This window comes from Haliotis cracherodii, unplaced genomic scaffold, assembly GCF_022045235.1.
Source record: "Haliotis cracherodii isolate W230 unplaced genomic scaffold, xgHalCrac1.p SCAF_5, whole genome shotgun sequence".
NCBI classification, from domain to species: domain Eukaryota; kingdom Metazoa; phylum Mollusca; class Gastropoda; order Lepetellida; family Haliotidae; genus Haliotis; species Haliotis cracherodii.
In genome coordinates, this window is record NW_027266308.1 from 701,987 (window position 1) to 774,075 (window position 72,089).

The 72,089-nt window shown below is 39.5% G+C and overlaps 3 protein-coding genes and 1 pseudogene across 3 annotated transcripts; all 4 read right to left on the bottom strand.

The window, feature by feature from the left end:
- Positions 1 to 1,940: 1,940 nt before the first annotated feature.
- On the bottom strand, positions 1,941 to 7,737 carry LOC139442017 (interferon-induced protein 44-like; annotated as a pseudogene).
- Positions 7,738 to 24,080: 16,343 nt separating this feature from the next.
- LOC139442862 (interferon-induced protein 44-like) lies at positions 24,081 to 30,400 on the bottom strand. Its single transcript, XM_071223765.1, has 6 exons — positions 29,779 to 30,400; positions 28,970 to 29,043; positions 27,803 to 27,991; positions 27,535 to 27,681; positions 24,893 to 25,064; positions 24,081 to 24,355 (listed from the first exon to the last, which is right to left on the bottom strand). The coding sequence occupies exons 1-6, from the start codon at positions 30,398 to 30,400 to the stop codon at positions 24,081 to 24,083; spliced, it is 1,479 nt and encodes a 492-aa protein (XP_071079866.1).
- A 2,252-nt stretch (positions 30,401 to 32,652) lies between these two features.
- Positions 32,653 to 41,905, bottom strand: LOC139442863 (uncharacterized). The gene is made up of 7 exons (XM_071223766.1): positions 41,297 to 41,905; positions 41,146 to 41,161; positions 39,058 to 39,119; positions 38,270 to 38,458; positions 37,937 to 38,083; positions 35,158 to 35,329; positions 32,653 to 34,670 (listed from the first exon to the last, which is right to left on the bottom strand). Exons 1-7 carry the CDS (start codon positions 41,903 to 41,905, stop codon positions 34,396 to 34,398), a joined length of 1,470 nt encoding a protein of 489 aa, XP_071079867.1. The 3' UTR covers positions 32,653 to 34,395.
- Positions 41,906 to 56,462: 14,557 nt separating this feature from the next.
- LOC139444154 (interferon-induced protein 44-like) lies at positions 56,463 to 62,701 on the bottom strand. The gene is made up of 6 exons (XM_071225051.1): positions 62,065 to 62,701; positions 61,383 to 61,444; positions 60,562 to 60,750; positions 60,204 to 60,350; positions 57,561 to 57,732; positions 56,463 to 56,737 (listed from the first exon to the last, which is right to left on the bottom strand). The coding sequence occupies exons 1-6, from the start codon at positions 62,699 to 62,701 to the stop codon at positions 56,463 to 56,465; spliced, it is 1,482 nt and encodes a 493-aa protein (XP_071081152.1).
- Positions 62,702 to 72,089: the final 9,388 nt, after the last annotated feature.

Here is a 72,089-nt window from a genome sequence, read left to right on the forward strand (position 1 = left end):
AGCAGCTAAATTATCTCTCAAAATTCCAGAAATAAGCCTAAACCTACCCATCTCAAAATCAGAAATTAAAAGTGTAAACAAACAAAAAATAACCAAAAAATGGCATAATCAATATCAAAACTCAAATAGCCAAATCAAAAAAGTGCTCAGAAAACCACTAGCCAAACCTAAAATCCTACATCCCTCAAAAATAATTGACAGATTAATTACAAAACTTCAAACAGGACACACTAACCCAAATAACCACATAAAAAACTTAAAAGGCACACCACAGGCAACTGCCCCCACTGCAAACAACCCGAAACCACAGAACACGCACTCATCCACTGCACCCACTACCAAACACACAGAACCACACTACAAACCACCCTCAATCTAAATAAGGTTCCTACTCTAGATGAATTACTAAACACTCAAAATAAACTAGAAAACGTCAAGGCCCTAGACGTATTCCTAATCAAAACAGACCTAATTAAGCGCATCTAAAAACTAATTAATCTACCAATCCAAAATCCAATAAACATACAAACACCCACCTCAACCGGCTCCCTTAGTTCCCTCCTCCACCCACCTCGGATTTTATTCCAAATTTAAACATTCCAAAAATTCAATATAAGCAACCCCTAAAAACCCCCTCTTGGGTTGCACACACAACTTTCACCCTTTTCGGAATACAGCAAATGGTCTGGCCAGGCTCGTGTGCGAAAATACGCTACAGTCGGAAAGCGCACGTTACATCTTCTATATCAATCAATCAATCAATCTACCTAACCATAGGAGTCACAAGGTCGCTGCGTGTTACGTGCTACTGACAACTGAACAACGAATGCTATATGGCTATTAAAAAGTAAACTATTTTACTAACTGTTCCCGAGTGACAAAAATAGACAGACTGTATTAAAAACATTCATGGAGTAAACCTTCTCTACATCAAAAGACATATAAACCGCACTGAACTAACTTTCAAGCAAGTCCTTAGAATCAAAGACCCTGGGAACACGTAGCTTTCCATGTTATTTCAGAACAGCACACATATTTGTCACCTCTCATTTTGTTGATGCAGTATTACCCTGTTTGATGAGGGAGGGATTGTGTGTTGATTGTGTGAAACTGTCAGTTATTAACATTATATCATCTGTGATGTATGTTTCGGAAACTAGCGTCAGCTTAATATCAGTAGTCATGAAGAGGTATATACTTTTAGACAGTATACTTAAAAGTACCATCTTTAAATCAGGAACTAAGCCCAGGAGACCTCACAGTTCAGATTGGGATACACATGCAAAGTACTTTTAGTGGAGGACTACGAAAAGGGTGAACATATACAAAATGCTGACGATTGAAACGTAACACATCATAGTGGTTATAAAGAACCATCTTTCAAGCAGGCACACAGCCAAGGAGACCTCACAGTGCACAAGTGTACAGACAGCAGCATGTACACAATTTCCAGTTTTGCAGCGAGTGCCAAGCCTGGATCATATTCGGTACCAACCAGTCGTCATGAAAACAAAAACGAAATAGAATGAAAAATCTCAAATCATCAAAAGGCACCATTTCACTACTAGACTGATCTGTATAGCAAGTTTCAACAAGCGATATTCAATAGGTCAGGAGTTATTGGTCAAAAGGCGGCGGGGTGGACAAAAACGACTATCTGTTCGTGTGGATGAAAGTTACCTTTCCGTTAGTATTATTGTACATATTTTTAACGAATGATAGGCAAAACTAATGCAAATCACTTTTACAGGATGACTAAAAAAGAGTGCTGAATACAAAATTCTGATTTTAGAAGATTAAAACATCACAGCTGTGAAAGCTATCTTTAAAACATGCCCACAACCCAGGCAAGCTCACAATTCACATGACGTGTACATACAGCAGTGTATGCACCATATCTAATTTCTCACATTCCCACTGGGTAAACCGAGAATGCTGTCCTAGTCAGAGGACATAGAGTCTTGAAGGTAGTCATCAGCAAATCTAAGGACCTGCTTGAGACACAGCAACAGAGGCATATGAACAAGCTTGTCTACCTCGACCTCGTCTTCGTAGTTCTTCACTGGGAAGACACACGATCGAGGAAGGCCGAAGAGTTGCCCCGCTTGTTCCACAAGATCACCGATGATGTCGCTGTTGAACATGTCGCCGACATTTTCCTGTACCTCCATGCAGACTTTGTCAGCCTTGGTCAAGATGATCACTTGGGGTATACCTTTGGAATTAAATAACAAAGGTAAGAATTTCAGAAATGGAATGACATACATTCCCTTCAAAACGTAATCTAGTGACTTAGGAAAGAAAACGATATATTCAAGCAAGAGAGACATTGGAGCTATGAGTTGACATTGGTCGATATTGGGATTATCAGAGGCTTCACGTGAAGAAGACATCGGTGGTCCAGTCGCCTCAGGCTCCGCAAAGATGCTGTGCAGAGTAACAGCGTGACACAAACCTATGATCGGGGGTTCGAATCCCAGATGTGCAGTCATTATACTTCTTGATTTGTCAGATGTATAGTCTGGAGGCTTTCAGACACCTGCATCACTTCGAGCTTCCCTCTCACCTCAAGAGTGAGTGAGTGAGTGAGTTGGTTTTAACGCAGCTTTTAACAGTATTCCAGTTATATTGTGGCGTGTCAGCTTAATGTGGGAGGAAAGCCCGTCTCAGACGTTTACCACTTTGGTGAAGCCCACGTGCACGGTTGTTGTCCTGCAATACTAGAAACATAATCTTGGCGAATCAGGAATCGAACCCATTATCAAGGTTTCTGGCGTGCCCAAGGGACGCAACTCTGCACAGCCAATCGCGGCGCCTTAGACGACTGGGCCACCCAGTGGATCAAGAGGACATGCTCTGATATAATAGATGTTTCCAAGCAGCGCGAAACGAAACTAACGAATTTTATCCACACGGATGCTTAATTCCCATTTATTATAGTTTTACTCGTAAACGATCAATACTTATGTTTTTGTCTGCTTTTCGACTTCATGTAGACATGGCAGTGAATAATTCTTGTTGGAATTTACAATTTTCCTGAAGTTACCTTTTGTGTTTATTCTTTGGTGTAGTGACTTGATGATGTGAAGAATTTTCTCAGGGAAAACGTCGACAGTTGTACCGTCAATGACAAAGGCGATGCAGTGAATCTTGTCATCTGGGGAGGGGCTACTGTTGTACCCCGTACAGTCAGAGTTGATAGGCGCCGTTGGGTTAAACTAAAACAAATATTAATTCAAATCAATAAGACATCACTGACATCAAACAGGGGAAACATATATCTCAATTGTATTATGTCTCCATTGTATTGTGTTAACTTTGTATAGTGTCTCCATTGCAATTTTCTCCAAGCGACCAGGGGTGATCGGGTAGCCTAGTGGTCAAAGCGTTCGTCCGTCATGCCGAAGACACGTTCGATTCCCGACATGGGTACACTGTGTGAAGCCCATTTCTGGTGTGATATTGCTGAAATATTGCAAACAAAGCGGTGTAACACTATACTCATTCACTCGCGACCAATCAAATTACGGTAATGAGAGATGAAAGCTGTGAAAAGCTGAAAAGACAGACGGTGATGGTGAACATCACTTCCTCAACTTTGATGTGGATGAGAATGGTCCAGAGTGTTTATCATCATAGAAAGAAGATGTAATACACAAGATTATCCATGTCGATCTATGTGTTACTTCCCAGAGTTCTGGAGCAAGGTTGGCTTCCTCCTTACTTAATAACGATATTAGCATTATAATCGTTTACAAAAGCAGATATGTTTCACCCATACCGTGAGTTTAGAATTTTGGCTGGTTGAAATGTTCATCTGACGCGATAGGGGGTCCTGATGATTTTAAATATATTGTCCTCTATTATGCAGTTGCCAAATTTGTATAATTTTATTATTTGTAATGTTATTATGAGAATATCGAAAAAAGGTGGAATGAAATATTCATAACTATTTACAATATCATTCCTTACTTTTTTTTCAAAAAAGCCAATTTAGGCAGTTTGTTTCTGTGAAACGTGTGCATCAACCACTGTCATAGCAATTAAAATAATAAGAGTTCCTGTAACGCACTGACTTCCACGCAACAACACATGCCCCCAGGGCGAACAACACTTATACATATGTAGAAAAGAGTTTCCAACGAATCATAACGGTATATGTAAGATGGTTTTAACATCTACAGACAATAATTTACTGACCAACAATGACGGAATTTCTGTCCCGAGTGAAATTAATGTTGTATGTCCCAAGCCTTTCATGAAATGGCATCCAAATCCAAACACGTGAAGTCAAACTGTTCGCAAGTTGCACTCGGTCGACGTTCCGTCAATTTAATTTAGATATTTTTTACAGACTCTTTCCTAGCTTACTTTTAGATTTGTTTGTTTTGTTTCTTGTTGTTTAACGCCGCACTCAGCAATATTCCAGCTATATGACGGCGGTCTGTAAATAATCGAGCCTGGACCACACAATCCAGTGATTGACAACATGAGCATCGATCCCCGCAATTGGGATCGATGGCATGCATCAACCAAGTCAGCGAGGCTGTAAGTCTCCTCATACGACAAGAATAGCCGCCTTTTACGGCAAACATGGGTTGCTGAAGTCCTACTGGAACCCGGATCTTCACGGTCTGCTTACTTTTAGAACCAACAGTCGATTCGCGGTCGTTCCCTCACCCTCTGTCGTGGCATTAGTTTTACACCGTGACTACGCTATTGTTTCATTATAAGGTATCCCGATGGGTTTTTCGATTTTCTTTTTGGTATTTCTTACATTTAGTCTTGTCGTTCACCCATGTCAGTTTTGACCACAAAGACGTTAAGTCTGTTCAATGCCTATATATATTATCTTCACTATTCGTCAGGCCAAATTTCCGACAATCTTCACAAGATCGTTCACTTTGATCACTTGTGTGAACGGTATCTTATTTAAATTTGTGAAAACTAAATTTCCAAACGCTTCGTGATGTTAATGACAAGTCTCGTATGTGAGGGTTTGGCGGACAATGATGAATAAGTTGATATATGGGAAAAAAAAGAAGTTCTGGTCTCTCACCAATAAAACAGCCAATCGGAACGTTTCAGGAAAAAACTACCCCACATCTCACTTCCCATATGGGTAATAAATGATTTACACGACACGCCTACATGATATAATGCTACGACATGTGTGTAGGTGAGTTCTACTGTGGAACGAGATACTTATCACTTAATTACAATCAGGAAAGCAGTCCGTCATTATTTGACCTTAGGTCATCATCTTGGACAGCCAATCACGGACCTAAAATTCGATCTGAAACTGGTTTCTCACCTACAGTTTTGTAAATAATGTTTTTCCCGCATACTCATGTACGATATAAGGTTACGCCTTTCACGGGTGGCCTAGTCTCCCAAGGTGATGCAACAGGATGTACATGATTGTGTCCCTAAGGTACACCAGAAAATTATGATCGTTGGTTCCAATCTCCGAATACCATGCTTTCATATTTTCGAGATTTGTCAGCAATCGTGGGTTTCAATAAATTGGTAACGTCAGAGACTTACATGACTTTGGGCTTTCTTCCCACATTAAGCTGACACGCCATGATATAAGTGGTATACTGTTATAATTTAGCGGCATAAAAACAACTTCACTCATACTCACTCCATTAGGACAAAATTATTGTTCGATGAGGCTGAAATATTGCCGATGTGAACTTTCAAGTGAAGATTATTCAACATTATTCACACGATATGATTCTGGTAGTATATACTATGTTCATACCCGCTGTATTGTGGTGTCACACACTACATTGTATTATGTCCTCTCATAAACATTTAACCCACTGACCTGGAACCTGTCTGGGATGTGACCTTCGATGACGGCAATGAGGTCAACAAGGTCAAGGCCACCGTCACACTCTAGTCCCCTGGTGTCACTAAAACGCATCTTCGGGGTATCTCCGGTCACGTGTGACCTCACTCTGTAGCGTCGGTACTTTAGTTAACAGAATGACAAAACAAATTATACAAAGTTAACCAATTTTAGGTATTGTCAGCACTTCCGCTTCTAGCTAGACCAGTTATCTCCCTTTGGAACACTGAGTTGATGGAGTTAAAGAAGCTAGATTTCCCTGCTCCAACAGCACCTAACAGTAGCATGTTGACAGCCTTGACCTTGCTGCCTTCTGGCGGGGTGAATCGTTCAATGTAGGACTGCAACATCTGTAAACAAACAATTTCCCTGGCTCAAGGGCACACAGCAAATCCACGTTCATCACGACAGACACATATCAGACAGATATGGGGTTAGGGGGATGGGGTATGCGCGCACAAACATATATACCCGGTTCAAGAGATCAGCTTAAATCTTAAAGTGTTTACAATGACTTATTTTAGTTAAAAGTTGCATCCGACAAGCTCAAATTTATAGCATATACAATCACCCTACAGTCTGCACACACACTATCTGAAAGAAAAGCTTGTGTACCTCGTAATTTTCTTGACCAGTAAGGGGCTTGCTTTCGGACTCTACAGAAAGACATGAAAATGCTTATTAACTAAAGAGAGTCTTTGTGTGTGTGTGTGTGTGTGTGTGTGTGTGTGTGTGTGTGTGTGTGTGTGTGTGTGTGTGTGTGTGTGTGTGTGTCTTTGTATGTGAATGCGGGAGGGGAGGTATGTATACAAATAAAACATAACATACACACACAAAATGGTTTCCACAAAACAATCTTTATCATGTTTACGACTGGTTAATGAAACTGTAGTGAACAATTGCCATTATGTAAGGGAGAGCTGTGTTTGAATGAAATATCACTGATATGCTAATAGTAAGCTGATACAGTTAACCTTCTTTTCATGTCATGTGACGCGGTAGACCTCAATATTACCTGTGACGTGGTAGACCTCAATATTACCTGTGACGTGGTAGACCTCAATATTACCTGTGACGTGATAGACCTCAGAATTTCCTGTGACGTGGTAGACCTTGATATTACCTGTGACGCGGCAGACCTCAATATTACCTATGACGCGGTAGACCTCAATATTACCTGTGACGCAGTAGACATCGATATTATCTGAGACGAGGTAGACCTCAATATTACCTGTGACGTGGTAGACCTCAATATTACCTGTGACGTGGCAGACCTCAATATCTGTGTACTGAACGTTGTTTCCACAGAACACAGTGCTGTCATCTCCCGCCATGTTGTAGTGGGTTCCGACATTTATTGACCCATTTCCCTGGAAGAAGTTGTGAGTCTTGGTGACAGTGTTGGTGAAGGGCTGCAGGTCGGACCCGAAGCAGGGGCCGTTAAAGCTGTTCTGTATAACTGCATTTCCAGCTTGTTTGACACGGTAACATTTTGGCTTGAAGGACTTCTTGTCTGTGAGTCTGAAGATGAAGGCAGCGGGGTCATTGCTATACTGGCTTGTTGTAGACAAGTGGGATTCGTTACGTTTTGCGCCGCAATAAGGGCAGTTCCATGTGGTAGTGGCTGGTGGATAACTGGCAGCGAAACCACACAGACAAGTGACGGTCGTAGCTGTCCACGGGATGGAGGTGTAACCGCCGAACACATAGCCTGCTGTGTTGTACAAGAGAGTGACCGTAGGGCCTTTGTCATTGCACTTCTGATGAAACACAGGTGCACTGCATCCATCTCTTGTAGCCTAGTACAACAGAGTAAACTCCTTCCTCCCTCCCAACCACTTACTCAGGACAGACTTGTAGCGACGCTCTATTTCGGCCATCGTCGTTTACCATGGAATATCTACAAATCAACAACATCGACCTAGATATGGCGTACATGGCATGTGTACACTGCATTAGTCAGACAACTATTGACATTATGGACTATCAGTTTTTCATGTCCCAAATTTTGACCTCGAAAAGGGTGTCTGTCACAAAACTACTTCACGACCACAGGTGAGTTACGTCAGTGTGAATTCAAGTGGTGTGCTGGGTAGGGTTGGGGTTGGGGGAGGTTCGAGGATGGGGAACGAACTCGACACCTGCATTTAACCTGCGACAATTCAAACAATTTTGACACAATATATAAGATTAGTGTTCATCAGTTTTATTCATTCAAATTAAATCGTGAAGTCTTTGTTCAAAAAGGTTTACATTAAACACTAGCATCTACTCGCCGACTCTGATTTGCAGATGCAACTAAACTTATTGTGAAAATATAATATGCTTTGATTTCTTTGAAGTAAAATAAATGCAATTAAACTTGCAAACACAAATAGTTGTTAGATGTTGATCACCTAAAAATAGTTTACATTAGAAATTAGCCTCTGCTCAAATTTACTCATGATTCTGATTGGGAGGTGCAACTAAACTTATCATTGAAAGATCACATGCTTTGAAGTCTTAAGTAGCTTTACTTAGATTAGCTCAATGTCAAGCTGAAACTGAGTCTGGCGAAAATTACAAGAAACTGGACAACAGGTATACTATATATGTCATATTTATTTTAGTAAGTAGGAAATAAATAGTAATTTTATAGAAATTTCATTTATATATCTTTTGGCCAGGAATCAACATGTCTCTCCAGATAACAGACAACAATTAGTAGCCCTTTTTGCCAAAACAAGGTGCTGTTTTCGTCCGAGAAATCAGTGACATTTTGCTGAGGTGCCGTTTTAGCCTCACCCATAAGAGATAACCTAATAGATCAGGTGATCAGGCTCGGTGACCTGGTTCATGGCATCTGACAGTGACCATCTAACAGTGTGGATTGATGTTCACAATATCAATCACTGGATTGTCTAGAATTTTGGGCCTACCTTTAGAATACAGTACCTAACTTTTCAAACAGGTCACAGTACCCTATGGTGTAATTCGTAGTATTCTGTTGCCTGACACACTGGCAAAACAATGCCTTGTGATGTCAGGGGTCATTGGATGTGCATATATATGCTCTTTTCAGTGGTCTATCGTCTCCACACGCTATGTTGTTGCATAAGTTTTAATTATTTGTTTACTAAATATTGTTTTAAACATATTTATTTCACAACTTGTGAACTGGATGGGTAAACAAGCAAAAACTTATTTGAATACCGCTCCAGAATTAGAATACAAAATGATATGACAAAAGTACAGTCAATGAATACAATTATATACATGTTCTTATTATAGAACTACGTTGTCGGCGCTGTCAGGTCGCATTTTTAGTAGTAATAGTGTACTGCAATATACGGCAAGGAATAGTATTATAAATTTAAGATGCTATGTAAAATCACAAAACCTATTGGATAGCTGAATGTAGTCTTGTACTGATTTAAGAATTTCTAAGTTTATTTTTGACGTCCTTTCAGGATTACCTAATAGAATTGAATTTAGATCATATCCCTTAACATAATAGTACATATTCTGTCTTAAATCATTGTAATTTGGGCATATGAGAAAGAAGTGAAGTGCATCTTCAGTGTGATGGCCACAGCTACATGCAGGATTATCTTATAAATATTGCCTGCGGATGCACATTTTATAACAAGTGCTTGTTTATTTTCTATATGCTTTTATTTCATTTTTTACTTATTACAGTGGTTAAAATGATTATAAATATAAATTGAAACTTATAATGTGCAATAAGCGGGTTATAGCTGAAACGACACCTTAGCAAAACGGCACTGACTGGCGAAATATTATTACTTGACGAAAATGATACCTTATTTTTTTTTTACCTTGGTAAAATAAATGAAATTAAACTTGGATTGATAAATTCCAAAGACCAATAATTGTGAAATGTTAAAACAAGTTTACATTAGAAATTAGCCTCTACTCCAACTTATCCTATACCCGACTCAATTTATTGTGATAACATGCTTTGAAGTAAAATATATGGAATTAAACACACACCGTCTCATACAAACACAAATACATGTAGTTGTTAAACGTTGAAACAAGTTTACCTTCGAAATTAGTCCCCTACTCCAATTTACTCACCGACTCTGATTGGCAGACACAGCTCACTTGTTGTGAATGTATTTTTCACTTTAAAGTTTAAAGTACTCAATGTCAAGCTGAAACTGTATTTAAGAATCCTAACATGGTGCTGTCAGATTACAATTTTTCACAATGGCCTTTCGATGTGTCATTTGAACATGTTGAAAGGTTTTACAAGGGATATTTGTCAGTAATAACTGATGCTATTTCTGCCCTTACATTACAACAAATAAATCAGCCAATATGGAACTATTTTATTGATATGTGGCAACAAACATACTTCATGCTGTACAGTTTACAAATGGGTTAATATCTATGTCATCTTGTTCCTCCTTATGTCTGGGCAGTTGCTCGCTAAAATTTCGGAACTTCTTTACAGTTACAGACAGAAAATACCAGAACCGTTAACTACTACAAATCAAATACTGTATGGGTTTCACTGAAAGTGTCGCCACAACTGAAAATCTTCAAATACCTGTATTTGGCTATAACTTTGACTATTTTTTTTCTGTTCCTGCCTATTATCTATTCCTGCCTCAGGTAAGGATGCAGTGATTTATTTAAGTGCACACATATATCAGAGATAAACTCCTGAAGTCTATGAAAGTTATTTACAAGTTATATGCATAAGGACTTAAAGGTGGAGAATGTATTAATGTCAACTTCTTTATTATGATGATCACAACATTTCGGAGTATGTACTTATGCCTTCATTAGGTGAATATTCACAATTCTGCTCCAAATGCTTAGATCAATGCTCATATTGTCAACCATATTTGCCATTTTTATATCATATTCATGTGTTTAATACATTTTATTTCTAATAATGGCGTAATTGGGACACACAAATATAAAGTAACCCAATACTTTCCGTAACGGGCGACAATGCTTGTCTAAAGAGTTGACTAACACCATCAGGTGGCGATCAGGCTCGGCGACTTGGTTGATGCATGTCATTGATCCCAATTGTGTCTCTGCCTGTTGTGTGTCTTTTAAGTTGTTTTAGGTGGTTATTTGGGTTAGTGTGTCCTGTTTGGAGTTTTGTAATTAATCTGTCAATTTTTTTTGAGGGGTGTAGGATTTTAGGTTTGGCTAGTGGTTTTCTGAGCACTTTTTTGATTTGGCTATTTGAGTTTTGATATTGATTATGCCATTTTTTGGTTATTTTTTGTTTGTTTACACTTTTAATTTCTGATTTTGAGATGGGTAGGTTTAGGCTTATTTCTGGAATTTTGAGAGATAATTTAGCTGCTTTATCGGCACTTTCGTTGCCGTTCCTACGTGGGCGGGGATCCACAAGAAGGTTATTTGTTTGCCTGTTTTTGTTAGGTCGTTGGAGCTTTTAAGTATTTGGTTTATTAATTTAGGTCGTTTTTTTGTATTTTTGTTTTGGAGGGCTTGTAGTCCACTAAGGGAGTCAGTGAGATTTAGGATTTTTTTGTTGTTTTTAGATTGTTGGTTATGCAGGGCTGAGGCCATGCCCATAAGTTCGGCCGTGAATATAGATTGGTTGTTAGGGAGTCGGTAAGATTGTGTGGATATAACTGGTTGTGTGGTATGGACTCCGAAGCCTGTGTGGTTGGAGATCGGGTCTGAAGATCCGTCAGTGTATATGTGACACCAATTTGGCCAATTTTCGTGTATGTATGCAAGTGTGGTGGTTTTAGCTATGTTTGGGTCGGTTTGTTTATTTATTTGGTTAGCTAGCGTTGTGTCTATTTGGGGTATTTTGAGTTTGGGGGTGAAGATATTTGATTTTTTGCAGTTTTGTTTAAGATTTTGAGTTTGGTGTTCATTGAGGTAGTTAGTTATTCTTTGGGATATTGGGGTGAGTAAGGGGTGTTTGCGAGCTAGGGCTTGGTTTCTTGGGCTAATGTTTTGGTTAATTAGGTTTTGGATGAGAGGGTTTGTTTGGGACGCGGCCCAGAAATTGAGGCTTAGATGTTCCCTGCGTAGATTTAGTGGCATTTCTCCTGTACGGGCCTGAACTGTGGTGTAGGAGGTGCCATGTTGGGTGCGTGTAATTAGTTTGAGAGCCTGATATTGTATTGAGTCAAGTTTTTTAGAAAGAGAGTTGTTTAGGGTATTGTATATGGCACAGCCGTAGTCTAGTTTTGATCTAATTAGTGTTGTATATAGTGAGAGGAGGGTATCTTTGGAGGCTCCCCAGTTAGAGCCGGTGAGACATCTAAATGTGTTAAGGTATTTGCTGCATCTAGTTTTTAGGTTTTGGACGTGAGCCTCCCAGGTGAGGTGTTGATCGAAAATAAGTCCTAAGAATTTGGTTTGTTTTTGGAATTTGATTGTTTGGTTGTTTAGCTGGAGGATTGGGTAGGCAGGTTTCATGTTTTTATGTTTGAATACTACTCCTGTTGTATTATCTGAGTTAAGGGAGAAGACCCATTTGTCTGCCCATTGTTGTATTTTATTTAGAGATTTTTGGATTAAGTTTTCTGCCATTTTAATGCCTTTAGTGCGGATCCATAGGGCTCCGTCATCCGCGAATTTTGAAGTGTTTAGTTTAGGGGATTAGCCCTCGAATAGATCATTTATCATTATATTGAAGAGGGTTGGGCTGATGATGCTGCCCTGGAGAGTGCCATTTTCTAGGGGACACTGGTCCGATAGTGTATGGTCTATACCCACGGCAATTTTGCGATTGTTTAGGAAATCTTGGATGAAGTTTATTATTTGACCTTTTAGTCCTATTTTTTTTAATTTTTGTATTAGCCCGTGGTGCCATACCATATCGAAAGCTTTAGAGAAGTCGAGGAATATGCCTATGGTGTATTGCTTGTTTAGCTGTCCTGTTTTTATATCCTGTTCTAGTCGGGCAAGGTTATCGAGAGTTGATCGGCCAGGAGTGAAGCCGCTTTGGTCGGGATTTATGATGTTGTTTTGGTCTAGGTAGCGCTGTAGCCTATTTTTAGTCATAAGTTCCATTATTTTGCAGAGATTTGAGGTTAGGGAGATGGGCCTATAGGAGTTTGCCTGATCTGCTGGTTTATTTGGTTTAGGTATTGGGATTACTAGAGCTTCCTTCCATGAGGATGGGACCTGTCCGTTTAGGTAGACTAGGTTGTATAGTTTAAGTAACGTTTGGAGTAGTTTGGTAGGTAAGTGTTTGATTATTTGGTAAGAGGTGAGGTCTAGGCCAGGGGCTGTTCCTTTTTTCTATTGTTTAGTACGTGATTTAGTTCTTCTATAGCGTAAGGTTGATTTATTTCTAGGTTGTCTTGTCTGTTTTCTTTGGAGAATTTGGTTTCTTTATTTAGTTTATCTTGGAATTTCTTACTGAAGTTACTGTTGCTGCTAACTTTAGAGAAGTGTTTGGCTAGGTTGTTGGCCTTTTGGGTGGGGTTAGTTGAGTTGTTTATATTGGGGCTTTTTTTGTGCCGTTTGATGCCTCGGATGGCGTGAATTTTGTGCCACACCTTCCTAGCGTCGGTGTGGTGGTTTAGCTCCTCATAGAATTTTTTCCAGTTTTTGGTTTTAGCAGTTTTAACTAGGTTTTGGACTTGGTGGTTAAGTTCATGAGCTGTTTTGAGATGAGAGGGGTCTCGTTTAGCTCTGTTGAAAGCTGATTTGCGTTTTAGTCTAGTTAGCTCTATTTCCTCATTCCACCAAGGGACAGTGGGTTTTCCTGGGTTGGATGATTTGAAGGGGATTGCAGATTTGGCTGCGTTGATTATGAAGTTAGTTAGGTTTTGACAGAATGTTTCGGGGTCTGTTGTTTCTAAATCGTTTAGATTAGCTTCGTTGCATAATTCTTGGAATTGGTCCCAGTTGGCGTTTTTGTACTGAAATTTAGGTTCCTGTTTAGGGGTTTGATTTGGTATTTTTATATTTCCTAGGGTTATATTTATGGGAAAGTGGTCGCTGCCTAGAGGTACTGGGTGGACGTCCCACATCAGACTTTGTGCTAAGTCTGGCGTACATATTGTTAAGTCGATAGCCGACATGGTGTGGTGGGTTTTGTCGTATCTAGTTGGTTGGTTATTGTTTAATAGTATTAGGTCATTTTTTTCGATCCACTCGGATATTAGTTGTCCATGGTTGTCTAGTTTATCTGCAATGCCCCAGGTAGGATGATGGGCATTGAAGTCTCCTAGGAAGATGGTTGATTTATTTCCTAATTGGTAAAGGATATCTAGGTCTGTATCTTTAATTGGTTTTAGTGTTGAGTGATAGATGTTAATGATTTTTATTTTTTGGTTATTGATGGTGACTTGAATTCCATTAGCTTCTAGATTAGGAGTGTTTACTTTAACTTCCTCGTTGTTAATATCCTCTCTAACGTAGATGATTAGACCTCCTCCTGTTCTGCCTGGCATGGTTTTGGACCTGTCGGTTCTCACTGTGTTATAATTTGGTAGGTTGAATTTAGTTTTATGTGAGAATTTGGTTTCTTGAATACAAGCTACATGGGGACCTTTATCTATTTTGAATTTAGCTTTAAGTTCAGAACCATGGCCGGCGAGGCCATTGGCATTCCATTGAAAAATGTTTAGGCCTTCCATTGGGAAACTGGGTGGATTTATGTTTGGTTTAGGCTTGGTTTAGGTATTTACTTTAGTAGGTTATTAAGGTTGCTGCTGAAACGGTCGAAAGAGGTGGTGACGAGTTTTAGTTTATGTGCTACACCAAAGAAGGCTTTGGAGTTGGCTTCTGGATTAGACTGCTTTAACATGTAAGCTAGTAGGAGGACTAAGTTGTTTAGTTTTTTGCTTGCTCCGTTTTGGGTGAGTTTTTTTCTATAGCTTTTGGTTTTTGGGGCTGACAAGGTAAGATCGTTTATTTCCTCTGAGGATGTGTACTCATCCTCTTCGGTTAAGTTGTCTTTAGTTTGGTCACTCTGTTCGGTGGTGGGTTGCATGCTGGGTTTGGGTGCGAGAGTCTGAGTGGTTTCTGTAGTTTCCCTGTTGACTGGGTGTTCGGGGGTTGCCTGTAGGTTTGGGAGTTGTGTATGGTTGGGGGCTTGTGTTGGTGCTGGTTGTGTGGTTGTCGTTGTGCGTTGGGTTTTGCTTGCGGGTGTAGATGTGGTAATTGTAGGGTGAGAGGCGGGGAGGGTGAGGGTGTGAGTTTGTGGGATGTTTGGGGTGTTTGTTTCATTTGCGATGTATGCGTCTCGCTGATTTTGGTCCCATACGGAGACTGGGTATACTGTTTTGCGTGCGTGAGTGTTGTTGTTTGGGGGTGGTGTTGGTAGTAGTGGTTTGTATGCTTGCGGTGTGGGTTTTTTGGTTTGGATTTTGGCCGTGTTTATGTCTATATGTCTGTTGGCCTGTTGGGTGAGTGATAGCCTGTGGGGGCATTGGTTCGAGAGTGATGAGTGTTTTATGGATTTGCAGTGGATGCACCAGGGTGTGCATATGCCTGGGCAGTCCGTTTGAGCACAGTTTTGGCATTTAGTTTTTTTGAAAGTACATTGGTTAGCGGTGTGATTATATTGTAGGCAATTAGAACATTGCTTTACTTGCTTGATGTATGGTTTGACCTCTAAGTTATGGTTAGCGCCGAAAGTGATATGTTTGGGGGCTTCAGGGTGTTTAGCTGGGTTTTTTTAAGTTTATTATTACAATAGGTGTGGAGGTGGTTTTCCCGTTTCTGTTTGATTTAATCCTGCGGAGGCTAGTTATTTGTGGTTGGGTTTGGATAGTGTTAGCTTCTTTGGCGTATATGTCGAGGTCCTCGCCGGTTTCCCTTGGGTGCACTCGAATAACTCCCCTAGTGTATATTTGCCAGTTAGGTTTAGAGCTATTTACGGTGAATTGGAATATTTGTTTAATTTTAGTTGCTGCTATGTAGGATTCTTGATTTGGGAAGATTATCTGATATCCTTTGAAACTACGTTTGATGTTTAGGTAATTGATTTTTTGTTGCCTTAGCCACATGCCTATTTTATTTATGGTCAGTGTTGGAGCTAGTTGTACTGAGGGGGTGGCAGAAAAAAAGTAGAGGGCCCATGTGGTGATGAGGGCTGCGGGTGAGAGGGTGTGTGAGGTAGGTGATGCCGATGCGTCTAGTTTGCGTTCTTTTTAGTTGCATGCTTGGGGAGGTGGGGTGCTGGGTTGAGTAAATTAAATTTTCTTGGTCCCAAGAAGCATGTTACATAGTAAACTGACTCGATAAGTTGAATAGCAGTCAGCATGGTTGTAAAGGCACAACTGACTAAGCCGTCACTACTCAATTAAGTAATTAACAGACAATTGCAAGTACTAATACCCACCCGACACTAAATGCCCTTTTAATCCCTAGTCCACAATGAGTTGACATTGAGTTTATTTTGCTAATTAGCTGTTTTTAGAGTAGCAAGGTAATAAACATCAAAGATGGGGCAGGCTTTGATCATGTGTTCTGTAGAAGAGATGATGTCACTTGTTTTATGTTTATTTAGGATTAGCTACATCCCTTGATGCTACCAAGGCAGCCCTTGAGATTATCAGACAGTTTGGCTAAACACAAACTGATGTCTCCCTTGTAGCACACTATGTGTCAGACACAGACTTTGACCACTCTGTGCAGATGCATATCAATGCATAAAGAACATTGGGTAGATGATTCAACAATGCCACACAAGTCAAAGTTGGGTTTCACTGTATTAAGAAACAGATGATGGATCCAAAACATTATAACAGTAATTATGATTAATTTAAACTTTGCCAGGCCAATATTTTGGCAGATTTGCATGTTATTGTTAATCTTCATTTAGTTAATTTTCAAAAAAGATAGGATAAATGATAAAATATGATAATGAGTCATGAATATTTGAATTCAGATCAGAACAAACAGGGAGGGTCACCCCAAAATGTGAGAGTCTCTAGGGGAGGCTTTTGACAAAATGGACTTTGCATTTTCTTTCAGGGAGGGTTGTGTCAAAAATGAATGAGAACATACCGGTAATACATGACCGGCCCCTTTAATGTAATATACATAGTTTTTAGTTGATGGTTCAGGTTGTACTTTTCAGTTGAATTTCTTATCACTGTCTATGATGGATTACCAATTAACGATAGATATTAAATATCCATAATAACTTAGATAAATGCTTCTACAGTCTCATCCTAATTTGTCAAAATTTGAATTTCAATATAGCTTCCATTAATGAATTAATGAATTTGGTGAGAATATCTATTGTCTGAATTCCTAATATACTTTCTTTTGTATTTGGTGTGCAAGGGTAGCGTAGTGGGTGAAACAGTCTCTGAAACCCGGGTTCAATTCACCACATGGGTACAATGTGTGAAGCCCATAGCTGGAATATTGCTAACAAGCTGCATGAAACTATACCAACTCACTCGTTCATTATGTTGTATTTTGAGATCACTTACATGACATGTGTTTTGATAATTATGAATAGTTGCATTTATGTATTTATGTATACGAACCTATGTAACTTAGTTTTGCATAGTCTTGTTTACCCTTCCTTACATTTTGATGTAATGCAAACATTCAAGCAAAATTCAGGTGAACCTTGTGGTATTGTTTTAGAAGACGGATACATTTTTGTATTTTCTGAACACTTTTCTGTTTGCAATGGCTTATTTACATGTTCAAAGATTGGTTAAATATCAGTTGCAAGATAAATTGTCAATACCTCACTGTTCGAGAAAACAACTTTAAACATTTGTAAATATGTGTGTGTTTCATAACTTTTGACTAACAAGTTTCTAAAGATGTTATGAAATGTTTCAGGTACCTGGATTTCACAATCTGACACCAGCTACATTTAAGAAGATCTTGCTCACACAATTCAGACAAGGGACTCGCCGGATGATGAACAGTACTCCTGATAACAACCAACAGATTCACCTCAGAAAGTGATGATTCTGAATGAATAATGCCACATCAGTGTTACTGTAGGTGGTTTTATTATGACACCAATGAAGTCTGAATGAATTTATGCCAAAGCACTGTGACTATGTCCAGTTTGTGTACACCGATGCTGACTATACAAATCTGAATGACTTTTGTGGTTTACTGCAGAAACATAATTGACTTTAGATTTTCTTCTTCAATAAAATTCTTCTGAGATTTGACTAATTTGTTTATTTAGAAAATGTCATTGAAGCGTCTGTTCTGTAAGGCCTTGCAAACACCACTGGTTACTTTATGCTAGTTCCTCTTCTTGCTTGATCAAATTTCAATTTGTGATATGTACCAATGAAATGCCATATAATCAATAAATAAGTTTTTTTTCCAAAAACATGATTTGTTTTGCTTCATTAGCATAAAGAAATATAATACTGATCAGCCATAACATAGGTGCTGAACAAATATAAAATGTGCTAATGCCCTGAATGTTTTCCTACTATAAATACAGCTCACTTAACAAAAGTTGTAGCTCCACTTTAGTAGACATATGACATTGATATTTTTTCTGTACTTTATTTAGGTGTTTTCTATGGATGCCATTAGTCTTATGCACAAATTTGGGACAATTGTATTCTGTTTTATATTCCCATGAAACTACACTGTCCCGATATAACAAGTACTGATACCGTTCCAAACTAATCTGTTAATCTCACCAGGGCCAAATGCCAAAGCACATAGCCAATGAATTTCCATTTTTTTCTGAGTGAGAATGCTGTTTTTCCACTTTTAGCAATATTGCAACAATATCATGGTGGGGGACACCAGCAATAAGCTTCACACATTGGACCCATGTCGCGAAACAACTTGTGAACAATGCATGCCCACATATCTCAGTTTGAGGAGGATATTTACAACTAAAATAACACAGAATATTACAACAGGTACCTGTAATGCACAGGCTAACATTATTTACCAGAAGCAAGTCATGAAGAAAATTTGCATCCGGATACCTTCCGGAAACCTTCCGGAAACCTTCCATATGCCTTCAACAACCTTCAAATTGCTTGGTATTTTCAAGTTAATTTTTTTATGTGTTTCACACTTAAGTGAACAAAATGCACCCCCCAAATTTTGACATTTTGTTTAGAAGGTTTCCGGAAGGTATCCGGGCCGGATCCAAAATGGGTAGGTATCCGGAGGGTTTCCGGAAGACGGAAACCTACATTTTTTTTGCTGTGTATAGACGGTAGCCGCGAGAGGGACTTTCAACAGCTTTATCCAGAGAGAGATGACGGTAGGACTTCCTGTTTGGGTGAGCACCTAAACCTACTTTCGGTTTAACATTGGGATATTTTACGACGTATTCTACAACTAGCGACGAGTGAGTTGGTAGTCATTGTGTTGTATGTCTGTGAACTATGTTGATGCAGTTGTCAGCACTACTGGAGACAGCCAGACAGATATCCAGACAGGTTTCTTCCTTATCAAGGCCTAAGGGCCTGGTTTAGCCTAGTGGTTAAAACGATCGCTCGAAACACCGAAGACCCGGGTTCGATTCCCAACATGGGTACAATGTGTGGAGCCCATTTCTGGGGTTCCCCTCCGTGATATTGCTGGAATATTGCTAAAAGCGGTGTAAAACCATACTCACTCTGTCACCCTAATGGCCAAGAGTACGAACACAATCCAACAACTTCAGCCTGCAGTTGTCAGCAGTACACTAGAAAATCTTCATCATCACTGCAACACGACACGATTAATTTCCTGCTTGGACTGAAGCATATTTACAAGGTCTTGTTGAAATTAATAATATTTGATAAATATTTATTTCTCAACATATGTTTCACATTTATATAAAATAGGATATCCTCAATTTCACCACTACCACAACTTTGCATACACAATCACGTACTTGACCAATACATTCTCTTCACGGGAGGTTTATTTTTAAATAGTACATTTGCAAAGATATTGTAAACTTACGGAGTGTCCTAATTAAAAATGTATCTTGTAATTCCATTACATACATGTCTGGTTGCAAATTGGATTTTAAATCATGATAACTGTCTCGGAGTGTTGATGTTGATATTAATTCATGCCCGGCATTAGTGAACTCTTTCAGTTATAATTAGTCTTTGCTTTACATTGTACAAAATATTTTAACTCAATGTCAGGACTACCCTGACACATCCTGGTTGCCAAGGAAACCAAGTGGCAGTTGTCTCGCATTTTTGTCTGTTTCTGAACATTTTCTGCAATTTCTGACATACCTGAATATTGCCAGACACAAGACACACGGCATGCGCTAGGAATAGATACGTCACAGTGTATGCCCCAGTTGGTTAAACAATGCAGGGGGACTTTTCATGCATTCAGGCCAAAGAAGAATTTAAACATGATAACATGATTTTTTTACAAGCGCGGTCGTAATGGTGACAAAACATACCTGTCAATACTTGAGGGTTGTTTTTTCATCTGATACTTTGCCAAATTTGTATCTCTAACGTAACATATTATTATTTCTTTCAGTGAAATTCAGGAAACGATTTTTGTACCATTAACGTTACAACAATTGGAATAGAAAGCGTGGGTATGTCTGAATGTCTGTGCGTGTGTGTCTACATGTGTGTGTGCAAGTATGTGCATGTGTGTGCATGCGTTTACGTGTGTGTTCATGTCTGTGTGCGTGCGTGCGTGCGTGCGCGCGTGTGTACAAACGTGTACATGCCAGGTGACAAAATGACCAACAATAAGATTGAAGCAACCCACCAAACAGGAAGGAACCAGCCTCTATTAATAACTGGTGGTTACATATTTAAGTTTATATCGTGACAAACGTGATACCCATCTGTATGCCTGATACCTAATACCTCCTGTGGTTATACCACACATGTATTACATTGCTGTATTCACCACAATGGAAGGCGTTTGACAAGGCAGATATGATAGTTTGTTGTTTGTTGTTTAACGCCGCACTCAGCAATATTCCAGAAATATGACGGCGGTCTGTCAATAATCGAGTCTAGACCAAACAATCCAGTGATTGACAAACACGATCATAGGCTTCTGGCGTGCCCAGGGGACGCAACTCTACATTACGACTGGACACCGGCGCCCTCAAGACTCAGTGACACGAATGCTTATGATTTCATGTGTATGTATAATCAAACAATGCTCATTCGCATTTGGCTTGTACATATCCACTACGCTAAATAAGAGGTGAGGTGAAAACAATATTGATGGTTTCGCCAGGTCTCCCCAAATGTTCACAATAACACCCGATAACCAATGACAGGCGACGACACAAATCAGGTGAAGTAAAGAAACATTGTTTGCGGAGAGACCTAGGCTGCTCATGTTCCCGAGGCAAGGGAGTTAACTAACTATAAAAGACCAGTTTCCACCTTGCCGAACTAGGCTGCTATTATGGAGTTAAATCGAAATCGAGATCCGGTTCGTAAACTGTCATGCAGATTTCGGTCGATTGCAGGATTTGCACAGCATGTGCACTGCCAACTCGTTGTCAACAGATATTTTCCACATCTTTTCAAGTATTTGATCAAGGTGCTCACATGATTTGATGCATTTCGCGATGTAAGACCCGTTTTATCACAATATAGATCTTGATTGTCGATCAGATTGTCTTGACTGGGCGCCGCCATTTTGTTTGAAGCAAATGCAAGTGATACGAGAGGTGGAATCTGATTGGTCCTTAGGAGAGGCACAGAAGGGACTTAACTCGTAATAGCCACTGGTGGCGCTACGGTCGAGCCCAGGAATTCCAGCCTAGTTCGGCAAGGACGGAAACTGGACTTTTAAAGTCAGTTAACTCTCTTGCCTCGGGAGGATGTGGCAGCTTGGCTTCTGAGAGTTTCGAGGGCTTCGGTCATATAACACAAGTGGCGTCTCCTGTGAGGCTTTGTTCGAATAGTGATTAAAGCGTTCGCTCTTCACGTCGAAGGCCATGGTTCGAATCCTGACATGGGTACAATGTGTTAAAACCATTTCTGGTGTCTCCCGCCGTGATATTGCTGGACTATTGCTAAAAGCGGCGTAAAACCATACTCACTCACTACTTGCCCGTCACGTGACTTGTAACTGGTGGGTTGGGCATATTTAGTGACATGATCCTCTCTACCTGACCTATGGGCATGGCCTCAGCCCTCCATAACCAACAATCTCAACACAACAAAAAAATGCTAATTCTCACCGACTCCCTTAGTGGACTACAAGCCCTCCAAAACAAAAATACGAAAACACGACCTAAACTAATAAACCAAATTCTTAAAAGCTCCAACGACCTAACAAAAGCAGGCAAATAAATAACCTTCTTGTGGATCCCCGCCCACGTAGGAATTTACGGCAACGAAAGCGCCGATAAAGCAGCTAAATTATCTCTCAAAATACCAGAAAAAAACCTAAACCTACCCATCTCAAAATCAGAAATTAAAAGTGTAAACAAACAAAAAATAACCAAAAAATGGCATAATCAATATCAAAACTCAAATAGCCAAATCAAAAAAGTGCTCAGAAAACCACTAGCCAAACCTAAAATCCTACACCCCTCAAAAATAATTGACAGATTAATTACAAAACTTCAAACAGGACACACTAACCCAAATAACCAACTAAAAAACTTAAAAGGCACACAACAGGCAAATGCCCCCACTGCAAACAACCCGAAACCACAGAACACGCACTCATCCACTGCACCCACTACCAAACACACAGAACCACACTACAAACCACCCTCAATCTAAATAAGGTTCCTACTCTAGATGAATTACTAAACCCTCAAAATAAACTAGAAAACTTCAAGGCCCTAAGCGTATTCCTAATCAAAACAGACCCAATTAAGCGCATCTAAAAATTAATTAATCTACCAATCCAAAATCCAATAAACATACAAACACCCACCTCACCCGGCTCCCTTAGTTCCCTCTTCCACCCACCTCGGCATTTATTCCAAATTTAAAAATTCCAAAAATTCAATATAAGCAGCCCCTAAAAACCCCCTCTTGGGTTGCACACACAACTTTCACCCTTTTCGGAATACAGTAAATGGTCTGGCCAGGCTCGTGTGCGAAATACGCTACAGTCGGAAAGCGCACGTTAAATCTTCTATATCAATCAATCAATCATTCAATCAATCTACCTAACCATAGGAGTCACAAGGTCGCTGCGTGTTACGTGCTACTGACAACTGAACAACGAATGCTATATGGCTATTTAAAAGTAAACTATTTTACTAACTGTTCCCGAGTGACAAAAAAAGACAGACTGTATTAAAAACATTCATGGAGTAAACCTTCTCTACATCAAAAGACATATAAACCGCACTGAACTAACTTTCAAGCAAGTCCTTAGAATCAAAGACCCTGGGAATACGTAGCTTTCCATGTTATTTCAGAACAGCACACATATTTGTCACCTCTCATTTTGTTGATGCAGTATTACCCTGTTTGATGAGGGAGGGATTGTGTGTTGATTGAGTGAAACTGTCAGTTATTAACATTATATCATCTGTGATGTATGTTTCGGAAACTAGCGTCAGCTTAATATCAGTAGTCATGAAGAGGTATATACTTTTAGACAGTATACTTAAAAGTACATTCTTTAAATCAGGCACTAAGCCCAGGAGACCTCACAGTTCAGATTGGGATACACATGCAAAGTACTTTTAGTGGAGGACTACGAAAAGGGTGAACATATACAAAATGCTGACGATTGAAACGTAACACATCATAGTGGTTATAAAGAACCATCTTTCAAGCAGGCACACAGCCCAGGAGATCTCACAGTGCACAAGTGAACAGACAGCAACATGTACACAATTTCCAGTTTTGCAATGAGTGCCAAGCCTGGATTATATTCGGTACCAACCAGTCGTCATGAAAACAAAAACGAAATAGAATGAAAAATCCCAAATCATCAAAAGGCACCATTTCACTACTAGACTGATCTGTATAGCAAGTTTCAACAAGCGATATTCAATAGGTCAGGAGTTATTGGTCAAAAGGCGGCGGGGTGGACAAAAACGACTATCTGTTCATGTGGATGAAAGTTACCTGTCCGTTAGTATTATTGTACATATTTTTAACGAATGATAGGCAAAACTAATGCAAATCACTTTTACAGGATGACTAAAATAGAGTGCTGCATACAAAATGCTGATCTTAGAAAATGAAAACATCACAGCTGTGAAAGCCACCTTTAAAACATGCCCACAACTCAGACAAGCTCACAATTCACATGACGTGTACATACAGCAGTGTATGCACCACATCTAATTTCTAATATTCCCACTGGGTAAACCGAGAATGCTGTCCTAGTCAGAGGATATAGAGTCTTGAAGGTAGTCATCAGCAAATCTAAGGACCTGCTTGAGACACAGCAACAGAGGCATATGAACAAGCTTGTCTACCTCGACCTCGTCTTCGTAGTTCTTCACTGGGAAGACACACGATCGAGGAAGGCCGAAGAGATGTCCCGCTTGTTCCACAAGATCACCGATGGTGGCGCTGTTGAACATGTCGCCGACATTTTCCTGTACCTCCATGCAGACTTTGTCAGCCTTGGTCAAGATGATCACTTGGGGTATACCTTCGGAATTAAATAACAAAAGTAAAAATTTCAGAAATGGAATGACATACATTCCCTTCAAAACGTAATCAAGTGACTGAGGAAAGAAAGCGATATATTCAAGCAAGAGAGACATTGGAGCTATGAGTTGACATTGGTCGACATTGGGATTATCAGAGGCTTCACGTGAAGAAGACATCGGTGGTCCAGTCGCCTCAGGCTCCGCAAAGACGCTGTCGGAGTAACAGCGTGACACAAACCTATGATCAGGGGGTTCGAATCCCAGGTGTGCACTCATTATACGTCTTGATTTGTCAGATGTATAGTCTGGAGGCTTTGAGACATCTGCATCACTTCGAGCTTCCCTCTCACCTTAAAACTGCGAAACGAACAAACGAATTTTATCCAGACGGATGCTGGAATTTTATCCAGATGATTCCCATTTATTATAGTTTAACTCATAAACGATCAATACTTATGCTTTTGTCTGCTTTACGACTTCATGTAGACATGGCAGTGAATAATTCTTGTTGGAATTTACGATTTTCCTGAAGTTACCTTTTGTGTTTATTCTTTGCTGTAGTGACTTAATGGCGTGAAGAATTTTCTCAGGGAAAACGTCGACAGTTGTACCGTCAATGACAAAGGCGATGCAGTGAATCTTGTCATCTGGGGAGGGGCTACTGTTGTACCCCGTACAGTCAGAGTTGATAGGCGCCGTTGGGTTAAACTAAAACACACATTAATTCAAATCAATAAGAGCAGCGCTGACATCAAACAGGGTGGGAGGGGCAGAAGATATCCATTTGGGTCATCGATTATGTGTAAATCCCATTTCTGGTAGCCCGAGCCGTGATATTGATGGAATATTGCAAACAAAGCGGTGTAAGACTATACTCACTCACTCGCGACCAATCAAATTACGGTAATGAGAGATGAAAGCTGTGAAAAGCTGAAAAGACAGACGGTGATGGTGAACATCACTTCCTCAACTTTGATGTGGATGCGCATGGTCCAGAGTGTTTATCATCATAGAAAGAAGATGTAATACACAAGATTATCCATGTTGATCTATGTGTTACTTCCCAGAGTTCTGGAGCAAGGTTGCTTCCCCCTTACTTAATAACGGTATTAGCATTATAATCGTTTACAAAAGCTTCACCCATGTTGCACCCATACCGTGAATTTAGAATTTTGGCTGGTTAAAATGTTCATCTGACGCGATGGGGGGTCCTGATGATTTTAATTGTATTGTCCTCTATTATGCAGTTGCCAAATCTGTATAATTTTATTATTTGTAATGTTATTATGAGAATATCGAAAAAAGGTGGAATGAAATATTCATAACTATTTACAATATCATTTCTTACATTTTTACAAAAAAAGCCAATTTAGGCAGGTTATTTCTGTGAAACGTTTGCATCAACCACTGTCATAACAATGACAATAAAAAGAGTTCCTGTAACGCGCTGACTTCCACGCAACAACACATACCCCCAGGGGCTAACAACACTCATACCTATGTAGAAAAGAGTTTCCAACGAATCATAACGGTATATGTATGATGGTTTTAACATCTATAGACAACAATTTACAACTGACAACAATGACGAATTTCTGTCCCGAGTGAAATTAATGTTGTATGTCCCGAGCCTTTACATGAAATGGCATCCAAATCCAAACACGTGAAGTCAAACTGTTCGCAAGTTGCACGTTCCGTCAGTCGCCACAAACTAATTTAGATATTTTTTACAGACTCTTTCCTTGCTTACTTTTAGATTTGTTTGTTTTGTTTGTTTGTTGTTTAACGCCGCACTCAACAATATTCCAGCTATATGACGGCGGTCTGTAAATAATCGAGCCTGGACCACACAATCCAGTGATTGACAACATGAGCATCGATCCCGGCAATTGGGATCGATGACATGCATCAACCAAGTCAGCGAGGCTGTTAGTCACCTCATACGATAAGAATAACCGCCTTTTACGGCAAGCATGGGTTGCTGAAGACCTATTGGAACCCTGATTTTCACGGTCTGCTTACTTTTAGAACCAACAGTCGATTCGCGGTCGTTCCCTCACCCTCTGTCGTAGCATTAGTTTTACACCGTGACTACGCTATTGTTTCATTATAAGGTATCCCGATGGGTTTTTCGATTTTCTTTTTGGTATTTCTTACATTTAGTCTTGTCGTTCACCCATGTCAGTTTTTACCACTGAACGTTAAGTCTGTTCAATGGCTATATTATCTTTACTATTCGTCAGACCAAATTTCCGACAATCTTCACAAGATCGTCCACTTTGATCACTTGTGAAAACTAAATTTGTGAAAACTAAATTTCCAACGCTTTGTAATGTAAATGACAAGTCTCGTATGTGAGGGTTTGGCGGACAAGGATGAATGACGTGACATAAAAAAAGACGTTCCGGTCTCTCACCAATAAAATTACAGGATTTGTAAAACAGCCAATCGGGACACTTCAGGAAAAAACTACCCCGCATCTCTCTTCTCTATGGGTTATACATGATTTACACGACACTCCTACATGATATAACGCTACGCCATGTGTGTAGGTGAGTTCTACTGTGGAACGAGATACTTATCACTTAATTACAATCAGGAAAGAAGTCCGTCAAAATTTGATCTTGGACAGCCAATCACGGACCTAAAATTCGATCTGAAACTGGTTTCTCACCTACAGTTTTGTAAGTAATGTATTTCCCACATACTCATGTACGATATAAGGTTACACCTTTCACGGGTGGTCTAGTCTCCCAAGGTGGCGCTACAGGCTGTACATGATTGTGTCCCTAAGGTACACCAGAAAATTATGATCTTTGGTTCCAATCTCCGAATACCATGTTTTCATATTTTCGAGATTTGTCAGCAATCGTGGGTTCCAATAAATTGGTAACGTCAGAGACTTAAATGACTTCGGGCTTTCTTCCCAGATTAAGCTGGCACGCCGTGACATAACTGTTATACTGTTATAATTTAGCCACGTAAAAACAACTTCCTTCATACTCACTCCATTAGGACAAAATTATTGTTCGATGAGGCTGAAATATTGCCGATGTTAACTTTCAACATTATTAACACGATATGATTCTGGTAGTATATACTATGTTCATACCCGCTGTATTGTGGTGTCACACACTACATTGTATTATATCCTATCATAAACGATTAACCCACCGACCTGGAGTCTGTCTGGGATGTGACCTTCGACGACGGCAATGAGGTCAACAAGGTCAAGGCCACCATCACACTCCAGTCCCCTGGTGTCACAAAAACGGATCTTCAGGGTATCTCCGGTCACGTTTGACTTCACTCTGTAGCGTCGGTACTTTAGTTAACAGATTGACAAAACAAATTATACAAAGTTGAGCAACTGTAGGCACTTTCTGACAAATAAATGTAATTGAGGTGTCTTTTCTTACCATTGGCGACATGCTGTTTTCACTTACCGTGGTTGTTAAGCTCCTGTCAGCACTTCCGCTTCTAGCTAGACCAGTTATCTCCCCTTGGAACACTGAGTTGATGGAGTTAAAGAAGCTAGATTTCCCAGCTCCAACAGCACCTAACAGTAGCATGTTGACAGCCTTGACCTTGCTGCCTTCTGGCGGGGTGAATCGTTCAATGTAGGACTGCAACATCTGTAAACAAACCATTTCCCTGGCTCAAAGGCACATAACCAATCCACTTTCATCACGACAGACACGTATCAGACATAAAGACACTGATCGCTATAAGGCTTACTGTTTTAAATTTGTGATACCAACTTAAGTCCTAAAGTGTTTACAATTTCTAATTTAGTGTAAATCGCACATGAGTGTGTGTGACCTCACATTTCGGTCGGTAGATAATCCGACAAGCTCAAGATATTGTATCTATACACATCACATGCACCTTCTGCACAACTGAAAGAAAAGCTTCAACATACCACGTGCTGTGTTATCCTTTGAGTCAGGTGCCATCAATGGAGGCTGAGCGCATGCGCTCTGAGTATTTATGAAGAAATGAATATGCTGTTTACCTCATAAAATAAGTGTGTGAGTGAGTGAGTGAGTGAGTTGGGTTTAAAGCCGCTTTTTACAGTATTCCAGTTATATCGCGGCGTGTCAGCTTAATGTGGAAGGAAAGCCCGAAGTGATGCAGGTCTCAGAGGTTTACCACTTCGGTAACCCACGAGCACGGATATAGTGCTGACAAACCTAGAAACATAATCGGGGCGAACCGGGATTCGAACCCACAATCATAGGTTTCTGGCGTGCCAAAGGGACGCAACTCTGCATATCGAATCGCGGCGCCTTAGACGACTGGGCCACCAGTGCCCCCAAGTGTGTGAGTGTTTAGGTGGGTAAGTTGGTGTGTCCGTGCGTGTGTCGGTGTGTCTGTAGGTGTGTGTGTGGAGAGGTTGGGAGAGAGGGGAGAAAACATATATACCCGTTTTCAGACATCGCTATAGAGATCATCTTAAATCTTTAAGTGTTCACCATTAACTATTTTAGTTGAAAATCGCATCGCATATTTTAAGTTGTGTGTGACCCGAATTCAAGCATAGATTTCGGTCGGTAGATGAACCGACAAGCTCAACTTATAGCATATACACAACCAGAATAGCTCGAACTTACCTGGCAATTTACTTGACCAGTTTTGCGCCAGGCGCCATCAGCAGAAGCAGAAGCAAAGTGCTTGCCTTCGGACTCTACAGAAAGTCAGGAAAACGCTCAATATTTTATTTCAGTGTGTGCGTGCGTGCGTGCGTGTGTGTGCGTGCGTGTGTGTGTCGGTGTGTGTGTGCGTGTGTGTGTGTGCGTATGTGTCGGTGTGTTTGTGTGTGCGTGTGTGTGTGTGCGTGTGTGTGTCGGTGTGTGTGCGTGTGTGTGTGTGTGTGCGTGCGTGTGCGTGCGTGTGCTTGTGTGTGTCGGTGTGCGTGTGCGTGTATATATGTGGGTGTGTGTGTGTGCGTGCGTGCGTGTGTGTTTGTGTGTGTGTGTACCATATGTGAGGTGATAAAATGACTAACAATAAAAATAGAGCACTAAACATGAGTGCGCATGTATCTGTGTGTATGTGTATGTGTATATGTGTATGTCTGTATATTTGTATATATATGTGTGTGTTTGTCTTTGTGTGAATGCAGGAGGGGGGGGGGGTGTTCGGGGGGTATGTATATAAATGAAAAATAACATACACACACAAAATGGTTTCAACAAAACAATCGTTATCATGTTTACGACAGGTTTATGGAACTGTAACGAACTATTGCCATTATGTGAAGGAGAGGTGTGTTTAACAGAAGTATCAGGAATATGTAAATAGTAAGCTGATACAGTTAACCGTCTTTTCATGTCATTACCCGTGACGTGGTAGACCTCAATATTACCTGTGACGTGGTAGACCTCAATATTACCTGTGACGTGGTAGACTTCAATATTACCTGTGACTTGGTAGACCTCGATATCTGTGTACTGAACGTTGTTTCCACAGAACACAGTGTTGTCATCTCCCGCCATGTTGTAGTGAGTTCCCACATTTATTGACCCATTTCCCTGGAAGTAGTTGTCAGTCTTGGTGACAGTCTTGGTGAAGGGCTGTAGGTCGGACCCGAAGCAGGGGCCGTTAAGGCTGTTCTGTATAACTGCATTTCCAGCTTGTTTGACACGGTAAAACTTTGGCTTGAAGGACTTCTTGTCTGTGAGTCTGAAGATGAAGGCAGCGGGGTCATTGCTATACTGGCTTGTTGTAGACAAGTAGGATTCGTTACCTTTTGCGCCGCAATAACTGCATGTCCATTTGGTAGTGTCTGGTGGATAACTGGCAGCGTAACCACACACACATGTGATGGTCGTAGCTGTCCACGCGATGGAGGTGTAACCGCCGAACACATAGCCTGCTGTGTTGTACAAGAGAGTGACCGTCGGGCCTTTGCCATTACACTTCTGATGAAACACAGATGCACTGCATCCATCTCTGGTAGCCTGGTACAGAAGAGTAAACTCCTTCCTCCCTCCCAACCACTTACTCAGGACAGACTTGTAGCAACGCTGTATTTCGGCCATCGTCGTTTACCATGGAATGTCTACAAAACAACATCGACATAGATATGGCGGACATGGCATGTGTAGAAATGGATTAGTCAGACCGAAGACGTATACATATATTGTATATAGGTCTTTGGTCAGAAAACTTTTGATATTGAATATCAGTTTTCCATGTGTCAGATTGGTCCACATATTGGATTTGATATCGAATAGGGAGGGGGGACTAACACGTCCGTCACCAAACTACTTCGCGATCTTAAGTGAGTTACGACGGAGTGACTTTAAGTGGTGTGTGTGGGTGGGGGTTTGAGGAGGTGGGGACTAACACGACACATGCATTTAACCTGCGATTCTTCATACTCTTTTAACACAATATATGAGAGGTAGAGGTTATCACGCGAGTTTGTTTGGGGATGGTAAATCACAATAACACCCGATAACCAATGACAGGCGACGACACAAATCAGGTGAAGTAAAGCAACATTGTTTGTTGAGAGACCTAGGCAGCTCATCTTCCCGAGGCAAGGGAGTTAACTAATTATAAAAGACCAGTTTCCACCTTGCTCACCTAGGCTGCTATCGAAATCGAGATCCGGTTCGTAAACTGTCATGCAGATTTCGGTCGATTGCAGGATTTGTCACAGCATCTGCACCGCCAACTCGTTGTCAACAGATATTTTCCACATCTTTTCAAGTATTTGATCAAGGTGCTCACGTGATTTGATGCATTTCGCGATGTAAGACCCGTTTTATCACAATATAGATCTTGATTGTCGATCAGATCGTCTTGATTGGGCGCCGCCATTTTGTTTGAAGCAAATGAAAGTGATACGAGAGGTGGAATCTGATTGGTCCTTAGGAGAGGCACAGAAGGGACTTAACTCGTAATAGCCACTGGTGGCGCTACGGTCGAGCCCAGGTATTCCAGCCTAGTTCGGCAAGGACGGAAACTGGACTTTTAAAGTCAGTTAACTCTCTCGCCTCCGGAGGATGGCTCCTGAGAGTTTCGAGGGTTTCGGTCATATAACACAAGTGGCGTCTCCTGTGAGGCTTTGTTCGAATTGTGACTCTGTTCACCCAGCAGTGAATGGGTACCCGGTACGATGAGATGGCAATGTGGTTGTCTTCTAGCGCCTCAGGCAACTTGGGTTGTATACTCCCCAGGGAGCTGAGAATGATTCTTGAGTGTACACTGATCCAGTGATCGGGGCAATATGAGCGATTTGAGCATGCCCCTAATTGGTTTGTAAATATGCGCAATATGAATATCCTATTATAATAATACAAGATCATGGACGTTGTCAAATGTTTATTACGAAACATAAACATAATTATGATTACTGGAAATGTGAAGATATTTGGAAAGTGCCATGCATGCATCTGCCAGTGCGAGGTGAATGTTAGCAGGTATAATTAATTGTGGTAGCTGCAAATCAAATTCTGAAGACGCCGCTTCTAACTTCTCATATTTTTTCGTTATTACATGCCTAGTGATTAAAGCGTTCGCTCGTCACGTCGAAGGCCATGGTTCGAATCCCGACTTGGGTACAATGTGTGAAAACCATTTCTGGTGTCTCCCGCCGTGATATTGCTGGACTATTGCTAAAAGCGGCGTAAAACCATACTCACTCACTACTTGCCCGTCACGTGACTTGTAACTGGTGGGTTGGGCATATTTATGACATGATCCTCTCTACCTGACCTATGGGCATGGCCTCAGCCCTGCGCATAACCAACAATCTAAACACAACAATAAAATGCTAATTCTCACCGACTCCCTTAGTGGACTACAAGCCCTCCAAAACAAAAATACCAAAAAACGACCTAAACTAATAAACCAAATACTTAAAAGCTCCAACGACCTAACAAAAACAGGCAAACAAATAACCTTCTTGTGGATCCCCGCCCACGTAGGAATTTACGGCAACGAAAGCGCCGATAAAGCAGCTACATTATCTCTCAAAATACCAGAAATAAGCCTAAACCTACCCATCTCAATATCAGAATTTAAAAGTGTAAACAAACAAAAAATAACCAAAAAATGGCATAATCAATATCAAAACTCAAATAGCCAAATCAAAAAAATGCTCAGAAAACCACTAGCCAAACCTAAAATCCTACACCCCTCAAAAATAATTGACAGATTAATTACAAAACTTCAAACAGGACACACTAACCCAAATAACCAACTAAAAAAGGCACACCACAAGCAACTGCCCCCACTGCAAACAACCCGAAACCACAGAACACGCACTCATCCACTGCACCCACTACCATACACACAGAACCACACTACAAACCACCCTCAATCTAAATAAGGTTCCTACTCTAGATGAATTACTAAACCCTCAAAATAAACTAGAAAACTTCAAGGCCCTAGTCGTATTCCTAATCAAAACAGACCTAATTAAGCGCATCTAAAAACTAATTAATCTACCAATCCAAAATCCAATAAACATACAAACCCCCACCTCACCCGGCTCCCTTAGTTCGCTCCTCCACCCACCTCGGCATTTATTCCAAATTTAAAAATTCCAAAAATTCAATATAAGCAACCCGTAAAAAAACCCTCTCGGGTTGCACACACAACTTTCACCCTTTTCGGAATACAGTAAATGGTTTGGCCAGGCTCGTGTGCGAAATACGCTACAGTCGGAAAGCGCGTGTTAAATCTTCTATATCAATCAATCAACCAATCTACCTAACCATAGGAGTCACAATGTCGCTGCATGTTACGTGCTACTGACAACTGAACAACGAATGCTATAAGGCTATTAAAAAGTAAACTATTTTACTAATTGTTCCCGAGTGACAAAAATAGACAGACTGTATTAAAAACATTCATGGAGTTAACCTTCTCTACATCAAAAGACATATAAACCGCACTGAACTAACTTTATAGCAAGTCCTTAGAATCAAAGACCCTGGGAACACGTAGCTTTCCATGTTATTTCAGCAACACACATATTTGTCACCTCTCATATTGTTGATGCAGTATTACCCTGTTTGATGAGGGAGTGATTGTGTGTTGATTGTTTGAAACTGTCAGTTATAAACATTATATCATCTGTGATGTATGTTTTGGAAACTAGCGTCAGCTTCATATCAGTAGTCATGAAGAGGTATATACTTTTAGACAGTATACTTAAAAGTACATGGCTGTACCATATCCACAACAAACACGATGTTTTGGAAACGAAATACTTAACACAAAATATCAATTATGCATATAAACTATATGAAAACTAAAGTGTGGTCATGACCCTTAACACGCACAAGACAGTAACACCAGCATACATGTATTAAAGTAAAATACATTTGTCATTGGGATACAAAGGCAAAGTACTTTCACGGGAGGACTTCGAAAAAGGGTGAACATATACAAAATGCTGACCATTGAAACGTAACACATCATAGTGGTTATAAAGAACCACCTTTAAAGCAGGCACACAGCCCAGGAGACCTCACAGTTCACAAGTGTACAGACAGCAGCATGTACACAATTTCCGGTTTTGCAGCGAGTGCCAAACCTGGATCATTTTCAGTACCAACCAGTCGTCATGAAAACAAAAACGAATTAAAATGAAAAATCCCAAATCATCAAAAGGAACCATTTCACTACTAGACTGATCTATATAGCAAGTTTCAACAAGCAATATTCAATGGGTCAGGAGTTAATGGTCAAAAGGCGGCGGAGTGGACAAAAACGACTACATGTTCATGTGGGTGAAAGGTACCTGTTCGGTAGTATTATTGAACATATCTGTTAAAGAAAGATAGGCTTGTCATGGGGATACAACATTAATGCAAATCACTTTTACAGGATGACTAAAAAAGAGTGCTGAATACAAAATGCTGATCATAGAAAATGAAAACATCATAGCTGTGAAAACCATCTTTAAAACATGCCCACAACTCAGGCAAGCTCACAATTCACATGACGTGTACATACAGCAGTGTATGCACCATATCTAATTTCTCATATTCCCACTGGGTAAACCGAGAATGCTGTCCTAGTCAGAGGACATAGAGTCTTGAAGGTAGTCATCGGCAAATCTGAGGACCTGCTTGAGACACAGCAGCAGAGGCATATCAACACACTTGTCTACCTCGACCTCGTCTTCGTAGTTCTTCACTGGGAAGACAAACGATCGAGGAAGGCCGAAGAGTTGTCCCGCTTGTTCCACAAGATCACCGATGGTGGCGCTGTTGAACATGTCGGCGACATTTTCCTGTACCTCCATGCAGACTTTGTCAGCCTTGGTCAAGATGATCACTTGGGGTATGCCTTTGGAATTAAATAACCTAGGTAAGAATTTCAGGAAATGGAATGACATACATTCCCTTCAAAACGTAATCAAGTGACTTAGGACAAAAAACGATATATTCAAGCAAGAGACATTGGAGCTATGAGTTTACATTGGTCGATATTGGGATTATCAGAGGCTTCATGTGGAGAGGACATCGGTGGTCCAGTCGCCTGGGGCTCCGCAAAGACCCTGTGCAGAGTAACAGCGTGACACAAACCTATGATCGGGGGTTCGAATCCCAGATGTGCACTCATTATACTTCTTGATTTGTCAGATGTATAGTTTCAGACACCTGCATCACTTCGAGCATCCCTCTCACCTCAAGAGTGAGTGAGTGAGTTGGGTTTAACGCCGCTTTTAACAGTATTCCAGTTAAATCACGGCGTGTCAGCTTAACGTGGGAGGAAAGTCTGAAGTGATGTAAGTCTGCACAGCGAACCGCAGCGCTTTGGACGACTGGGTTACCTTTTGTGTTTATTCTTTGCTGTAGTGACTTGATGGCGTGAAGTATTTTCTCAGGGAAAACGTCGACAGTGGTACCGTCAATGACAAAGGCGATGCAGTGAATCTTGTCATCTGGGGAGGGGCTACTGTTGTACCCCGTACAGTCAGAGTTGATAGGCACCGTTGGGTTAAACTAAAACACATATTGATTCAAATCAATAAGAGCAGCACTGACATCAAACAGGGGGAACATATATATCTCAATTGTATTATGTCTCCATTGTATTGTGTTTACTTTGTATAGTGTCTCCATTGCAATTTTCTCCAAGCGACCACGGGTGGTCGGGTAGCCTAGTGGTCAAAGCGTTCGTCCGTCACGCCGAAGACCCGGGTTCGATTCCCGACATGGGTACAATGTGTTAAGCCCATTTCTGGTGTGATATTGCTGGAATATTGCTAAAAGCGGTGTAAAGCTATACTCACTCATTTGCGACCAATCAAATTACGGTAATGGGAGATGAAAGCTGTGAAAAGCTGAAAAAACAGACGGTGATGGTGAACATCACTTCCTCAACTTTGATGTGGATGAGAATGGTCCAGAGTGTTTATCATCATAGAATGAAGATGTAATACACAAGATTATCCATGTTATATGTCCCAGAGTTCTAGAGCAAGGTTGGCTTCCTCCTTACTTAATAACGGTATTAGCATTATAATCGTTTACAAAATCAGATATGTTTCACCCATACCGTGAATTTAGAATTTTGGCTGGTTAAGATGTTCATCTGACGCGATAGGGGGTCCTGGTAATTTTAATTATATTGTCCTCTATTATGCAGTTGCCAAATCTGTATAATTTTACTATTGGTAATGTTATTATGAGAATATCGAAAATAGGTGGAATGAAATATTCACAACTATTTACAATATCATTCTTTTGTTTTTTATAAAAAAAGCCAATTTAGGCAGTTTGTTTCTGTGAAACGTGTGCATCAACCACTGTTATAACAATAACAATAATAAGAGTTCCGGTAACGCGCTGACTTCCACGCCCCAACACATACCCCAAAGGGCTAATAACACTTATACATATGTAGAAAAGAGTTTCCAACGAATCATAACGGTATACGTATGACGGTTTAAACATCTATAGACAATAATTTACAACTGACCAACAATGACGGATTTCTGTCTTGAGTGAAATTAATGTTGTATGTCCCAAGCCTTTCATGAAATGGCATCCAAATCCAAACACGTGAAGTCAAACTGTTCGCAAGTTGCACTCGGTCGACGTTCCGTCAGTCGCCTCAAACTAATTTAGATATATTTTACAGACTCTTTCCTAGCTTACTTTTAGATTTGTTTGTTTTGTTTCTTTGTTGTTTAACGCCGCACTCAGCAATATTCCAGCTACATGGCAGCGGTCTGTAAATAATCGAGCCTGGACCACACAATTCAGTTATTGACAACATGAGCATCGATCCCCGCAATTGGGATCGATGACAAGCATCAACCAAGTCAGCGAGGCTGTTAGTCGCCTCATACGACAAGAATAGTCTCCTTTTACGGCAAACATGGGTTGCTGAAGACCTACTGGAACCCGGATCTTCACGGGCCGCTTACTTTTAGAACCAACAGTCGATTCGTGGTCGTTCCATCGCCCTGTCATGGCATTAGTTTCACATCGTGACAACGCTATTGTTTCGCCATAAGGTATCCCGATGGGTTTTCGATTTTTTGCGGTATTTCTTACGTTTAGTCCTGTCGTTTATCCATGTCAATTTGACCACAAAGACGTTAAGTCTGTTCAATGCCTATATTATCTTCACTATTCGTCAGACCAAATTTCCGACAATCTTCACAAGATCGTTCACTTTGATCACTTGTGAGAACGGTATCTTATTTACATTTGTGAAAACTAAATTTCCAAACGCTTCGTGATGTAAATGACAAGTCTCGTATGTGGGGGTTTGGCGAACAATGATGAATGACGTGACATTGGAAAAAAAAGAAGTTCTGGTATCTCACCAATAAAACAGCCAATCGGGACGTTTCAGGAAAAAACTACTCCGCATCTCACTTCCCATATGGGTAATAGATGATTTACATGACACTCCTACATGATATAATGCTACGACATGTGTGCAGGTGAGTTCTACTGTGGAACGAGATACTTATCACTTAATTACAATCAGGAAAGCAGTCTGTCATTATTTGACCTTAGGTCATCATCTTGGACAGCCTATCACGGACCTGGAATTTGATCTGAAACTGGTTTCTCACCTACAGCTCTGTAAGTAATGTATTTCCCACATACTCATGTACGATATAAGGTTACGCCTTTCACGAGTGGCCTAGTCTCCCAAGGTGACGCTACAGGCTGTACATGATTGTGTCCCTAAGGTACACCAGAAAATTATGATCGTTGGTTCCAATCTCCGAATACCATGCTTTCATATTTTCGAGATTTGTCAGCAATCGTGGGTTTCAATAAATTGGTAACGTCTGAGACTTACATGACTTCGGGCTTTCTTCCCACATTAAGCTGACACACCGTAATATAACTGGTATACTGTTATAATTTAGCCACGTAAAAACAACTTCACTCATACTCACTCCATTAGGACAAAATTATTGTTCGATGAGGCTGAAATATTGCCGATGTGAACTTTCAAGTGAACATTATTCAACATTATTCACGATATGATCCTGGTAGTATATACTATGTTCACACCCGCTGTACTGTGGTGTCACACACTACATTGTATTATATCCTCTCATAAACATTTAACCCACTGACCTGGAACCTGTCTGGGACATGACCTTCGATGACGGCAATGAGGTCAACAAGGTCAAGGCCACCGTCACACTCTAGTCCCCTGGTGTCACAAAAACGCATCTTCAGGGTATCTCCGGTCACATGTGACCTCACTCTGTAGCGTCGGTACTTTAGTTAACAGAATGACAAAACAAATTATACAAAGTTAACCAATTTTAGGTATTGTCTGACAAATAGTTAATTTATTATTATTATTTATTTATTTTTTATTTTTTATTTTTTTTATTTATTTATTTTTTTTGGGGGGGTGGGCATGGCACGTCTTACTATTGGCTACATGCTGATTTTACTTACCGTGGTTGTTAAGCTCCTGTCAGCACTTCCGCTTCTAGCTAGACCAGTTATCTCCCTTTGGAACACTGAGTTGATGGAGTTAAAGAAGCTAGATTTCCCTGCTCCAACAGCACCTAACAGTAGCATGTTGACAGCCTTGACCTTGCTGCCTTCTGGCGGGGTGAATCGTTCAATGTAGGACTGCAACATCTGAAAACAAACAATTCCCCTCAAAATTTGGCTCAAAGGCACATAACCAATCCACTTTCATCACGACAGACACATATCAGACATAAAAAGCACTAAGCATGATCGCTATAAGGCTTACAATTTTAAATTTGTTATAACAACTTAAATCCTCAAGTGTTTACAAATACTTAATTAAGTAAAAATCGCAATGAGAAACAGACTCCCAGGATAAGTTGTGTGTGACCTCAAATCAACCTCAAATTTCGGTCTTTAGATATTCCGACAAGCTCAAGTTATTGTATCTACACATTCACATGCACAATCTTCATGACTGAAAGAAAAGCGCTATATATTAACCTTTTTTGCGCCAAACACTATCAATGGAGGCTGAGCACATGTGCTCGGACTATTTATAAAGATATGAATATGGTAATGGGGGCAGGGGGATGAGGTATGCACGCACAAACATATATACCCGGTTCAAGAGATCAGCTTAAATCCTCAAGTGTTTACAATGACTTATTTTACTTAAAAGTCGCATCCGACAAGCTCATTTTATAGCATATACAATCACCCTACAGTCTGCACACACACTATTTGAAAGAAAAGCTTGAACGTACCTCGAATTTTACTTGACCAGTTTGGCGCCAGGCAGCATCAGCAAGGAGCTTGCTTTCGGATTCTGAAGAAAGACATGGAAATGCTCATTATTTAAAGTGTATTTGTGTATATACAATCAGGGAATATATATAATCCCTGAAATTTCCAGGCATTATACATATTACATATAATACATGTACATGTAATATATAATACAAAATAAAGTCCACGTTAGTCCAACATTCTCTTTATATCAGTTAAACTTATTTTATATTTTATACATATATATACATATATATATATATATATATATATATATATATATATATATATATATATATATATATATATATATATATATATATATATATATATATATATATATATATATATAATGTGTGTGTGTGTGTGTGTTTGTGTGTGTTTGTGTGTGAATGCGGGAGGGGAGGTATGTATATAAATAAAACATAACATACATTGTACACACACAAAATGGTTTCAACAAAACAGTCGTTATCATGTTTACAACAGGTTTATGGAACTGTAATGAACTATTGTCATTACGTAAGGGGGAGCTGTGTTTGAAAGATGTATCACGAATATGTAAACAGTAAGCTGATACAGTTAACCCTCTTTTCATGTCATTACCTGTGACGTGGTAGACCTCAGAATTTCCTGTGAGGTGGAAGACCTCGATATTACCTGTGACGTGGTAGACCTCAGAATTGCCTGTGACGTGGTAGACCTCAGTATATTACCTGTGACGCGGTAGACTTCAATATTACCTATGACGTGGTAGACCTCGATATTACCCATGACGTGGTAGACCTCGATATTACCCATGACGCGGTAGACCTCGATATTACCCATGACGCGGTAGACCTCGATATTACCCATGACGTGGTAGACCTCAGTATATTACCTGTGACGTGGTAGAGCTCAATATTACCTGTGACGTGGTTCACCTAAATATTACCTGTGACGTTGTTCACCTAAATATTGCCTGTGACGAGGTAGACCTCGATATTACCTGTGACGTGGTAGACCTCGATATTACCTGTGACGTGGTAGACCTCGATATTACCTGTGACGCGGTACACCTCAATATTACCTGTGGCACGGTAGACCTAAGTTTTACCTGTGGCACGGTACACCTCAATATTACCTGTGACGTGGTAGACCTCGATATCACCTGTGACGTGGTAGACCTCGATATTACCAGTGACGTGGTAGACCTCGATATTACCAGTGACGTGGTAGGCCTCAATATTACCTGTGACGTGGTGGACTTCAATATTACCTGTGACGCGGTAGACCTCGATATTACCAGTGACCTGGTTGACTTCGATATTACCAGTGACGAGGTAGACCTCGATATTACCTGTGACGTGGTAGACTCGATATTACCAGTGACGTGGTAGACCTCAATATTACCTGTGACGTGGTAGGCCTCAATATTACCTGTGATGTGGTAGACCTCAATATTACCTGTGACGTGGTAGACCTTGATATTACCTCTGACGTGGTAGACCTCGATATTACCTGTGACGAGGTAGACCTCAATATTACCCGTGACGTGGTAGACCTCGATATTACCTGTGACGTGGTAGATTCGACATTACCTGTGACGTGGTAGACCTCAATATTACCTGTGACGTGGTAGGCCTCAATATTACCTGTGATGTGGTAGACCTCAATATTACCTGTGACGTGGTAGGCCTCAATATAACCTGTGACGTGGTAGACCTCAATATTTCCTGTGACGTGGTAAACCTCGATATTACCTGTGACGTGGTAGACCTCGATATTACCTGTGACGAGGTACACCTCGATATTACCTGTGACGTGGTAAACCTCGATATTACCTGTGACGTGGTGGACCTCGATATCACCAGTGACGTGGTAGACCTCAATATTACCTGTGATGTGGTAGACCTCAATATTACCTGTGATGTGGTAGACCTCGATATCACCAGTGACGTGGTAGACCTTGATATTACCTGTGACGTGGTAGACCTCAATATTACCTGTGACGTGGTAGACCTCGATATTACCTGTGACGTGGTAGACCTCGATATCACCAGTGACGTGGTAGACCTCGATATCACCAGTGACGTGGTAGACCTCAATATTACCTGTGACGTGGTTATATCCTAATATAACCTGTGACGTGGTAGGAATCAATATTATCTGTGACATTGTAGACCTCAATATTACCGTCACGTGGTAGACCTCAATATTACCTGTGACTTGCTAGACCTCAATATCTGTATACTGAACGTTGTTTCCACAGAACACAGTCTTGTCATCTCCCGCCATGTTGTAGTGGGTTCCCACATTTATTGACCCATTTCCCTGGAAGTAGTTGTCAGTCTTGGAGACAGTCTTGGTGAAAGTCTGTAGGTCGGACCCGAAGCAGGGGCCGTTAAGGCTGTTCTGCATAACTGCATTTCCAGCTTGTTTGACACGGTAACACTTTGGCTTGAAGGACTTCTTGTCTGTGAGTCGGAAGATGAAGGCTGCGGGGTCATTGCTATACTGGCTTGTTGTAGACAAGTGGGATTCGTTACGTTTTACGCCGCAATAACTGCATGTCCATTTGGTAGTGGCTGGTGGATAACTGGCAACGTAACCACACCCAGTGCAAGTGACGGTCGTAGCTGTCCACGCGATGGAGGTGTAACCGCCGAACACATAGCCTGCTGTGTTGTACAAGAGAGTGACCGTCGGGCCTTTGTCATTACACTTCTGATGAAACACAGGTGCACTGCATCCATCTCTCGTAGCCTGGTACAGTAGAGTAAACGCCTTCCTCCCTCCCAACCACTTACTCAGGACAGACTTGTAGCGACGCTGTATTTCGGCCATCGTCGTTTACCATGGAATATCTAAAAAACAACAACATCGACACAGATATGGCGGACATGGCATATGTAGAAATGTATTAGTCAGACCGAAGACGTATATAGACATTGTATATACGTCTTTGGTCAGAAAACTTTTGAATATTGAATATCAGTTTTCCATGTGTCAGATTGGTCCACATATTGGATTTGATATCGAATAGGGAGGGGGGACTAACACGTCCGTCACCAAACTACTTCGCGATCTTAAGTGAGTTACGGCGGAGTGACTTTAAGTGGTGTGTGTGTGGGTGGGGGTTTCAGGAGGTGGGGACTAACGCGACACATGCATTTAACCTGCGATTCTTCATACTCTTTTAACACAATATATGAGAGGTAGAGGTTATCACGCGAGTGTGTTTGAGGATGGTAAATATCCTGTATAAGGAATAATCATTGTATTTAGTGAGCCTTGATATTTAGCCCCAACGGATATCGTTTTTATCCTTGGCTTTATCCTGCAGAGAAACCCAGCCATTATATGATAATAGTGTAGATCCCTTTCCTTTATTTAATTTAAATTGTGAAGTCTTTGTTTTGGAATTTGATCGTAGTATTGTTTCAAAAATAGAGCTTAAGGTGATCTCGATCTTTGGATCGTGGTCTCACATGGACACATTGATAGTAGAGGTGGAAGTTACCTCCCTTGAGACCGTGTATGACAATCTGAAATAAAAATTATCAGCAACACACAGGCCAGATAAGATTGATTGATGGTGTCAGGTACAATGTAGGTCAGAACACACAAATCAACGGCGTGCTACTCCTGTGTTCGCGTGGTATCAGACATTACACACAGTTCAGGTGAACCTTCATCCTACATCCCCACACCAGTCAGTTGATGAACAAGGACAAGGAGTCTGATGTCTCACCTCAGTACCTTGTTAACGTATAGATGGTGACAGCGAGCCGGACTTTCATCAGCTTTATCCGGCGAGAGATAACGGTAGCACTTCCGTTTCGGGTGCGCACACACCTACTTTCGGTTTAACATTGGGATATTTTACGACGTCTTCTACAACTAGCGACGATTGAGTTGGTAGTCATTGTGTTGTGTGTCTGTGAACATTGTTGACGCAGTAGTCAGCGCTACTGCAGACATCCAGGCATGTTTCTTCCTTATCAAGGCCTAGTGGTTCGATTCCCCACATGGGTAAAATGTGTGAAGCCCATTTCTGGGGTTCCCCTCCGTGATATTACTGGAATATAGCATAAAGCGGCGTAAAACTATACTCACTCACTCACCCTAATGGCCAAGAGTACAAATACAATCCAAAAACTTCAGCTTGCAATTGTCAATAGTACACACGTAAATCTTCCAAGCTGACATAAACAAGGAAATTAACTCATCATTACTGCAATGTGACACAATTAACTTGCTGCTTGGACTGTAGCATATTTACAAGGTCTTGTTGAAATATTTGGTAAATATTTATTTCTCAACATATGTAGATATGTTTCACATTTATATAAAATAGGATATCCTCAATTTGACCACTACCACAACTGTGCATACACAATCACGCACTTGGCCAATACATTCTCTTCACGGGACGTTTATTTTTAAATAGAACATTTGCAAAGATACTGTAAACTTACGGAGTGCCCTAATTAAAGATTTATCTTGTAATCGGAGTTTTGATGTTGATATTGATTCATGTTTTTTTACAAGCGCAGTCCTCATGGTGACAAAACATATCTGTCAATACTTGAGGGTTCTCTTTTCATCTGATACTTTGCCAAATTTGTATCTCTAACGTAACATATTATTATTTCTTTCAGTGAAATTCAGGAAATGATTTTTGTACCATTAACGTTACATCAGTTGGAATAGCAAGCATGGGTATGTCTGTTTGTCTGTGGGTATGTGTCTACATGTGTGTGTGCAAGTATGTGCATGTGTGTGCATGCGTTTACGTTTGTGCATGTGTGCGTGCGTGTGTACAAACGTGTATATGTCAGGTGACAAAATGACCAGCAATAAGATAAAAGCAACCAACCAAAAAGGAAGGAACCAGCCTCTATTAATAACTGGTGGTTACATAATTATGCTTATATCGTGACAAACGTGATACCCATATGTATGCCTGATACCTCATACCTCCTGCAGTTGTACTACACATGTATTACATTGCTGTATTCACCACAATACATAATACCTCCTGCAGTTATACTACACATGTATTACATTGCTGTATTCACCACAATACATAAAACCTTCTGTAGTTATACTACACACGTATTACATTGTTGTATTCACCACAATACCTAATACCTCCTGCAGTTATACTACACATGTATAACATTGCTGTATTCATCACAATACATAATACCTCCTGCAGTTATACTACACATGTATTACATTGCTGTATTCACCACAATACATAATACCTCCTGCAATTATACTACACATGTATTACATTGCTGTATTCACAACAATACATAATACCTCCTGTAGTTATACTACACATGTATTACATTGCTGTATTCACCACAATACATAATACCTCCTGCAATTATACTACACATGTATTACATTGCTGTATTCACCACAATACCTAATACCTCCTGCAGTTATACTACACATGTATAACATTGCTGTATTCATCACAATACATAATACCTCCTGTAGTTATACTACACATGTATTACATTGCTGTATTCACCACAATACATAATACCTCCTGCAATTATACTACACATGTATTACATTGCTGTATTCATAACAATACATAATACCTCCTGCAGTTATACTACACATGTATTACATTGCTGTATTCACCACAATACATAATACCTCCTGCGGTTATACTACACATGTATTACATTGTTGTATTCACCACAATACATAATACCTTCTGTAGTTATACTACACATGTATTACATTGCTGTATTCACCACAATACATAATACCTCCTGCAGTTATACTACACATGTATTACATTGCTGTATTCATCACAATACATAATACCTCCTGTAGTTATACTACACATGTATTACATTGCTGTATTCACCACAATACATAATACATCCTGCAGTTATACTACACTTGTATTACATTGCTGTATTCACCACAATACATGATACCTCCTGCAGTTATACTACACATGTATTACATTGCTGTATTCACCACAATACATAATACCTCCTGCAGTTATACTACACATGTATTACATTGCTGTATTCACCACAATACATGATACCTCCTGCAGTTATACTACACATGTATTACATTGCTGTATTCACCACAATACATAATACCTCCTGCAGTTATACTACACTTGTATTACATTGCTGTATTCACCACAATACATAATACCTCCTGCAGTTATACTACACATGTATTACATTGCTGTATTCACCACAATACATAAAACCTTCTGTAGTTATACTACACGCGTATTACATTGCTGTATTCACCACAATACCTAATTCCTCCTGCAGTTATACTACACATGTATAACATTGCTGTATTCATCATAATACATAATACCTCCTGTAGTTATACTACACATGTATTACATTGCTATATTCACCACAATGCATAATACCTTCTGTAGTTATACTACACATGTATTACATTGCTGTATTCACCACAATACATAATACCTCCTGCAGTTATACTACACATGTATTACATTGCTGTATTCACCACAATACATAATACCTCCTGCAGTTATACTACACTTGTATTACATTGCTGTATTCACCACAATACATGATACCTCCTGCAGTTATACTACACATGTATTACATTGCTGTATTCACCACAATACATAAAACCTTCTGTAGTTATACTACACATGTATTACATTGCTGTATTCACCACAATACCTAATACCTCCTGCAGTTATACTACACATGTATAACATTGCTGTATTCATCACAATACATAATACCTCCTGCAGTTATACTACACATGTATTACATTGCTGTATTCACCACAATACATAATACCTCCTGCAGTTATACTACACATGTATTACATTGCTGTATTCACCACAATACATAATACCTCCTGCAGTTATACTACACATGTATTACATTGCTGTATTCACCACAATACATAATACCTCCTGTAGTTATACTACAAATGTATTACATTACTGTATTCACCACAATACATACATAAGAAAAAATACCCATATATACAAAATATACAATTTTGTATATTTGGTATTTCCAAAATATGCAATTTTGTATAGATGGTATTTCCAAAACTATACAATTTTGTATATATGGTTAGATTTTACCACTGCTTCATTGAATTTCTTCACCTCTTATAGAAGGTTTCACATAATATGTGGTTGCAAAGTTTACTAATGATACCGAACAGTATTATTATTGCATGTGACAAAAATGCTTTAATACTATTTTCATTATGACAGCTATATGATGCTATGAAATAATTTGTATTTCGTTATGTTTTACATAAGAAATAGAAGATTTGTACAGATCTTAATAACAGTTTGATAAATATAAAATGCGTACGACACCTTTAGTCAGAATTAGTCAAGGATGATTAGTTAAGAAATAGTTACCTGTTTACCTTTCATTAAAGTGGAACAGACCAAGTGGCCAGAAAGCAGACATTTTGAGAATTTACAGGATAAGTTATGCACTTTTAATCAAATCATACACCAGAAGTAAAATATTTTTACGGGATATATTTATTTCTTATTAACTTTAATGTGGAACATACCACTCATACAGTGGGCGGAAAAGTTATCATAAGAAATTATATTTTTTTCATTATCAGAAAGACACTATATATACAACATAAACTGAAACGAGTGCTATCACACATTTTGATGTATTTCATTAGATCATTACAAAGGACACTATTCCTCAAAGTTGTTGTTCTTGCTTTGCTTTAAGTGTTTAAGTGTGATCGTCTTCTATCTGGGCCACTTTGGCTGACCTGTCACCTGTGGGACTCGTGTGTGAGTAGGGTACACATCTATTGCGAGTTTTAGCATTCATAAAATTTATGCTTGTGATGATCCCATTATATATATATATATATATATATATATATATATATATATTCGCATTTGTTTATCTTTAGCTGCTCTGTGTACATATGTTAGAGTAGCTATCTCTCAGAAATGTAGGGAAATTTTGTTTGTTTGGCCTTCGCTATTACTTATCTACGACAAAGCGGATCTAACTGCAATTTCTTGTTTAAACCGAGCAAAGTATGGTCTTGACGCTCCAGGGAATTGATTCGGGTTGCAAAATATAGGCGTACCTTGTCATTGCGATCTTAGACAATTCCTCAATGTAATATAATACTGTACTTATAGTGGGTGAGATTGTACTCAGGTTATGGAGCAGTTTAATCTGTGTAACAATATATTTAATGAAAATGATGCAAAACAACCTCAACGATTTGTTTTTATTAATCTTCTTAATTTCCTATGTTCTATATCACTGAACAAACTACTCTGTGCTAACAACACACCCACAACCCGACACTGATCAAACGCCACTTACACAATCATAATCTGGTTAATCTGTATCACTTAACGAGTTTGAATAGCTTACTCTGCCCACAGTCGAGAGCAGCACAGTAATTAGTAGTTTAGACCAGGCGAATACACTGGTCACACTGTCTGATGATTCGGTCACCTGCCAAATGGGATGTCTGACAATTGGATGTGAACCTTACAGAGGAAGTTATTTTATGAACGCGTCACGTGTTACAAAAGAGATGACCATTATCTAAGTAAAATACTTCTAAGATCATAAAGGACATAACATTGAATAAAGTGAAATTCATTTTCGACAAACTTTTATGAACAAATTTAAAACAGTGTGGGCAGATTCTACTTTCTAAAAGGGTTGGGGGGTTGTAAATCGTCATGTTTCGATCCAGATCTAAAACTAGCTAAAATGCGACGGTGATCCCTGTATTTAAAACATAAGGAGCAACAACGTTACGATCATGAAAGTTCTTAATGTATTGCCCTTAACATTATGTTTATCGTTCTAAAGCTCTGTTCTCCAACTCAGTTCATCTTTGTTTATGAGAACGTTCTTAATATGGGCAATTTTCTTCTTTCGGGACATTGGAGCAGTTAAAACATCATAAATATTAAGATTACAGGCAATTTTAACAACTTTAGAACTCCATGAACTTTTACATAGTAACCATTTTCTTCATCAAAGCGTTACAAGTACTGTTATTAAATCTTGGGGTAGTCTAAAAACATTAGCATGTAATGTAACAAACGGGGAGGAGAGACCCATGTCTCCATTAGTGGCTATACTGGAGGTACCGTTACTAACACCAAGAAATAATTTACAGGCTCTATTTTGGATTAGATTAACGTTTTATCCGCATATACCAGAGTCATAGAACATTACCGGCTCCACAAGACTTTCATACAGTTTTATAAAAACATCATAAGACATGCACCCAACAGAATAAGACAAAGCATGGCTGGCAGAATTATACAACTCTTTCACAGTTTCACATATCTAGATGCTCGTCAACCCGTAGTCCCAGATAACGATATGATTCTACAAAGACCAGTGTTTGCCCAGCGTAGAGGAATCTGGTTAATCTGTATCACATAACGAGTTTGAATAGCTTACTCTGCCCACAGCCGAGAGCAGCACAGTAGTTATTAGTTTAGACCAGGCAAATACACTGGTCACACTTGATTGGTCTGTCTGATGATTCGGTCACCTGCCAAATGAGACCAACGTGGCCATTACACTTTTTTACAAGATGGAAAACATCTTTGCTGTTAGTGATTACATATAAAGAAATCTAACCAATTCACAGGCTATACGTTGTAGAACAGAATGCTATGCCAAGTCATTCCTACCTGATACCATTAATAATTGGAATAGTCACCGGAAAAAGAGGATTATTAAACTTGGAGAATGTTATATTCAGTTAAGCCATGATACCAGATTTTGTCACTTTAAACTTCCATCGGCTTAAAAAACACATCTCAGATAACACATCATGCATGCTCTTGTGGCTGTCACAATGGTACACTGCATTCATTTTTTCACATGCCCAAACTACAATATATTAAGAAACGATTCTATTCTAAATGTTAAGTGAGTTTCTAATCAGTGGTTTATTGGAAATAATTTGAACAGTGCCTAATTTAGCTATTTTGAACTCGGCCATGTACATCCGACGTTCGGGTGGATTTGCACATATATAATAACTAGTAGTAAGAATTAATACATACTTTGAGACACGTATTAAGTATTAAACAGTTAAATAGCTTTTCTTAGGAAACCCCTTTCCATCAACCGCACTGTTGACCTATCTTTTTTGTTCTGTTTTGATGTATTGATGTATTATTTAATACAATATGTATATCTCCCCTCATCCCAATGTTAATAAAAGGAAGCTTGGTGGGTACTTTTGGGATATAAGAAATGAATACAGACTGCCATACTGTCTGAATGTCTTAACAATCACCGAGTGTGACCACGTAGACAGGATATCATTCGGGTTTCTCATAATTACTCCATGAGCATGCTGGGTATTGTAGCTTGGGGATATTAAATGCAAGTTTGTTATCAGAGGAGATTGATAGTGAACTTTTAGTACCAGTTAGATATGATATCTATATGACTTCTTTCTGTTTGACAAAGCATCAAGGGTATATGTGTGGGTAATCCTTTCACGCTGATGAAAGAAAGTCACTCTTCTAGTTCATGTAATCTACGTCAAATAAGATCAGAACACATTATTACAACATACTCAGGATACCAATAACAACGAAATGTACAAATTAACAAACATGATCAATATTATTATTACATGTTTATGCCATGTATGTAAATATAGCTATATTAACACATGTTTAATTTTTCAGCTTGTGTGAAGTCGTCCATAAATACAAGAAAACGTATATTTTCCCAAAATTAAATTACCCTCAAAAGGGCAATTATATTCATGTTACATTTTTTCAGTCTTTTTTTTAATTCGAATTACGTAACATTTATGTTACTTTGATTTTATTAGACCCATGTTGTTGTTACAGACCCAGGGATTGACTAGGTTCATTACATGTCATAAAAGTGCCGGGACATGTGGTGGCGAATACTTTCTCTAATTAACACCTGTCACAAAGGGACGGGCAATTTGGGTTTGTCCTCAGGGAATGTGTTATGCAATTTGTGTATTCACGAAATAACATTCAACAAATTATGTACATGGTCCTGTGATGTAGGATTGATGCATTCGTACTTCTTATAAATAAATGAATTGCATTTTTTTCTTTAACCGTGTGCGACATACGAATAATGTCGGAAAGCGCAAGTTAAATACTGACTTCATCCCAAAATAAATCACAAACCCTCTCTTATAATTTGTATATTATTCTATATTTTAATTATGTAAATCACGTTCCTGTCACTTTTAATTATTTTCCCAAAGATCAAAGATTAAAGCAGTTATCAAGATTTATTTTCCATATCTTTAGAAATACTTAATCTTTACATTGAAACCGCCATCATGATGTATTATTATTATTATTATTATTATTGATGTACATATGGTTTGCACCCAACCATGCGCGTGCCAAATTATACAGCGTCAAGCTTTTAGAGCGCCAACTAAGTTTTCCAAAGTAGAAATTAAGCCAAATGAATATATATCAAGTTTCCTTTTGCTAGAACATATGCATGCTGTTGTGTTTTTTCAAGGTAATCTTCGTTCTCTCATTGATAACAATATTAAAAGAACAAGTATTATAAAACATAATACGGGAATATATTACACACGTTATTTACGCATCCGGTTGCTCATAATACAATGCTAGTAAACAATATTTTTGTTCCAGGGAGTGAATACCAATTAGACCAAGCAAGCTCAACATCTCATTCACTTATAAAAGACAACTTCATCATAAACATAGTCATCATCGGAGTATTAACAGTTTTTATGTGTGACGCTACATTCCCCGTTATAGTGCAAGTATCCATGATAGAAAACGTATGATGTCTGGAAACGTAAGATCCCACGATTGTGTTATGAATAATAATAACGGCATGTTTGATGCTGAACGCTCTGAACGAAAACAAGACAATCCGCCATTGTAGTCCGGCAACACAATATTTTCGTAGTATTTAAAAAAAATAATCATTGATAATATTTTGTAGATGATTTTTGCAAGGACTACCGTTTTACAAAACGCGATTTTCCGCGTTTCTGCCGAGATTTCACATTATAACAATGTATATCTACAATGAAACCGACAGCTCAGAACAAACCAAATTCAACACTTTTAAGTAGTGATTAAATAGTTTTCATCCTCTGTGCAATCCACTCTGTTGGCATATGTGCACGAGAGCATGTTACAAAACACATCGCGGCCTCCCCGTAAAACGAATCCAAGCTCAAACACTTTCAATACAGACAGACAGACAGACAGACAATTGTTTATTAACGTCTCACTTCTGTACAACATACTACATACATATATACATAGAACATAGATAAAAGTACAGAACCACTCAGTATGAGTTATGAGAGACGAGGTCACATAAAAATAAATACAAGGTATAATTTATAAGTGGTAAAATATATCACGAAGGTAAATCATTATATAAAATATTCTTGCGTTTTTCGAGTAAAAGTTTGCAGGTTTTGGCCGTTAGAAACAACAAATCATCATTGGACATAATAAAAGAGAACTTATCAACATCAGATAAAATTTGAAAGAAGTTACCACCAATGCAATCGCCTCCGACAGCTAATCCTCTCTGTGCATTTGACCATAAAGTCTACTCACATACCAAGCACCGCGCCAGGAAAAGTACCAGACGCCTCAACCGCCCACCCGTCAATATCATTGCAAGGACAGTATGTACTCCCGCTAACAGTGTGGAGTACTAATTAAACCTTCCAGTAATGTTACCCGCCACTATATCAGTTTTTGTAACTTGCTGATACTATTTTGCACATACAAAACAGATATAGAGCAATACATAGCGATTATCACCCTTTACCAACATATACAAAGAAACACAGTGCTCAACTTAAAACACTTCAATTTGCACATATATAATATTTATACACAAATACATAATAAGTATCTCCCTTTACCAATATATACAAAGAAAACAAATTTGGATACACCATATATACAAATTTGTATATTTTTGTATCTGTCGTATATACAAACTTGTATATTTTTGTATATATCATCATTCCAATCTTGTATATCCTTTGGAAATATCATCTTTCCAAAGGATATACAAGCTTGTATATATGGATTTTTTTTGCAGTGATATAATACCTCCTGCAGTTATACTACACATGTATTACATTTCTGTATTCACCACAATACATAATACCTCCTGCAGTTATACTACACATGTATTACATTGCTGTATTCACCACAATACCTAATACCTCCTGTAGTTATACTACACATGTATTACATTGCTGTATTCACCACAATACATAATACCGATAAGGTTGCTGGCTACAACACAAAGCCTCCACACACTGGAACACAGGCACAACTTTGCTAGATTAATGATATCCGAGTTTAGCTTGAGCAAATTACAGCTATTAAGTTTGACAAGGCGGTTATAATAGTTTGTTGTTTGTTGTTTAACGCCGCAGTCAGCAATATTCCAGCTATTTGACGGCGGTCTGTCAATAATCGAGTCTAGACCAAAAACCCGGATCTTCACGGGACGGTAGACATTGAAAGCTGAGCATTCATACACTCTGAAAAAGGGTCAATTTTCCTCGATGAGAACATAATTATTTCTATGCCATGAAGGAAGGTTCTTTCGTGTTTATCCAGCTCAAGGAATATATAACTGGTCTATTTGAACATTTAAAAAAATAAGCAACGATCATGAGAACAATTTTTAGATTGAATCTTTCACATGATAATCTACGTAGCTGTAATATAGCACAGAATAGTCTACATCGTGTCTGCTATTGATCATCCGCGACTCGCAATTTGAATAAAAATGTTTGTTTGTTGCCCATGTCTCACAGCAATACCCCTGACAAACGACAGCAGCCTGTACACAATCACGTCCTTCCTAGACAATCCAGTGATGGACCAGACAATGTACGTGTTGGACCTGCAGTAGAAATACAGTTGTTGTCCAATCTATTTTCTAATATCGACATAGTCTTATTTGTCTTATATCTTCTTTCAAAATGTCACCTGATTAAAGGATTAACTGGCCATACCGACCGAACTGATTTGTACTTGAATGTATATATATCTATTTTTTATAAATATATTTCTATGTTATCAAAGATGCCTCAATGAGGGAGTGTGAGAGATGGGTGTACGCCGTTGTGAAAAGTATTCCACTATATCACGGTGCGTAAGCTCGGGAGGAAAGCACGAAGTGACGTCTTAGACGTTAACCGCTTTTGAGAAACCCATGAGCACTGGCATGGTGCTGACAAACCTAAAAACATAATCGGGGCGAACTGGATTCAAACACGACCATAGGCTCCTGGCGTGCCCTGGGGACGCAACTCTACATTACGACTGGAATGCTAATGATTTCATGTGTATGTATAATCAAACAATTCTCATTCGCATTTGGTTTGTACATATCCACTACGGAAAATAAGAGTGGAGTTGGAGTGGGAGTTGGAGTGGGAGTGGGAGTGGGAGTTGGATTGGAGTTGAGTTGAGTTGAGGTGAAATTGGGTTTAACGTCGCCTCCAAAATTATTGCACACTAATTGAGAACCTGAAGGACTAGCTATATGACACTTCAACATGTCTTGAACATTGGCGAACTCCCATGCATAATTGACAAACATGTCCACAAAACTACATGGACAAAACAAAACAAACTATAGACAGTGTTCTAGATTGTCATGAATATTTAAATTTAGTAAAACCCATGACTAATTATTGGTAAACACAATTCTTTCATTACTCACTTCTAAAACAATACTGATGGCTTCGCCATGTCTCCCCAAATGTTCACAATAACACCCGATAACCAATGACAGGCGACGACACAAATCAGGTGAAGTAAAGAAACATTGTTTGTTGAGAGACCTAGGCAGCTCATCTTCCCGAGGCAAGGGAGTTAACTAATTATAAAAGACCAGTTTCCACCTTGCTGACCTAGGCTGCTATCGAAATCGAGATCCGGTTCGTAAACTGTCATGTAGATTTCGGTCGATTGCAGGATTTGCACAGCATGTGCACCGCCAACTCGTTGTCAACAGATATTTTCCACATCTTTTCAAGTATTTGATCAAGGTGCTCACGTGATTTGATGCATTTCGCGATGTAAGACCCGTTTTATCACAATATAGATCTATAGATCGTGATTGTAGATCAGATCGTCTTGACTGGGCGCCGCCATTTTGTTTGAAGCAAATGCAAGTGATACGAGAGGTGGAATCTGATTGGTCCTTAGGAGAGGCATAGAAGGGACTTAACTCGTAATAGCCACTGGTGGCGCTACGGTCGAGCCCAGGTATTCCAGCCTAGTTCGGCAAGGGCGGAAACTGGACTTTTAAAGTCAGTTAACTCTCTCGCCTCGGGAGGATGTGGCAGCTTGGCTCGTGAGAGTTTCGAGGGCTTCGGTCATATAACACAAGTGGCGTCTCCTGTGAGGCTTTGTTCGAATTTCGCCTCTGTTCACCCAGCAGTGAATGGGTACCCGGTAGGATCAGATGACAATGTGGTTGTCTTCTAGCGCCTCAGGCAACTTGGGTTGTATACTCCCCAGGGAGCAGAGAATGATTCTTGAGTGTACACTGATCCAGTGATCGGGGCAATAAGAGCGATTTGAGCATGCCCCTAATTGGTGTGCAAATATGCGCAATATGAATATCCTATTATAATAATACAAGAACATGGACGTTGTCAAATGTTTATTACGAAACATAAACATAATTATGATTACTGGAAATGTGGAGATATTTGGAAAGTGCCATGCATGCATCTGCCTGTGCGAGCTGAATGTTAGCAGGTATAACTAATTATGGTAGCTGCAAATCAAATTCTGAAGACGCCGCTTCTAATTTCTCATATTTTTTCGTTATTACATGCCTAGTGGTTAAAGCGTTCGCTCGTCAAAACAAAGGCCATGGTTCGAATCCCGACTCGGGTACAATGTGTGAAAAGCATTTCTGGTGTCTCCCGCCGTGATATTGCTGGACTATTGCTAAAAGCGGCGCAAAACCATACTCACTTACTACTTGCCCGTCACGTGACTTGTAACTGGTGAGTTTGGCATATTTAGTGACGTCTCTCTACCTGACCATAGGAGTCACAATGTCCCTGCGTGTAACGTGCTACTGGCAACTGAACAACGAATGCTATATGGCTATTAAAAAGTAAACTATTTTACTAAGTGTTCCCGAGTGATAAAATTAGACAGACTGTAATAAAAACATTCATAGAGTAAACCGTCTCTACATTAAAAGACATATAAACCGCACTGAACTAACTTTCAAGCAAACCTTGAGAATCAAAGACCCTGGGAACACGTAGCTTTCCATGTTATTTCAGCAACACACATATTTGTCACCTCTCATATTGTTGATGCAGTATTACCTTGTTTGACGAGGGAGTGAGTGTGTGTTGATTGTGTGAAACTGTCAGTTATAAACATTATATCATCTGTGATGTATGTTTCAGAAACTAGCGTCAGCTAAATAGCAGTAGTCGTGAAGAGGTATATACTTTTAGACAGTATACTTAAAAGTACATGGCTGTACCATATCCACAACAAACACGATGTTTTGGAAACGAAATACTTAACACAAAATATTAATTATGCATATTAACTAAATGAAAACTAAAGTGTGGTCATGACCCTTCACACGCACAAGACAGTAACACCAGCATACATGTATTAAAGTAAAATACATTTGTCATTGGGATACAAAGGCAAAGTACTTTTACTGGAGGACTACGAAAAGGGTGAACATATACAAAATGCTGACCATTGAAACGTAACACATCATAGTGGTTATAACGAACCATCTTTAAAGCAGGCACACAGCACAGTTTACACGTGTACAGACAGCAGCATGTAAACCATTTCAAGTTTTGCAGCGAGTGCTAAGCCTGGATCATTTTCCGTACCAACAAGTCGTCATGAAAACAAAAACGAAATAGAATGAAAAATCCCAAATCATCAAAAGGCACCATTTCACTACTAGACTGATCTGTATTATTCAATATGTCAGGAGTTATTGGTCAAAAGGCGGCCAAGTGGACAAAAACGACTATATGTTCATGTTGGTGAAAGTATTATTGTTCGTTAGTATTATTGTACATTTTTATTAACGAATGATAGGCTTGTCATGGGGATACAAAATTAATGCAAATCAGTTTTACAGGATGACTGAAAAAGAATGCTGAATACAAAATGCTGATTTTAGAATACAAAAATCACAGCTGTGTAAGCCACCTTTAAAACATGCCCACAACTCAGGCAAGCTCACAATTCACATGACGTGTACATACAGCAGTGTATGCACCACATCTAATTTCTCATATTCCCACTGGGTAAACCAAGAATGCCGTCCTAGTCAGAGGACATAGAGTCTCGAAGGTAGTCATCAGCAAATCTGAGGACCTGCTTGAGACACAGCAACAGAGGCATATCAACACGCTTGTCTACCTCGACCTCGTCTTCGTAGTTCTTCACTGGGAACACACACGATCGAGGAAGGCCGAAGAGTTGTCCCGCTTGTTCCACAAGATCACCGATGGTGGCGCTGTTGAACATGTCGCCGACATTTTCCTGTACCTCCATGCAGACTTTGTCAGCCTTGGTCAAGATGATCACTTGGGGTATACCTTTGGAATTAAATAACATAGGTAAGAATTTCAGGAAATGGAATGACATACATTCCCTTCAAACCGTAATCAAGTGACTTAGGAAAGAAAACGATATATGCAAGCAAGAGAGACATTGGAGCTATGAGTTGACATTGGTCGATATTGGGATTATCATAGGCTTTGCTTGGAGACTACATCGGTGGTCCAGTCGCCTCAGGCTCCGCAAAGACGCTGTGCAGAGTAACAGCATGACACAAACCTATGATTGGTGGTTCGAATCCCAGGTGTGCACTCATTATACGTCTTGATTTGTCAGATGTACAGTCTGGAGGCTTTCAGACACCTGCAGCACTTCGAGCTTCCCTCTCACCTCAAGAGTGAGTGAGTGAGGTGGGTTTAACGCCGCTTTTAACAGTATTCCAGTTATATCGCGGCGTGTCAGCTTAATGTGGGAGGAAAGCCCGACTCAGACGTTTACCACTTTGGTGAAGCCCACGTGCACGGTTGTTGTCCTGCAAAACTAGAAACATAATCTGGGCGATTCAGGATTCGAACCCATTATCAAGGTTTCTGGCGTGCCCAAGGGACGCAACTCTGCACAGCGAATCGCGGCGCCTTAGACGACTGGGCAACCCAGTGGATCAAGATGCTCTGATATAATAGATGTTTCCAAGCAGCGCGAAACGAAACTAACGAATTTTATCCAGACGGATGCTTAATTCCCATTCATTATAGTTTTACTCGTAAACGATATATACTTATGTTTTTGTCTGCTTTTCGACTTCATGTAGACATGGCGGTGAATAATTCTTGTTGGAATTTAACATTTTCCTGAAGTTACCTTTTGTGTTTATTCTATGCTGGAGTGACTTGATGGCGTGAAGAATTTTCTCAGGGAAAACGTCGACAGTGGTACCGTCAATGACAAAGGCGATGCAGTGAATCTTGTCATCTGGGGAGGGGCTGCTGTTGTACCCCGTACAGTCAGAGTTGATAGGCACCGTTGGGTTAAACTAAAACACATATTAATTCAAATCAATAAGACATCACTGACATCAAACAGGGGGAACATATATCTCAATTGTATTATGTCTCCATTGTATTGTGTTTACTTTGTATAGTGTCTCCATTGCAATTTTCTCCAAGCGACCAGGGGTGGTCGGGTAGCCTAGTGGTCAAAGCGTTCGCCCGTCACGCCGAAGACAACGTTCGACTCCCGACATGGGTACACTGTGTGAAGCCCATTTCTGGTGTGATATTGCTGAAATATTGCTAAAATCGGTGTAAAACTATACTCACTCATTCGCGACCAATCAAATTACGGTAATGGGAGATGAAAGGTGTGAAAAGCTGAAAAAACAGACGGTGATGGTGAACATCACTTCCTCAACTTTGATGTGGATGTGAATGGTCCAGAGTGTTTATCATCATAGAAAGAAGATGTAATCCACAAGATTATCCATGTTGATCTATGTGTTACTTCCCAGAGTTCTAGAGCAAGGTTGGCTTCCCCCTTACTTAATAACGGTATTAGCATTATAATCGTTTACAAAAGCAGATATGTTTCACCCATACCGTGAGTTTAGAATTTTGGCTGGTTTAAATGTTCATCTGACGCGATAGGGGGTCCTGATGATTTTGGTTTTATTGTCCTCTATTATTTGCCAAATTTGTATAATTTTATTATTTGTAATGTTATTATGCGAATATCGAAAAAAGGAGGAATGAAATATTCATAACTATTTACAATATCATTCTTTACTCTCTTTTTTAACAAAAAAGCAAATTTAGGCAGTTTGTTTCTGTGAAACGTGTGCATCAACCACTGTCATAGCAATTAAAATAATAAGAGATCCTTTAACGCCCTGACTTCCACGCCCAACACATGCCCCCAGGGGCTAGCAACACTCATACATATGTAGAAAAGAGTTTCCAACGAATCATAACGGTACATGTATATGTATGATGGTTTTAACATTTATAGACAATCATTTACAATTTTTTACAGTCTCTTTCCTTGCTTACTGTTAGATTTGTTTGTTCTGTTTCTTGTTTAACGCCGCACTCAACAATATTCCAGCTATATGACGGCGGTCTGTGAATAATCGAGCCTGGACCACACAATCCAGTGATTGACAACATGAGCATTGATCCCGGCAATTGGGATCGATGGCATGCATCAACCAAGTCAGCGAGGCTGTTAGTCACCTCATACGACAAGAATAGTCGCCTTTTGCGGCAAGCATGGGTTGCTGAAGACCTATTGGAATGGGCCGCTTAATTTTAGAACTAACAGTCGATTCGTGGTCGTTCTCTCGTTCTCTGTCATGGCATCAGTTTCCCACCGTGACTACGCTATTGTTTCACTATAAGGTATCCCGAAGGGGTTTTCGATTTTCTTTCTGGTATTTCTTACATTTAGTCTTGTCGTTCATCCATGTCAGTTTTGACCACAAAGACGTTAAGTCTGTTCAATGGCTATATCATCCGCACTGTTCAGACTAAATTTCCGACAATCTTCACAAGATCCTTCACTTTGATCACTTGTGTGAACGGTATCTTATTTAAATTTGTGAAAACTGAATTTCCAAACGCTTGGTGATGTAAATGACAAGTCTCGTATATGAGGGTTTGACGGACAAGGATGAATGACGTGAAAATGGAAAAAAGAAGAAGTTCCGGTCTCTCACCAATAAAACTACAGGATTTGTAAAACAGCCAATCGGGACGCTTAAGGAAAAAACTACCCCGCATCTCTCTTCCCATATGGGTAATAAATGATTTACACGACACTCCTACATGATATAATGCTACGACATGTGTGTAGGTGAGTTCTACTGTGGAACGAGATACTTTTCACTTAATTACAATCAGGAAAGCAGTCTGTCATTATTTGACCTTAGGTCATCATCTTGAACAGCCAATCACGGACCTGGAATTCGATCTGAAACTGGATTCTCACCAACAGTTTTGTAAGTAATGTATTTCTCACATACTCATGTACGATACAAGGTTACACCTTTAACGAGTGGCCGAGTCTCCCAAGGTGACGCTACAGGCTGTACATGATTGTGTCCCTAAGGTACACCAGAAAATTATGATCGTTGGTTCCAATCTCCGAATACCATGTTTTCATATTTTCGAGATTTGTCAGCAATCGTGGGTTTCAATAAATTGGTAACGTCTGAGACTTACATGACTTCGGGCTTTCTTCCCACATTAAGCTGACACGCCGTGATATAAGTGGTATACTGTTATAATATAGCCACGTAAAAACAACTTCACTCATCCTCACTCCATTAGGACAAAAGTATTGTTCGATAACGCTGAAATATTGCCGATGTGAACTTTCAAGTGAACATTATTCAATATTATGAACACGATATGATTCTGGTGGTATATACTATGTCCATACCCGCTGTAATGTTCGGGTGTCACATACTACATTGTATTATATCCTATCATAAACGATTAACCCACCGACCTGGAACCTGTCTGGGACGTGACCTTCGATGACGGCAATGAGGTCAACAAGGTCAAGGCCACCGTTACACTCTAGTCCCCTGGTGTCACAAAAACGCATCTTCAGGGTATCTCCGGTCACATGTGACCTCACTCTGTAGCGTCGGTACTTTAGTTAACAGAATAACAAAACCAATTATACAAAGTTAACCAATTGGAGGTATTGTCTGACAAATAACTTTTTTTTATATTATTATTTTTTTTTATTTATTATTATCTTTTTTTTATGTACAAAGTTGAGCAACTGTAAGCACTTTCTGACAAATAAATGTAATTGGAGTGTCTTTTCTTACCATTGGCTACATGCTGTTTTCACTTACCGTGGTTGTTAAGCTCCTGTCAGCACTTCCGCTTCTAGCTAGACCAGTTATCTCCCTTTGGAACACTGAGTTGATGGAGTTAAAGAAGCTAGATTTCCCTGCTCCAACCGCACCTAACAGTAGCATGTTGACAGCCTTGACCTTGCTGCCTTCTGGCGGGGTGAATCGTTCAATGTAGGACTGCAGCATCTGAAAACAAACAATTCCCCCTGGCTCAAAGGCGCATAGCAAATCCACTTTCATCACGACAGACACATATCAGACGTAAAGGCACTGATCGTTATAAGGCTTACTGTTTGAAAATTGTGATACCAACTTAAGTCCTAAAGTGTTTGCAATTTCTAATTTAGTGAAAATCGCACATGAGTGTGTGTGACCTGAAATCAACCTCACATTTCGGTCGGTAGATAATCCGACCAGCTAAAGATATTGTATCTACACACATCACATGTACAATCTGCACAACTGAAAGAAAAGCGCTATATATTGACCTATTTTGCGCCAAACACTATCAGTGGTGGCCGACCGCATGCGCTCGGACTATTTATAAAAATATGAATATGGTAATTACCTCATAAAATATGTGTGTGAGTTTTTAGTTGGGATTGTAGGTGTTTGTCCGTGCATGTGTCAGTGTGTCAGTGTGTGTGTGTGGTGTGTGTGTGTGTGTGGTGGGGGGGTGGGGTGGGGTGGGGGCTGGGGCAGGGAGATTGGGTATACTTATTTTAGTTAAAAGTCGCATCCGACAAGCTCAATCTATAGCATATACAATCACCCTACAATCTGCACACACTCCATTTGAAAGAAAAGCTTGAACGTACCTCGTAATTTACTTGACCAGTTTTGCGCCAGGCACCATCAGCAAGAAGCTTGCTTTCGGACTCTACAGATAGACATGAAAATACTCATAATTTAAAGAGAGTGGTTTTTTTTGTTTTTTTTGTTTTTTTGGGGGGGGGGTTGTGTGTGTGTGTGTGTGTGTGTGTGTGTGTGTGTGTGTGTGTGTGTGTGTGTGTGTGTGTGTGTGTGTGTGTGTGTGTGTGTGTGTGTGTGTGTGAATGCAGGAGGTATGTATAAAAATTAAACATAACATACTCACACAAAATGGTTTCCACAAAACAATCTTTATCATGTTTACGAATGGTTAATGGAACTGTAACGAACTATTGCCACTATGTGAAGGAGAGCTGTGTTTGATTGAAGCATCACGAATATGTATATAGTAAGCTGATACAGTTAACCCTCTTTTCATGTCATTACCTGTGACGTGGTGGACCTCAATATTTCCTGTGACGTGGTAGACCTCAAAACTACCTGTGACGTGGTAGACCTCAAAACTACCTGTGACGTGGTAGACCTCAATACTACCTGTGACGAGGTAGACCTCAATATTACCTGTGACGTGGTAGACCCCAATATTACCTGTGACGAGGTAGACCTCAATAATACCTGTGACGTGGCAGATCTCAATATTAGCTGTGACCTGGTAGACCTCAATATTACCTGTGACTTTGTAGACCTCAATATCTGTATACTGAACGTTGTTTCCACAGAACACGGTGTTGTCATCTCCCGCCATGTTGTAGTCGGTTCCCACATTTAGTGATCCATTTCCCTGGAAGTAGTTGTCAGTCTTGGAGACAGTCTTGGAGACAGTCATGGTGAAGGGCTGTAGGTCGGACCCGAAGCAGGGACCGTAAAGGCTGTTCTGCATAACTGCATTTCCAGCTTGTTTGACACGGTAACATTTTGGCTTGAAGGACTTCTTGTCTGTGAGTCGGAAGATGAAGGCTGTGGGGTCATTGCTATACTGGCCTGTTGAAGACAAGTGGGATTGGGGACGGTTTGTTTTGCAGTAAGTGCAGTACCATGTGGTAGTGGCTTGTGGATAACTGGCAGCGCGACCACACCCAGCGCAAGTGACGGCCGTCGCTGTCCACGGGATGGAGGTGTAACCGCCGAACACATAGCCTGCTGTGTTGTACAAGAGAGTGACCGTAGGGCCTTTGCCATTACACTTCTGATGAAACACAGGCGCACTGCATCCATCTCCGGTAGCCTGGTACAGTAGAGTAAACTCCTTCCTCCCTCCCAACCACTTACTCAGGACAGACTTGTAGCGACGCTGTATTTCGGCCATCGTCGTTTACCATGGAATATCTACAAAACAACAACATCGACATAGATATGGCGTACATGGCATGTGTACAGTGTATTAGTCAGACAACTATTGATATTATTGAATATCAGTTTTTCATGTCCAAAATTCGTCCACATATTGGACTTAATCTCGAATAGGGTGTCTGTCAGAAAACTACTTCACGACCACAGGTGAGTTACGTCAGTGTGAATTCAAGTGGTGTGTGTGGGGGTGGGGTTGGGGTTGGTTCGAGGATGGGGAACGAACACGATACCTGTATTTAACCTGCGACAATTCATATAATTTTAACACTATATATAAGATTAGTGTATATCAGTTTTCTTTGTTCAAATTAAATCGTGAAGCCTTCGTTGTGGAATTTGATCGTCTTTATCGAATTATTGTTTGAAAAATAGAGCTAAAGGTGGGCTCGATCTTCAGGTCGTGGTCCCACACGGACACATCAATAGAAGAGGCGGTAGTATTAGTCGACCACAGTTACCTCCCTTTTGCCCTAAGGCAGGGCATGGCATTCTTAGAATAGACATGTATCTTCACAGAGGCAAATTAAGATTGATTGATGGTGTCACGTAGATTCACCAGACGTGTGTTTCACAGCCACTCGGTCAGACGAGTACACTATGTACAAAAAGGTCAATGGCGTTTAAGGCTGTGTATGGCATTCTGAAAATAGACATGTATCTTCACACAGGCAAATTAAGATTGATTGATAGTGTCACGTAGATTCACCAGACGTGTGTTTCACAGCCACCTGATCAGACGAGTACATAGTCCTGCACCATGACCGTGGAATATATTTATTTTATGAAAAAATAATAATCTAGAAATGCATACAAAAGCAAGTCTAGCCAGCTCAAGCTAGCTCTAGCATAGGGAATTTTTTTATTTTTAGAGTCAAGAAGGATATTGTGTAATATAAGATTTCAGAGACTAAATGTTAGTCTAACGAGTACACTGTACGTTATGTACAAAAAGGTCAATGGCGTCCAATTCCTGTGTTTGCGTGGTACCAGACACTACACACAGTTCAGGTGAACCTTCATCCTACATCCACACACCAGTCAGTTGATGAACAAGGACAAGGAGTCTGATGTCTCACCTCAGTACCTTGATAACGTATAGATGGTGACAGTGAGCCGGACTTTCAACAGCTTTATCCGGAGAGAGATGACGTTAGCACTTCCTGTTTCGGGTGCGCATACACCTACTTTCGTTTTAACATTGGGATATTTTACGACGTCTTCTACAACTAGTGACGAGTGAGTTGGTCGTCATTGTGTTGTGTGTGTGTGAACATTGTTGACGCATTAGTCAGCACTTCTGCAGACAGCCAAACAGACAGACATCCAGACATGTTTCTTCCTTATTAAGGCCTAATGGCCTAATGGCCGGGTATAACCTAGTGGTTCGATTCCCCACATGGGTACAATGTGTGAAGCCAACTTCTGGGGTTCCCCTCCGTGATATTGCTGGAATATTGCTAAAAGCGGCGTAAAACCATACTCACTCACTCACTCTTCACGGGAGGTTTATATTTAAATAGTACATTTGCAAAGATACTGTTAACTTACGGAGTGCCCTAATTAAAGATGTATCTTGTAATTGTATTACATACATGTCTGGTTAACTGTCTCGGAGTTTTGATGTTGATATTAATTCATGCCCGGCTTTAGTGAACTCGTTCAGTCAGTCCTTGCTTTACATTGTACAAAATACTCAATGTCAGGACTGCCCTGACACATCCTGGTTGCCAAGGAAACCAAGTGGCAGTTGTCTCGCATGTTTGTCTGTTCCTGAACATTTTCTATCATTTCTGGTGTTCGTTTACTCTCTTCTCCATTGATGACACACGTTCAATGTTTACAAGCCACTATATGTTGCGGGCTGTCTTCCAGGTTGTATTGAAACTGTTCCTCTGGTTGCCGCCATATTGCCTGAGCTGTCAAGGAATTCCAGGACAAGGAGTCGGTCGGAGTGAACAGATAACCCTCCTGTATGCATCACATCTGGGTAGTGTCTATAACATCTTACCGAGGCGAGAGAGTTAACTGACTATGAAAGTCCAGTTTCCACCCCTTGCCGAACTAGGCTGGTATTATGGATTTTGGCTGGACTAACGAGTCTATGCATAGTCTTTTCATGTTTTTAATCAAGGTGCTCACGTGATTTGATGCACTTCGCGATGTAAGACTCGTTTTATCACAATATAGATCTTGATTATCGGGCGCCTCCGTTTTGTTTGAAACAAATGCAAGTGATACGAGAGGTTGAATCTGATTGGTCAATAGGAGAGGCATTGAAAGGACATAACTCGTAATAGCCACTGGTGGCGCTACGATCGAGCCCAGGAATTCCAGCCTGGTTCGGCAAGGGTGGAAACTGGACTTTGAAAGTCAGTTAACTCTCTTGCCTCGGGAAGATGTGTCTACAAGAGAAGGATGCTAGGCCCAGGAACACAGGCACTTGCATCAACACATATCCAAGAAAGGTGGCGTTGCATTAAAATACATAAACAACAGACCGCCTCATTGGTCTAGTGGTAGAGCATCCGCCCGGAGAGCGGAAGGTCCGGGGTTCGATCCCCGACCGCGTCATACCAAAAGACATTTAAAGATGGTACTTGTTGTTACCCTGTCAGGCGCTCGGCATTAAGGGGCTAAAACAAGGACTGGTCGGCTCGGAGTCAGTATACTGTGTCTGAGTGGGGTATTCATGTTAAACTGCGGCATGGTATCTCAGTGAGCCGGCATCAGTCCGGACTAGTACAAGCAGCCACACACACACACGTGCATGCACGTCGCTATATAAGTGCAATAATCTTGGACACGACGTTAAACACCAGTTCACCTCACATAAACAACAGACAGATTAGGCGATACTGTGTTTTTGTTCATGCATTCTAATTGTTTTTGTGTAAACGTCACAAATACAAAATTAAATAAAGTATATCATTTTGTGAATAAATAACAAGTTTCAAAAAGAAAACAAACCGACGCATAACAACTATTACCTTCAACCCTATCACAATATATCGTTTAATATAGATTTGAGATGAAATACATGCTACGTGCCTCAAAATACTTCAGCACAAGTGGCATACAATGGCCAATAGCGAATATTTATTTTCTCAATTTGCAGGGGACACAACTATAACATTAGATGACACGGGGGCTAGTCTTAGGCATAGCATTTACTGAAAACAATCTCGCAAAGAGGGTGAAGCTTAACAGCACAGACAAACTCAAGAGTATTCAAACACTTACAACAGCATTACCTCTGGTCGGCTGGACATGCTCATGATATTGTCGGAATTGTACAATCGACTCTGCTTTTAGACCAGCTAAAATATTGGCAAAGAACAAGATATAAATAAGAAACAAATTCTGCTGCTATTATTGAACTGAGGCTAAGATTGGCAAAGAACAAGACATAGATGTTTGCTAATTGTGAGAGGGGCGGGTGCTGCCAGAAAAGCAGGGCATGATTTACGCTTTCTGTGAACATCTGCTGTCATCACTGATTTTCAGTGATCCATTTAATGAATTTCCCTCACTATTGACGCCCCATGGAATCTGTTTCGGCAAATAAACGAGACTGGTTACACTCTGCCGTTGACGTTTTAAATATAGTTGCGTGGCAGATTCGTTTTCTATTTCATTACATAAATACGTCACTGGAACAGAGGGACGCCATCTCTGTCATAGTTCTCATTTCTGTGCGTACGAATAACTGAACATATATTTCAGTTCTGCAAGTAATAGTGGCCACAGCAACCTCACAGATTGTGACAATTGTCAATAAGAATATATATAATAATTTTGGGATGATAAACAAGTAAGTTATCGATAATATATATATATATATATATATATATATATATATATATATATATATATATATATATATATATATATATATATATATATATATATATATATATATATAAAAACTACAAATGATAAGAACTTGCGTAAAATGCGGTTGATATCGTGTCATTGTGAAAGTACATGTTTTATATATCATCTATATATGTTTAGTTTCTGCAACTTGCTTTGATCACAGATAAGATGGCCCAGCTATATTCACAGCTCGACACAATCCATGTAGGCATGGGTCGCCCTACATCATAATATGTATATATAACATATGGAGAATACTAGTAATCCAGGCAGCTCCGTATTCCAGGCGGTTACCCTTGTGACGTTCATCTTTATAAATGCAACATGTCTACTTTTATTCTTTAATCCGGAAAACTGTTTATCTGGGCGATTTCCCCCGGAACTGACTGACACGGTGTCACCGTATATATCTACAGCAGCGTGTACAGGCTTTCGTTGTTTGTTTGTTTGTTCGTTTGTTTGTTTGTTTGTTTGTTTGAATTGTGTATTAATTTTATAGATTAAATACACATATGTCATGTCACAGACAAAGCGTTGATCTGCCCTGATGAGGGACATTTATTGGTTGTTTGGTAACCTTGGAGATCAGGTGGTGTTGTAGATGGGGAAGAAGCAGAGTCCGTGTTGCAGAAAATGTAGAGTGTCGTCGGTGGGGGAGAAGCTAGGTAGGGACCACGCTGCTGCATACAAGTATTGAAACTATAATAATAAATGTGTTAAATGCCCAAAATAAACATATATGCATAGCATTAAATAGTGATAAAGCTTGATATCGCACGTGACAATGGTATACTAGTATATGTCATCTAGACGTGTGTAAGAATAAATAGCTAATCTCCCCCGAGTGTCTTTTGATATCAAATATATCAACAAGAGTTGATACAAGTGGAAAATCTCCTAGCCTTGCCGAGGATTTTGTCACTTTTATCAACGAGTGTTATTTATCATCCAACATCATTCTTCCAACCTTTTCAGTTTGTGGACAGTAATAAGCAGTGTCTTAAGTGTAAAAAGTACTGCTAACAGCTTCAGTAGCAGAGCCATTAGTCATATCATTTGATTGGACATTGAAGAATAACACAAGGGAGATAACTCACTAATAGCAACTGTGTATGATATGAAATGATACATAAAATCACTTTTCGTTTTTATAAAAATCGTCTGTGTCATGCAAAAATCATATTCATTATTTGTTCTTCAGATTGTTACACCTACTTAAAAAGAAGGATTTTCTGCTTAATGTAATCTTTTCTGATGTACATTTGCGTTACGTGTTTCGGCGTCATCAGTATGACTTACAGTGTCACGTGAACACCTGATGTGACAGCTCTACATTACAATATCAGACGAACACCTGATATGACAGCTCTACATTGCAATATCAGACGAACACCTGATGTGACAGCTCTACATTGCAATATCAGACGAACACCTGATGTGACAGCTCTACATTGCAATATCAGACGAACACCTGATGTGACAGCTCTACATTGCAATATCAGACGAATACCTGATGTGACAGCTCTACATTGCAATATCAGACGAACACCTAATGTGACAGCTCTACATTGCAATATCAGACGAATACCTGATGTAACAGCTCTATATTGCAATATCAGACGATCACCTGATGTGACAGCTCTACATTGCAATATCAGACGAACACCTGATGTGACAGCTCTACATTGCAATATCAGACGAACACCTGATGTGACAGCTCTACATTGCAATATCAGACGAACACCTGATGTGACAGCTCTACATTGCAATATCAGACGAATACCTGATGTGACAGCTCTACATTGCAATATCAGACGAACACCTGATGTGACAGCTCTACATTGCAATATCAGACACCTAATATCATGATGTACCTTACTTTTGTGTCATTGGTGGATCAAGGGATCAAGCCCAGGGTTCACAGTACTCACACATTTCTTGCTATAAACCTTACATTACAATTAAATATATGTCTACACTCTCGGGAAAGTCTGTTGTGTGTATTACTAACACAGTACTTACTAAACATTGCATAAAAGATCAGGAAATCATCTGCACTTCAAGGGAGGTATTTGTCTACAGTACTAACACAGTACTTACTAAACATTGCATAAAAGATCAGGAAATCATCTGCACTTCAAGGAAGGTATTTGTCTACAGTACTAACACAGTACTTACTAAACATTACATAATAGATCAGGAAATCATCTGCACTTCAAGGAAGGTATTTGTCTACAGTACTAACACAGTACTTACTAAACATTGCATAAAAGATCAGGAAATCATCTGCACTTCAAGGAAGGTATTTGTCTACAGTACTAACACAGTACTTACTAAACATTACATAATAGATCAGGAAATCATCTGCACTTCAAGGAAGGTATTTGTCTACAGTACTAACACAGTACTTACTAAACATTGCATAAAAGATCAGGAAATCATCTGCACTTCAAGGAAGGTATTTGTCTACAGTACTAACACAGTACTTACTAAACATTACATAATAGATCAGGAAATCATCTGCACTTCAAGGAAGGTATTTGTCTACAGTACTAACACAGTACTTACTAAACATTACATAAAAGATCAGGAAATCATCTGCACTTCAAGGAAGGTACTTGTCTACAGTACTAACACAGTACTTACTAAACATTACATAATAGATCAGGAAATCATCTGCACTTCAAGGAAGGTATTTGTCTACAGTACTAACACAGTACTTACTAAACATTACATAATAGATCAGGAAATCATCTGCACTTCAAGGAAGGTATTTGTCTACAGTACTAACACAGTACTTACTAAACATTACATAATAGATCAGGAAATCATCTGCACTTCAAGGAAGGTATTTGTCTACAGTACTAACACAGTACTTACTAAACATTACATAATAGATCAGGAAATCATCTGCACTTCAAGGAAGGTATTTGTCTACAGTACTAACACAGTACTTACTAAACATTACATAATAGATCAGGAAATCATCTGCACTTCAAGGAAGGTATTTGTCTACAGTACTAACACAGTACTTACTAAACATTACATAATAGATCAGGAAATCATCTGCACTTCAAGGAAGGTATTTGTCTACAGTACTAACACAGTACTTACTAAACATTACATAAAAGATCAGGAAATCATCTGCACTTCAAGGAAGGTATTTGTCTACAGTACTAACACAGTACTTACTAAACATTACATAATAGATCAGGAAATAATCTGCACTTCAAGGAAGGTATTTGTCTACAGTACTAACACAGTACTTACTAAACATTACATAATAGATCAGGAAATCATCTGCACTTCAAGGAAGGTATTTGTCTACAGTACTAACACAGTACTTACTAAACATTACATAATAGATCAGGAAATCATCTGCACTTCAAGGAAGGTATTTGTCTACAGTACTAACACAGTACTTACTAAACATTGCATAAAAGATCAGGAAATCATCTGCACTTCAAGGAAGGTATTTGTCTACAGTACTAACACAGTACTTACTAAACATTACATAATAGATCAGGAAATCATCTGCACTTCAAGGAAGGTATTTGTCTACAGTACTAACACAGTACTTACTAAACATTACATAATAGATCAGGAAATCATCTGCACTTCAAGGAAGGTATTTGTCTACAGTACTAACACAGTACTTACTAAACATTACATAATAGATCAGGAAATCATCTGCACTTCAAGGAAGGTATTTGTCTACAGTACTAACACAGTACTTACTAAACATTGCATAAAAGATCAGGAAATCATCTGCACTTCAAGGAAGGTATTTGTCTACAGTACTAACACAGTACTTACTAAACATTACATAATAGATCAGGAAATCATCTGCACTTCAAGGAAGGTATTTGTCTACAGTACTAACACAGTACTTTCTAAACATTGCATAAAAGATCAGGAAATCATCTGCACTTCAAGGAAGGTATTTGTCTACAGTACTAACACAGTACTTACTAAACATTACATAATAGATCAGGAAATCATCTGCACTTCAAGGAAGGTATTTGTCTACAGTACTAACACAGTACTTACTAAACATTACATAATAGATCAGGAAATCATCTGCACTTCAAGGAAGGTATTTGTCTACAGTACTAACGCAGTACTTACTAAACATTACATAATAGATCAGGAAATCATCTGCACTTCAAGGAAGGTATTTGTCTACAGTACTAACACAGTACTTACTAAACATTACATAATAGATCAGGAAATCATCTGCACTTCAAGGAAGGTATTTGTCTACAGTACTAACACAGTACTTACTAAACATTACATAATAGATCAGGAAATCATCTGCACTTCAAGGAAGGTATTTGTCTACAGTACTAACACAGTACTTACTAAACATTGCATAAAAGATCAGGAAATCATCTGCACTTCAAGGAAGGTACTTGTCTACAGTACTAACACAGTACTTACTAAACATTACATAATAGATCAGGAAATCATCTGCACTTCAAGGAAGGTATTTGTCTACAGTACTAACACAGTACTTACTAAACATTACATAATAGATCAGGAAATCATCTGCACTTCAAGGAAGGTATTTGTCTACAGTACTAACACAGTACTTACTAAACATTACATAATAGATCAGGAAATCATCTGCACTTCAAGGAAGGTATTTGTCTACAGTACTAACACAGTACTTACTAAACATTACATAATAGATCAGGAAATCATCTGCACTTCAAGGAAGGTATTTGTCTACAGTACTAACACAGTACTTACTAAACATTACATAATAGATCAGGAAATCATCTGCACTTCAAGGAAGGTATTTGTCTACAGTACTAACACAGTACTTACTAAACATTACATAATAGATCAGGAAATCATCTGCACTTCAAGGAAGGTATTTGTCTACAGTACTAACACAGTACTTACTAAACATTACATAAAAGATCAGGAAATCATCTGCACTTCAAGGAAGGTATTTGTCTACAGTACTAACACAGTACTTACTAAACATTACATAATAGATCAGGAAATAATCTGCACTTCAAGGAAGGTATTTGTCTACAGTACTAACACAGTACTTACTAAACATTACATAATAGATCAGGAAATCATCTGCACTTCAAGGAAGGTATTTGTCTACAGTACTAACACAGTACTTACTAAACATTACATAATAGATCAGGAAATCATCTGCACTTCAAGGAAGGTATTTGTCTACAGTACTAACACAGTACTTACTAAACATTGCATAAAAGATCAGGAAATCATCTGCACTTCAAGGAAGGTATTTGTCTACAGTACTAACACAGTACTTACTAAACATTACATAATAGATCAGGAAATCATCTGCACTTCAAGGAAGGTATTTGTCTACAGTACTAACACAGTACTTACTAAACATTACATAATAGATCAGGAAATCATCTGCACTTCAAGGAAGGTATTTGTCTACAGTACTAACACAGTACTTACTAAACATTACATAA

Excerpts from the sequence above, each read along its gene's own strand:
- LOC139442863 (XM_071223766.1), bottom strand. The coding sequence starts at position 41,905 with ATGGCCGAAATACAGCGTCGCTACAAGTCTGTCCTGAGTAAGTGGTTG. Across the intron at positions 38,459-39,057 it reads CTGGTCAAGTAAAATTCGAG|ATGTTGCAGTCCTACATTGA; the intron begins GTACGTTCAAGC and ends GTTTGTTTTCAG. Across the intron at positions 35,330-37,936 it reads ATGTCCCAGACAGGTTCCAG|TTTAACCCAACGGTGCCTAT; the intron begins GTCAGTGGGTTA and ends TATGTGTTTTAG.
- LOC139444154 (XM_071225051.1), bottom strand. The coding sequence starts at position 62,701 with ATGGCCGAAATACAGCGTCGCTACAAGTCTGTCCTGAGTAAGTGGTTG. Across the intron at positions 61,445-62,064 it reads TGAGGTCTACAAAGTCACAG|AGTCCGAAAGCAAGCTTCTT; the intron begins GTAATATTGAGG and ends GTCTATCTGTAG. Across the intron at positions 56,738-57,560 it reads GCATAGAATAAACACAAAAG|GTATACCCCAAGTGATCATC; the intron begins GTAACTTCAGGA and ends TTAATTCCAAAG.
- LOC139442862 (XM_071223765.1), bottom strand. The coding sequence starts at position 30,400 with ATGGCCGAAATACAGCGTTGCTACAAGTCTGTCCTGAGTAAGTGGTTG. Across the intron at positions 27,992-28,969 it reads CTGGTCAAGTAAATTGCCAG|ATGTTGCAGTCCTACATTGA; the intron begins GTAAGTTCGAGC and ends GTTTGTTTACAG. Across the intron at positions 24,356-24,892 it reads GCAAAGAATAAACACAAAAG|GTATACCCCAAGTGATCATC; the intron begins GTAACTTCAGGA and ends TTAATTCCGAAG.